The sequence below is a fragment of the Helianthus annuus genome, chromosome 14, assembly GCF_002127325.2.
Source record: "Helianthus annuus cultivar XRQ/B chromosome 14, HanXRQr2.0-SUNRISE, whole genome shotgun sequence".
Lineage (NCBI taxonomy): Eukaryota > Viridiplantae > Streptophyta > Magnoliopsida > Asterales > Asteraceae > Helianthus > Helianthus annuus.
The window spans coordinates 79,986,557-80,038,366 of NC_035446.2; the positions used below are offsets into that span (position 1 = coordinate 79,986,557).

A 51,810-nucleotide genomic window follows, 5' to 3' on the forward strand; every position below is an offset into this window, starting at 1 on the left:
AATGGGTGGTGCCAACACAAACAAAAAGTCAAGTTGGGGGTGCCGGGTGTCAAAGTGTTAGTTGCGGGTGACAACGACTAAAAGCCGATAGTTGGGGGTGATAAAATCCAATAACCCTTTCGTTTTTAGTAGGATTGGTTTTGCAATTCAAAATGGGGTTGCGTCACAAGTTGTTGTCTGTTTACTAGTTATTTGTTTGTAATTTGTTACTATGGCATTTTGATGAAGAAGTGACATATTGATTTTAGATACCAAAAAAAAATTATGGAAATGAATGTAAACTTGACCATAGTCTTCATCATATCAACTCTTGTTAAGTTGGTATATCAATAAAAATAGGGAATATGTTACAGAATAGTAATGATGTTTTAGAAGTGTTTCAATTAGGTCACTAATAAAATTTATTGTTCCAATTAGATCATTCTATTTTATTTTGGTGTTCTAATGCTAGATATTTTACCTGAAATAGCAGGTCATAGTCCTACATGACATTTATTTATGGTTAGTTGTTTATCTTCTTTTATGACTATAATTTAAATGCTTTTGGTGTAGAAGTAATTAGTACTTTCTTTCATTAAAAATTTATTGTCATCTAACTATTTTTCTAACCTATTTGACATTTATGTGCCATGTCAACAATTTTTTTAAATAAAAAACCTAAATAAATGTCATGTAGGATGGATGACCTTCTATTTAGACAAAATATCTAGGATTGAAACATCAAATGAAACTTGAATGACCTAATTGGAACAAAAAAAATTATGAGTGGCCTAATTAGAACACTTTTGAAACTTGGTTACTATTATACAAAGTTAACCCAAAAAAAATAATTAAAAACTATATAGCAAACAACAAAAGTAAGTTTCACGTATATCAATCTAACGACAGGTTTAAATAATCTATCTACTATAATAAAATAAACCAATTTTTGGACACGTGTCATTCATTGAAGGTACCCTCAAAACTATACTATAAATAATAAATTAATTAAATTTTATCATACTTTAATAAAATATTATCCTCAAATCTAAATTGTTAATTTAATATATTTTTAATACAAATGCCTCTCTTTCATACTTATCTTATATTAAATATATAAATAATAAATTAATATTAAATGTTATCCTAGTTTATTAAAAATATAACTTTTTATTATCTGGTATACAAAATTATATTTATTAACTCCTGTAAAACGCGGAGTTTTTAAAAATATATGTTTTTTTTATTATTTACTATAGAAAGTTACATTTATATAACCCGTGTAATACACAAAGTTTTTAATAATATAAATTTTTTTTATCATTTGCTATGTAAAATTAGATTTATTCAACACGTGTAATACACGAAATTTTTAAGGATATAATTTTTTTATTAATTGGTAGATTTTTCAACCCGACTATACACGGGTTTTTAAAAGATACGACGCTTTTATTATTTAATATACAAAATTAAATTTATTTTATCTGTGTAATACACATAGTTTTTAAAGATATAACTCTTTTTTAGATCTATTTAACACGTGTAATATACGAGGTTTTTAAGGATGTAACTTTTTATTATTTGGTAGATTTATTCAACCTGATTATACACGAGTTTTTTAAGGATACGACGTCTTTAGTATTTAGTATACAAAATTACATTTATTTAATCTCTGTAATACACATAGTTTTTAAAGATATAACTTTTTTTTATTTGATATATATAATTATATTTATTCAACCCGTGTAATACACAGGTTCTAATATAGTTTTATTTATAAACCGTATAAAATGTTAACCAAATAGAATTCGTTCTTTCAATTTTTTTTTCTACGCTTTTTACGCACCCCCTTTTGATACGTATAAAATAAAACGTTTTTTTATCCTACAATTTTCATTAACCTTCAAATATCTCAAAAACATTTTATTTATAGACTCATTATGAAAGCTAAAAATTTTAGTGAGTATTTTTAGGTGAGTTTTAGCGATCACACAGGATCCGAGATAGTGTAATTAACTTGCCTCTCTATTCGGATCAATATCCCCATGGTTAGGCTATTAGTCAATAAAATCGACAACGAATCTTGCGATGTAGGGTCGGGTCTAAACTAGGGTTCCCATACTCGAACTATATACTTGCGGGCACTACTCGTTGAGATTGTGTCGGTGTACCCGCTTAACCCACCTACTTACTTGAACTCAGAGGGCTTGCGGGTTATACGTCTCTTCCCCTCAATGGTGATATTCTTAAAAATACTAGAACATTGAATCACTTATAAATCTCTACAAAATAAGCTTGATCAAATGTTTCGAGAATACAACAAATTACATTGCCGAATGCATATCAAACTAAGATTAAAATAAAGTTAATCGGAATACAAAATGTATACAACGCCAAGGTTCAACAAATTTTATGATAAGTCTAATACTAATTTACCAAATTAGTCGAAATTTTCTAATTTATACAAATAATATGAATTGACCTAAAACATAAACAAGTAACCTAACAAGCTGCTGAAATCATAGTTGATAGCGAATAGCGACAAGGCACCTATAGGCTACGTAGCGAATAGCGACGGCTATTTTATAAATAGCGATTACAGTAAAAAAAGAATTTTGAAAATTTTTATATGCATATTACATCAAAATACCCTTCTATATATGTTATTTACATGTATATTTAACAAAAACCTATAAATCCAGCTATTTTATAGCTATATCTAATTGTTATTTACATAAAAAAAACAATCGCTATCATCGCTATGACCCATATAGCGACACTACGTCGCATGGCTACAGTGTCGGCTGAAGGGTAAGTTAAATGAAGCATTAGCTTAGGGCCACCAACTTTTAGGGCTTCTCATCTTGGACCTTTTTTTTTTCATCTATATTTGTTATATTTGGGCTTGTGCTATTTGTTTTGGGTTAACTAAATGAAAGGGGAAGCAAACAAAAGAAGGTGGTAGTTATGTTTGCTTGTAGGCTCAAAAGTCAAAGTTAGGTCATACGTTTGAGTTTCAAGAAAATTAAAAAAGCGACTCTCTTTGAAAAATGAAACGACATCTACAATTTAACGGAGAAGTCATTTGTTTTATTCCCAAATTTGTTAATTACCCTTTTGGTAATTTTGATCATTCATCACTCCTATGCAATAGTTTTGAACTGGTTTTGTAATGACTTTTGTGTAATAGTTTAAAACTCTTCATCAATATTCCGCCAACGTGTGTAATAGCATCGAATCTACAGGCCTGATGCAGAAGGTAATCACTTCAATTATTTTGCTAGGCTACTTAGTTGATTATTTTTGCAGTTATCCTTTTGGTAGAGATAGTTTTTTAGAACTTAGTTATCCTACTATTAGTTGTTTTGCTTTAAGGTAATCGTTGTTAAAACTATTGATTTTGAGTGATAATTTATGCCCCTAATTTGCTAATAGTTTATACTATAATAGTTAAACGCTTGACTCTGTTGATGTTAAACGCTAGTTTATTCCTTAATAGTTAAGTACTTGATACGAAAAAGGGCCTAAAAATTTTATTTCGCTATAGGCCACCAAAAACATTGAGCCGGCCCTGCATGGCTACATAGCACGCCATAGCGGTCGCTATAGCCACTATTAACAACTATGGCTGAAATGTCATAGATACGCTTCGGAATTGGTAACTTATGCTAAAGAAAACAAAAACACACAAGAACCACAACCACATCAAACTCTAATCAGCAGAAAGAACTTCCAACTTGAACCTGCAGTATGATGTGACTGTCACTGGAGAAGCAATAATACATATTTGCTAAGATTCATCAGAGTTGTGAGGTTTACACTTCGTAATACAGTAAAAGCACAGCAGGGTGAGACTAAAAAGCACAGCTTAACCACATAATCACATCGCTAATTGAACCATGCACTAATTTCAAGTCAAACTAAGTTCTAAATCCAACATTAATAAGTTCTTAAAACAAAATCCCAATAAGTTCTAAATCCAACATCAATCACCTATTACACCAGACTCGTGTTGTAGCAAAGATGAATAAAACAAACACAACGTCAGATGGCAAAAATGCAAAGCATAGTCCCACAAGCGTTCATCGAATTGACCCATCGGATGTTGATAAAACTATGCAAACACCTGCAGAAGTTGTGAATGGCAGATCTTTATAGCAGGCTACAAGATTCTTGTCTGAATGTAGTAGATCCACTTGCAGCGTCTTCTTCTTAGGGTTTAGAACATCATCCGGCTCACCGTCAAACCCACAAATTCAACCTGACATCATCACAAATATTGGTTTTGTAGTTTTATACACATGGAACGGAAGATTGTATAATTATGAGTTAGCTGCTTACGTTATCACTAGTGGAAGCACAAAGAACCATAGCTTGTGATTTAATTCCCCTCATGGTTGCTGGCTTTAGGTTGCAGAGAACACAAACCTTGCGGTTCTAATAAAAACAAACAAAGAGAACTGAGAACCGTAAGCCAATTTGTGGTTTAATTCCCCTCATGAATGCTTAAGTGCAAGATATATATTATAAAAAGAACCTGCATCTCTTCAAGAGGAATATATTTGAGAAGACCACTAACGACAGTCCTATAGGTTCTTCACCGACATCATTTTTTTCCAGATACAAAGAATCAGCATCATGATGTTTCTGAACTTCCTTGATAACCCCAACACGGATATCAAGTCTGTCGATTGTTACTTCCTTTTCCACAGCAGCAGCTCCTTTAGTTTTGGTTTCACCTGCAGATTTAGCTGCTCGTTCTTTCTTCCCACTTTTATCTGCAAAGTCAGTCGATACAAATAGAAAACGAAACGTACATAAAGCAAAGAAATAACCATCACCTATAATTTTTGTGTTCTTCAGCTTTTCAGTAAGCTTCTTCCTTCACAGCCCGGTCAGCTTGACTCCCAGCAAACTTATTCCTAGAGAATTCCACTTCTTCCTCCATCTGCACATCACACAAAAATAGAAAACGAAACATACATAAGAGATGTTCAAGTGACTTCCGTCTCTCTGCAAAGTACAAAAAGCAAAGAGAAAAATAAACAAAATGCAACAGGGGAGCAAATTTACCAATTCCAATAACAATGTGGAAGGGATCCCAATTTTCTGACCAGCGGGTAAGATCTCCCTACGAGGAGTTCTAGCCCCCTTTCACCTGCAACATCAAGCTTTAAGAAAGACATACTGAATCTGAATGGGAAAATATAAAAAGCTGAGTTTGACTATTGGATAGTAAGAGAGAATCAGATCAAGTTTCGGCTAGCCATTAAATTAGTAGATTATGTTACATTTCTCAGAAAAGGGCAAGACTGAAAAATGTAGCACAAGTTGACTAGAAACTGAAGGAATAAAAATCACCAGATTTTTGTTCAGCATCTTTCATTGCGCAAACATCTTCTATCAGCTGCACAAAAATTGAAAAAAAAAAACAAACAACATAAATGCAATAGTTCCTTATACAGTTGTACAGATAAAAGAAACACAGCAGGACAACAAGGTTACCAGAGGCATAGTGGTCGTAAGGCAGAAATGGAATCAGCAATTTCAAAACTAATTTGTCTATCAAAACGAACCATTTCAGCTGGGGATTGATCAAGTTCAAACCCAGCTTCCGCCATCTTCTTTAGAATTTTTTCAAGATTATCCACTTGATAATTCTGAACAAGGGAAATGGGAGGATGGGCCGGCGCCGCCACACGACAGCCCGGGGACGCCCCACACCGAGTGGCACCGTAGCATTAAAGGTGATCATCTTCTCTCTTTTCTAAACTTCAAGTTTGATAGCCATATAAATAGAAAGATGATCAAAGATGCTAATGAAAGTTTTTATGAAATGGTTGAAAGCTCCCTTCTGTTCAGTCATATTCAACTTGAGTTCAATTTTGAAAAAGGAGCATAGGATTTTGATTCATGTTTTTAGAAGAATGAATATGATTAATCTTCCCATAGACATATGCACCTTAAACATAGTTACAAAAAGCTTCTCTAAGTTGAGAAAAGTCAATTATGGATTTAGCCTTGCTGGTTTAAGTTTTAAGTTAGGATTTAAGCCCGATGTGGTTACTATTAGGACATTGATGGATGGTCTTATAAAGGAAGACAGGCGGCTGGTACTTTGTTTCAAGATTATCCACTTGGTGATTCTGAACAAGTGCTCGGATTATCAAGTTGAAAGTCGCTCCATTACTTTTACAACCATATAACTCAATACAATTGAACCAGTGTAAAGCTTCAACAAGTAGACCGTGTCTACAAAATCCCTTGAGCTGCTCCTTCGTAAGGTGATTGTAGACATTGAGTTCTACAACATTCTCCTTCGTGGTGCTAGCAAGTTCAAAGGGGTTCATTATTTACTGGCTTTGTAAATATCGGGCCTCAACCCTTTTACCGGTAGCTCCCCATACAAAGGCGAATGTTGTAGCTCCACAAAGGAGAATGTTGTAGAACTCGATGTCTACAATCACCTTACGAAGGAGTAGCTCAAGGGATTTTGTAGACACGGTCTACTTGTTGAAGATTTACACTGGTTCAATTGTATTGAGTTATATGGTTGTAAAAGTAATGGAGCGACTTTCAACTTGATAATCCGAGCACTTGTTCAGAATCACCAAGTGGATAATCTTGAAACAAAGTACCAGCCGCCTGTCTTCCTTTATAAGACCATCCATCAATGTCCTAATAGTAACCACATCGGGCTTAAATCCTAACTTAAAACTTAAACCAGCAAGGCTAAATCCATAATTGACTTTTCTCAACTTAGAGAAGCTTTTTGTAACTATGTTTAAGGTGCATATGTCTATGGGAAGATTAATCATATTCATTCTTCTAAAAACATGAATCAAAATCCTATGCTCCTTTTTCAAAATTGAACTCAAGTTGAATATGACTGAACAGAAGGGAGCTTTCAACCATTTCATAAAAACTTTCATCAGCATCTTTGATCATCTTTCTATTTATATGGCTATCAAACTTGAAGTTTAGAAAAGAGAGAAGATGATCACCTTTAATGCTACGGTGCCACTCGGTGTGGGGCGTCCCCGGGCTGTCGTGTGGCGGCGCCGGCCCATCCTCCCATTTCCCTTGTTCAGAATTACCAAGTGGATAATCTTGAAAAAATTCTAAAGAAGATGGCGGAAGCTGGGTTTGAACTTGATCAATCCCCAGCTGAAATGGTTCGTTTTGATAGACAAATTAGTTTTGAAATTGCTGATTCCATTTCTGCCTTACGACCACTATGCCTCTGGTAACCTTGTTGTCCTGCTGTGTTTCTTTTATCTGTACAACTGTATAAGGAACTATTGCATTTATGTTGTTTGTTTTTTTTTTTTTTCAATTTTTGTGCAGCTGATAGAAGATGTTTGCGCAATGAAAGATGCTGAACAAAAATCTGGTGATTTTTATTCCTTCAGTTTCTAGTCAACTTGTGCTACATTTTTCAGTCTTGCCCTTTTCTGAGAAATGTAACATAATCTACTAATTTAATGGCTAGCCGAAACTTGATCTGATTCTCTCTTACTATCCAATAGTCAAACTCAGCTTTTTATATTTTCCCATTCAGATTCAGTATGTCTTTCTTAAAGCTTGATGTTGCAGGTGAAAGGGGGCTAGAACTCCTCGTAGGGAGATCTTACCCGCTGGTCAGAAAATTGGGATCCCTTCCACATTGTTATTGGAATTGGTAAACTTGCTCCCCTGTTGCATTTTGTTTATTTTTCTCTTTGCTTTTTGTACTTTGCAGAGAGACGGAAGTCACTTAAACATCTCTTATGTATGTTTCGTTTTCTATTTTTGTGTGATGTGCAGATGGAGGAAGAAGTGGAATTCTCTAGGAATAAGTTTGCTGGGAGTCAAGCTGACCGGGCTGTGAAGGAAGAAGCTTACTGAAAAGCTGAAGAACACAAAAATTATAGGTGATGGTTATTTCTTTGCTTTATGTACGTTTCGTTTTCTATTTGTATCGACTGACTTTGTTTAATTAAATCCAGATTGTAAATCGTTTTTGGAATAAAAACTCGAAAAGTATATATATCGTGGGAAAAATACCTTGTAATATAACTTTGTTTTGTTAACCATTGCCCAAGTGATCTAGATAACGCAACGATATATAATGTGTTAAAAGCAATTATATATAGGAAGTACCAGCGGCGTATCCACCATGCTTTTAACACATTACACCTGCCCCGTTACCTAATCACTTCCCTAACCCAACGGTTCAAACAGATTTCAAACGGTTCATGTCAATCAGTGGTTACAAACGGTTCACATAATCAAATGGTTACAACGGTTCAAAATGTAAAACAATGTGTCCATATGCTGGATGAGCATATGCGACAAAATGTAGTACATGGAAATCAATGTGCTAGCATGTTAAGTGAACATACATAGCAAAACATAATGAAATCGTGTACTAATAGTGTACTATTGAACATAGTAAGTATATGATATAAAAACATGAGAAACATGAAAGTATCAAGTAGGCACATGTGTTCCACCCCAAAACAGTTTGAAAACAGTAAAAGAGGGGACTATGTACTCACCTGAGGGTGCTTAGAAGTCTTGAACAACAACCAAGCAAAGCTAGAGTGATCAGGGAATCAAACGGCACCCTATATAGGTAACTATGTAAATAACCGGACCTAAATCGGGAGATAGGATAGAATGAGGTTCTATAAATCAAACGAGTAATTAAACTCGTATGGTATGATTTAATAGACCTTACATTCTGATTGGAAAGTCTACCTAAGTGCTTTTGACCCGTTTCGACACATTATGGTAACATAAGCTACTATAAGGCGTCGTTAGCGTAAAACTATGTTCGGATGGTTAACTATGTGCTATGCCAAGTCTTATATGCCCAATTATCCCTAAACATGTTACTAAATCAGATTATATGTCAAAAATAAGTTCACATGGGCAAAATACGGATCTTAGCTTCAAAAGGGTATTTTGGTCATTTCCTATGGGCATACAAGCTAACTAGCAAATGACTAACCAATCCTATGTGATCATAAGGTATAACCTCAGTGGTTATTCCCTAAGAAACTATGATCACTAACTAAGCTTGGTCGGATTCTAAAGATCGACCAATTGGGTCGGGTTCGAAAGTCTAAGCGGTTGTTTAGACCGCTTACCTTACGATCCTAAACAAGCACTAAAGTAATAGTGTCGAGTTAAACATGTCAAAACATGTTTAACCTATTGATTTGGTATCAAAACGAAGTGTTTTGATACACTAAAGTAGTTCCGTTGCAAAATGCGTGCTAAAACGCATTTTGACCGAAACTTTGACTCGACACTACATCTAGCGAACGTGGTAATCAACGGGTATAATCACTAAGGATTATAACCAACGTGATTACAATCACGTTGCAAAGTTCAACCGAACTTTGCGTTGACCAAAGGCTGGTCAAACTGATAGTTAAACACTTGTTTGACTATTTAGACTAGAAAGCAAATAAAAGAATGAAAGAAGGCTCACCCAAGTCCTTGCTATCTTTTCTACAAAGAAGACAAGTCCCAATTCAGATTGAGAGAGCTCCAAAGCAGAAGTAGAGGAGAAATGAGAGGAATGAGCAAAGAATTGAGGAGGTTGGCTTGCTATTTATAGTTGTGTTGATGCTCTAGGATCATCACAAGTGTTTTGCTTGGCCATTAAGCAATAAATCACAACCATACATGTGTTAAAGCCAGCTAATATTACTTGGGAAGGTGTTAACTTGGCCACCACACAAGGAAATTGCCAAAAACAGCCCCTGAAGTATCAACAGTTTGCTAAAATTGAGTTTCTGGTCGCTGGGCACTTCACGCGGCCCGCGTAAGGATAGGGAGGATCCTTACGCGCCCCGCCTGAGAAAAGTTTGACAGAAATGTCAAAACAGGTCCCTGCACTTCAGAAACATGGATTTCGGCTGATTTTTGACACGTTTAAGCCCCGTTAACCACATTTCAAGGCTCCAAAATGAAGTTAAAGTATTGGGAACTCAAAACATGCTCAAAAATATCTCGGATGTCGGTTCGTTTGGTCGTACGGTTGCGTTGTTCGGTTAATTACGACGGAAGTCGTAACGAACGCAAAAACGATCCAAATTTGAGCGACGAATGGAATTTTATCATGCCAATCATTAAAATATAATATTTTAATGATAACATAAATTTTTGGGTGTCCGGATATATTCAGAACGTAAAATATGCGCGAAAATGCAAACTTATGCACTTTTTGACGCTTTTAGTCCCTGAATGAGCATAAAGTTTATTTTAGCACACCGAACCCCTCAAAGCCTATTTCTAAGCTATGTAAAGGATATTTAAGGTGTGTTTAACTTATGGTCAAGTTCCAGATTGTTCATTACAGTACAAATCGGCATACTTTCGTAGTTTGTCGAATTTAGTCCCTGTATGCGAATAAACTTGATTTCGGCATACCAAACCATCCAAAACTTATTTCTAAGTTACGTAGAGGTTATTTAAGGTATGTTAAGACTATTTCACTATTTCGGAGGGTTTGTTGCATTAAACTGGTTATATTTACGCATCGGACCGCGTATAACCTTCCAGAAAGCGATTTAAAGCCCGAAATCGAACAAGAATTGATATGTGCAAATGATACACATATTTTCACAAATCTCAAGTATGAAACACAAAATTTCATTGGTTTGGAATTTGTTTGACGGTCACAGTGACACAGGTGTCACAGCTTGTTGGCCCCGAAATCATCCAAGAGACGACAGACAAGATTGCGCAGATTCGAAGACGCATCGAGGCAGCTTGCGACAGACAGAAAGGTTATGCAAACCAAAGGAGGAAACCTTTAGAGTTTCAAGTTGGGGATATGTTTTTGTTAAAGGTTTCACCCTGGAAGGGTGTGGCACGCTTTGGAAAGCGTGGGAAGTTGAATCCGCGTTACATTGGTCCTTTCAGAATCCTGCAAAGGATTGGGCTGGTAGCATACAAATTTGACTTACCTGCCGAGCTTAATGGCGTTCACGATACATTCCACGTATCAAACCTGAAAAAGAGTCCAACTCAGGAGACGGTTATCATTCCTGCTGACGAGGTTCATATCGACGACACACTCCACTTTGTTGAGGAACCGGTTGAGGTTACGGATTGGAAGATTAATAAGACACGTCGGAGTAGAGTCAAACTCGTCAAAGTTCGGTGGAATGCACGACACAGCCCAGAGTTCGCGTGGGAACGTGAGGACCGTATGAAGGCCAAGTACCCACATTTATTCCCCAAGAACCCTACAACTAGAAGTAGAACTTAAAATTTCGAGACGAAATTTTCTTAACAGGGGGAGAATGTGACAACCCGCATAATTACAGGTACTGTACAAATTAATTAACCCTAATTATGTGCTTAATGACTGTGCTTGATTACATCTGACACTTTAAACTGCTTACTGATTTATGTTACATACATACATGTGCATCCTTTACATACACTTTAAACTCCATTTATTTTATACAGACTCTTAGTGACAAACCTGATGCACAAAGCATAGTTACCACAGTGAGCGGATAACTCAGACACATGCTGACAATGCCAGCACTTAGACAGATACTATTTTTAGGCCAGTATGGGCCAGGGATAAAACACTACACCAGTATGGAGTGTAGGGAAATGAGGACCATAAGACTATGTCACTAGGTGATAGTTTGAGTGCCGGAAAGTGCCTAAAACGCAATTTAATTACAGAATTCCGCATTTTTAGTAACAATTCAGCTTTTAACACACTCATATTATACAGAGTATTGACTAAATGGTCCTGGACACTTTCCTAAGTGTTGGAATTAATTTCGTTACAAAAAGATGCACAAAAGACGCTATACGGGACAATTAAACGCTTTAACGGAACGATACGAAACCGAACAACCAGACATTACCCGAGACACGAAAATATTGTCAGAAATATTATTTTATCATTTTTAAGTAATTATGGTCACAAAAATCCCCATACACCATGTAAACATGAGATACACCCACTATACTTGAAAATACCCTTAACCTTCTAATTCAATACCTATTAGTTAACAAAAATTTTCACTTTACCCCCCCCCATCGAAAATCTGCCAATGATTACAAAAATATTATGTTTAGATTTTTGATTTTGCCATCTTATTTCCTATTGGACCATAGTTAAGCAATGATGGCTATGGAGTTGTAGGATGCATGTTTCCAAGGTGAAGATCATCATCACCATCAAACTCTTCACTCAACCCCTCCCCCTCCCCTTATTTTCGGCTCTCCCCCCTAACCCATAACCGAATTCACCACCACCATCCTTCACCACCTCCATTTTCTTCACTACAAGCTCTCATTTCAAGTTTGAAGTTCCTCCATAGAAGTGCAAGTTGAAGAGCTTTCAAGGGAGCTTGGTTCAAGCCTTTGTCACTAACATTTCACCATCATCTTTGTCCTAAGATTGTTACCCTAGCCTTGTGCTAGTAGTAAGTCCCTTCACACCCTTGTTCCATCTTGTTCTTGTTATGTTTTGTTTAAATTTCATGGCACACAAAAGCTAAACACTAAAATGTTGAACTTAAAATTCTGCATAAAAACCATAGATAAAAGGGTTGTATGAAGTTGAAATCTGGATGGTTTAGGGTTGGTTAAAGCATGATTGAGGTTTGAACATTTATTCATCAATAAACCATGGTTAGGGTCTTGGTTTATGCGTTTTTAGTCACTTCTACAATGTAAACAGCTTGCTGAGTTGAATTTCCAGCCAACTTCAACAGGCTATAACGGGACCATTTTAAATCGAAAAACTAATTTTTTGAAGCCTAAAATGTGCATTTTGGAATAACTAAACAAATGGCACTGGAATCGTAATTTTTCGAAACCGTTTACTATTTTTAAGGGATTGTTTTTGGACAGCAGCTCAAGCTGCATTTTTACTGCAGAAAAAGTGTGTCATATTTGGAGTCATAACTTGAAACCTGAGTAAAATCGACTCATGGAAATTTTACAGTAGTTGGTCACCGTTGTCAGGATGACCCTCCAACTGGAATTTCGTCAATCGGACTTACGGTTTATTTTTAGTGAATTATTCCGTAAATTGCAATCAGAAAGTAACAAATCTGATTGCAGTCGGGAACATATAGGACCTTCTGTAAAAATTTGAGAATTTTTGGAAAAGGATAACTATTTTAGAATAATCCTCGAAAACAGTCCGGTTTCGAGTAATAAAGCTGAAATAAAGTAAGTAACGTTTTGTATGTCGATATGTCGGTTTGGTTATTGAAAATGAACTACTGGATATATGTAAAAGAAAATGATATGCTAATTAAGCATGGACACCTCTATTTACAAAGGAGACTCTGCCGAAATTTTCCGAGAATCAGAACACTTAGTAAAATATTCGAGAAAAATAGATACGAAATAGTTGTCTAACTATTTTTCTAAGAACGATAGTGAAGTTAAAATAATTATTACTGTTTTAACAAAATAATACCTAAGTAACGCAAATCAAAACACTAAACTCTAAACCAAGGCACGGCCCGTTCGTCTAATAGACATTAGTACATTGTAGGTTGTCGTGTAGCGGAAAGAGTTAAGATTCGAGTCAAGACGCACTACGGTGAGTTCATGACCCCCTATTCCTTTACTGTTTTCGGTTTTATACTTCGGGGGTGGAATACATGTTTACAATTTATTTCAGACATTTTATACATGGTATTGTTAGCTTAAGGAGGGTTTTTATTACGCGATCAAGTGAGTGGTGGGCATGACACTTAAGGCCATTAATCCTCATCTTAGGACCACGGGACATGAGTGATAGATCTATTTGGGTGTAGCGAGCCCACACCCATGAGGCCGGGGGCCCATAGTAGTGACTATGTCTTCATACCGGAGACAAATTTGCTAGGTTTGAGTCTTCCTGCATCATTCACATATACTACTGGATTTGCAACCCAATGGTGATCAGTTTTTCCTTATTGCTACATACCAGGGACTATTTTATTTACAGACATATTAAAACGGTTTATATACACAAGACTTACACATGAACTCGCTCAACTTTTGTTGACTTTTTAAACTACATGTATTTCAGGGAATTAAGTTGGATCTGGCAAGTGTTGCATGATTAGGCAAAGCTGCGTACTTAATAAGGATGTCATCCAAAGTTGTAGGGTTTGGGAAGTGTAACTCCTTCCTGGACGAGTTGCATGTCTCTTATCCTTGTTTTGTCAATTAGCCTTCCGTTGAGTCTTACGAACTCGTTTTTAAACAAGTAATGTTTTGTAACGCATTTTGTGGTTGATGTTTTTAGACACTATGTTATGCATTTTTAATTATTTTAATGGATGAACATCATATATTTTTATCATATAGCATGTTGTGATTGTTGCTATGGTATTAAGAAGTCACACCAAATAAACTCACGCTTCCGCAAAAGCCAGGGTGTGACATGTTGATCCGCCATAGGGGGGTTTGGGTCAAGGCTGTTTTTCGGTTTTTGGCTTGAAGTCTTTTTCTCGAAAAGTGCCCGGGTTCGTCAAGCGGTACTTTTATGTCTTTGTCGGAGGTGAAGGTTATGCACCAAACTGTATCTCCTACGAATTATACAAAATTGTGTGATTTTCTGCGAACAAAAACAAAAAGAATGCTTGGTCAGAAAAATAGCATGGCCCGGTGCTGGTGTTTGCACGGCCCGTGGTGTTCAGAAAAAGTTTCTGTTTTCAAGTTCCCAGATACTGGAAGGTTGACACGGCCCCGTGTCTCTGTTCTTGTAACACTACGCAAGGGATAACAAGAATCTGTGCGTTAATCATAATAAATATGTTTAGAATACTTATGTATTATTGAAAAAGTATTTTTATAAGTTACAGTAACTTTCGGGTCATTAAAATGGCGAGAATCAGCAAGCAGATCAACGCGCAGCGCATGTGTGCGCGACATTTAATACCATATTAGCAAAATACTAATATTTTGAGCATAAAAATATTTTTTTTTAATTTATAAACTAATATATATTGAAATTTACGCGAGAAAACGAGGATTCTGACGCAAAAACAAGCTGAAACGGAGTTATGTGCAGACAATGGTGGGCTGAAGAATAATGGGCTTGGCTGATGGGCTTCAAACCCACTCCACCAAACCCTGGGTATATAAACCCTTATATACCTCTACCTCCTTCATTCTTCACAAACACTTTCTTTCTCTACCTCCCTTCTCTCTAACCTCTCTCTACATAATCCAGCCACCACACGGCGGAGCTGTGGCGGCGGACCATGGCGGCACGTACCGGCGCCGGTTTTCCGGCCAAAGGTACACTTTTTCTACTAATTTCGACGCTCTGAACACTATGGTTAAGTCCATTTTCTCTAATTCGGAGCGATTTGATCCGTAGAGCAACTCTGAAGAGTTCCGGCCAAATTCTTTCAAGTTTGTTTTCAAGTTTTCTCTTCATTCATGTTAGATCTTGCTTTGAAGGATGTTGGTATTGCTTATCCAAACTATGTCAAGATTTTGCTTTTAGGAGCCTCCAACTTATTAATAGTTAACTTCAACATAAGATGTACATCATACCACATTTTATGGTACATCGCATCAACGCGATCCGAAATGAGCCTACCCCCACTCGTACCGAATTTTAGAGACCTGGCGAATTGCGATCCCTTTCACGTTTTCGTACCGGAGCATACCACGAACCATGTGACTATGGCTCACACATGTCTTCATTAAAAACCTTCACAAACAAATTACTAGCCTCAAGAAGACTGTCTTCCTTTATAAGACCATCCATCAATGTCCCAATAGTAACCACATCGGGCTTAAATCCTAACTTAAAGCTTAAACCAACAAGGCTAAATCCATAATTGACTCTTCTCAACTCAGACAAGCTTTTTGTAACCATGTTTTAGGTGTACATGTCTATGGGAAGGTTAATCATGTTCATTCTTCTAAACACATGAATCAAAACCCTATGCTCCTTTTTCAAAATTGAACTCAAAAGCTTGTTGAATGACTGAACAGGAAGGAGAGGATCCCTTTCAACCATTTCATCAAAAAGTTCATCAGCATATTTGATCATCTTTCTATTTATATTGCTATCAAACTTGCTAGTAGTAAAGTTTAGAAAAGAGAGAAGATGATTTTGACCTTTAATGCTATGGTTATAACCTTTCGTCAGCATCTTCATCCTCATTTCCCAATATGATTTCACCATCTTCAAGAATAACATGAAGTTAAGAGCACGATTATCTAAATTTATGATTTTTAATTAACCCTCATTTCCCTGCTCGTTGGTTTTGGCGCTCCTTTGGTGTATTTAAGAGTGTTTCCCCCTTTTTGTGTATTTAAACAATTTGTAAACTAATGCTTTCTTATAGCTTGTCTTTAAACAATCTGTACACCCAAAATACGTTTCTTTTAACTATTTTCTATTTTGTGTATTTTAACAATTTGTATACTAAAATAAGTTTCTTTTAAATACTATAAATGCGTACATTAATAAAGTGAAGATCTATAAAAGAACATTAAAGTCTAATGCAATTATTGAACCGAGTTGGGGTTGGCTCGAAGTTGTTCGGTTGACAAATCGGGTCGGCTTATTTACAATCGAGCTCCTAACTCCATAACAAACATTTATTTCGTTAAGGCGTGTTTGTTTCCAACCCTAGTAAGTTCTATATATATTAGGAAGAGTAGGTCATGAATATATGTAAAATATAAAAGTAATTAAATGATACATATTATATGATTATTTACAAAAATTACAATTATAAATTTAAAGGTAATAACAATTATAACTAATAAATAACTAGTCGAGCTCAAGCTAACCTTGAGCTTTGGAAATGGAAATGAGCCGAGCTTGGGCTTTCTTAAAGTTAACGAGCTGAGCTCAAGCCTACCTAGACAAGCTCGAACTCGACTTAGTTTGTTTACACCCAACATTCTTATTTTTGCTGAACACTTCTGCTTTAAAATTTCATTTTCTTTTTCAAAAACATTGCATTTTTGTATCAGCTCATCTTCTTTTTATTTCAAAACCTTTTCTTTTTCAAGAACTTCTTTGCATTTTCGTATTAGAAACAGTTCCTTTTTCTTAATGAGTTTGATTAAAATACTCTTCAAATTCAACTGCTTCTTTGCATTTTTGTTCAAGAAATACATCTTTTTGAGCAACTTCGAAAAAGAAAAATGGTGAATTCACAAAGATCTTAACAAGAAAACGGTTATATAACTGATTTACCGTTAAAAGTTGTAATACAGAAGCTATGTGGCAAGAGAAATGAAAGTTTACGACGAAATCTTCAACGAATCAGTGAATTCACAAAGATCTGAATGATAAAAACAGTTATATCACCGATTTAACTGTTAAAAGCTGTGATATAAAAGCGGTGTTGCCGGAGAAATGAAAGTTTCCCGACGAGATTCTATAGAATCTGTGAATTAACGAAAACTAAAGAGTAAGAATGGTTATATTACTGGTTGATCATCGGAAGTTCGCCAGATGATTATGAGGAAGTTAGGGTTTGTTTTGGACTTGTCTGGTGTTATAAAGAAGGAGAGGAAGGTTAAAGACACATCACCGCCACGTAATCAGCTCCAACTCAACAAACTTGTGCCAGGTCGGACAAAAAACAAACCCAGTTAGTGGAGATTTAAATGGGTGGTGCCAACACAAACAAAAAGTCAAGTTGGGGGTGCCGGATGTCAAAGTGTTAGTTGCGGGTGACAACGACTAAAAGCCGATAGTTGGGGGTGATAAAATCCAATAACCCTTTCGTTTTTAGTAGGATTGGTTTTGCAATTCAAAATGGGGTTGCGTCACAAGTTGTTGTCTGTTTACTAGTTATTTGTTTGTAATTTGTTACTATGGCATTTTGATGAAGAAGTGACATATTGATTTTAGATACCAAAAAAAAATTATGGAAATGAATGTAAACTTGACCATAGTCTTCATCATATCAACTCTTGTTAAGTTGGTATATCAATAAAAATAGGGAATATGTTACAGAATAGTAATGATGTTTTAGAAGTGTTTCAATTAGGTCACTAATAAAATTTATTGTTCCAATTAGATCATTCTATTTTATTTTGGTGTTCTAAAGCTAGATATTTTACCTGAAATAGCAGGTCATAGTCCTACATGACATTTATTTATGGTTAGTTGTTTATCTTCTTTTATGACTATAATTTAAATGCTTTTGGTGTAGAAGTAATTAGTACTTTCTTTCATTAAAAATTTATTGTCATCTAACTATTTTTCTAACCTATTTGACATTTATGTGCCATGTCAACAATTTTTTTAAATAAAAAACCTAAATAAATGTCATGTAGGATGGATGACCTTCTATTTAGACAAAATATCTAGGATTGAAACATCAAATGAAACTTGAATGACCTAATTGGAACAAAAAAAATTATGAGTGGCCTAATTAGAACACTTTTGAAACTTGGTTACTATTATACAAAGTTAACCCAAAAAAAATAATTAAAAACTATATAGCAAACAACAAAAGTAAGTTTCACGTATATCAATCTAACGACAGGTTTAAATAATCTATCTACTATAATAAAATAAACCAATTTTTGGACACGTGTCATTCATTGAAGGTACCCTCAAAACTCTACTATAAATAATAAATTAATTAAATTTTATCATACTTTAATAAAATATTATCCTCAAATCTAAATTGTTAATTTAATATATTTTTAATACAAATGCCTCTCTTTCATACTTATCTTATATTAAATATATAAATAATAAATTAATATTAAATGTTATCCTAGTTTATTAAAAATATAACTTTTTATTATCTGGTATACAAAATTATATTTATTAACTCCTGTAAAACGCGGAGTTTTTAAAAATATATGTTTTTTTATTATTTACTATAGAAAGTAACATTTATATAACCCGTGTAATACACAAAGTTTTTAATAATATAAATTTTTTTATCATTTGCTATGTAAAATTAGATTTATTCAACACGTGTAATACACGAAATTTTTAAGGATATAATTTTTTTATTAATTGGTAGATTTTTCAACCCGACTATACACGGGTTTTTAAAAGATACGACGCTTTTATTATTTAATATACAAAATTAAATTTATTTTATCTGTGTAATACACATAGTTTTTAAAGATATAACTCTTTTTTAGATCTATTTAACACGTGTAATATACGAGGTTTTTAAGGATGTAACTTTTTATTATTTGGTAGATTTATTCAACCTGATTATACACGAGTTTTTTAAGGATACGACGTCTTTAGTATTTAGTATACAAAATTACATTTATTTAATCTCTGTAATACACATAGTTTTTAAAGATATAACTTTTTTTATTTGATATATATAATTATATTTATTCAACCCGTGTAATACACAGGTTCTAATATAGTTTTATTTATAAACCGTATAAAATGTTAACCAAATAGAATTCGTTCTTTCAATTTTTTTTTCTACGCTTTTTACGCACCCCCTTTTGATACGTATAAAATAAAACGTTTTTTTATCCTACAATTTTCATTAACCTTCAAATATCTCAAAAACATTTTATTTATAGACTCATTATGAAAGCTAAAAATTTTAGTGAGTATTTTTAGGTGAGTTTTAGCGATCAGTGACACAGGATCCGAGATAGTGTAATTAACTTGCCTCTCTATTCGGATCAATATCCCCATGGTTAGGCTATTAGTCAATAAAATCGACAACGAATCTTGCGATGTAGGGTCGGGTCTAAACTAGGGTTCCCATACTCGAACTATATACTTGCGGGCACTACTCGTTGAGATTGTGTCGGTGTACCCACTTAACCCACCTACTTACTTGAACTCAGAGGGCTTGCGGGTTATACGTCTCTTCCCCTCAATGGTGATATTGTCACACCCCCAAAATCCACCCGCGGATGACACCCGCTTTGAGGGCGTGACTGACCAGGATCCAGCCACCAATTATACTGAATAACTAAATTGATAACAAAAGTAATACTTACTAACCATAAGATTAGCAAATATCAAGTTCAGAGTTTAAGGTTTCAAGTTTAAACAGTAACAAGTAGCGGAAGCATAAATAAATTTAAACAATGTTCATAAGGTAAGCATGATAAATGCCCAACACACGGGCAGACGACCACTACACATCCCAAGTAGCTGTTCCAGTCACTGGCCACCTGCAAAGCATGCAGTAAAGGGGTCAACAATAATGCTGAGTGAGTTCACTAGTTGTCCAGTTTTAATTACCAAAAACTCGTTTCACCAGTTAATTTATCCGTTTATACATGCCATGGGGAGCTACCCCAAAAGTTAGCGACTAAACTGTTTTTCCAATACCGAACACTAGGTAACCATTTGCGTTTCCGCATGATGCCCCGATGTCAATGTTCTATCATCATTGACGGATGCCTGAGTACATTAGTTCACGACCGATCCCATACCATGGCACGGTGTGAGGCTGGTAAGACCTAAATAGCGCTATCAACTAATAACCCGTTCGCTGGCCCCGGCGACTAATCGGTATTATGTAGTAGGGACTTGAGTGATAGAGTTGCGTTTAGTGCCGTTGGTTGCATTCCGTATAAACAGTAATTAACTAAAAGGTTTCCCAATGACAAGGGAAGGAAAAATAAGTTTGTTCCCAATAACTAGGGAAGGGAAGTGAATGGTATCCCCTTTACAAGGGGATAGGGTTGTTCTAGTCTCGTGTCCCAAACCACCGGGACGCATGCTTTTAAGTTGTGAACTCACCTTGGATTGCTCGGTAGATATTTTACCCGGTCAAGTATGTTGGTCACCACGTCCTAGCATGGTTACCAAGTATGGGTCAAGTCGGGTACAAGTAAACACATAGCGAACACGTATGGCAGTACATATAGCAAACACGTATATCATGTGAATACACAAACAGTTGGGGTATTGGGCCTAAACAGTAACAGTTACACAAGCAGTCCAGTCAACAGAAAGCCCAACAGTCAAAAGCCCAATAACCCTAAACAGTCCAGTCGAGACAAGAGTGACTCGCAACCAAGGTTGCGACTCGCAACCGAGGTCTCGGTTCGTCACGTTTTGATTACGAGTCGCAACCAGAGATTACGACTCGCAACCAGCAGTTCCGACTCGCAACCGGACTCGATGTGCGTTGATTACGACTCGCAACCGGGAGGTCTCGACAAATCCTGCTGTGGTCTCGAGTCGCAACCAAAGGTTCCGACTCGTAACCGTGATTACGTGCACAGAAATCCTTCTAGAACCTGCAAACAGTACTGGCCAATAGAATTGCAATTTCATGAAATCAGATTGTACTATGCCACTAAAACATGTTTTCTTGTCTAACCTTTGTCTAAAATGGATCAAACACACATATTTTTGAATATGCAAACCATCTTCAAACTGTTCATCATATAATCAAACAATATTCGACCACATTCATCATTTAAGCATGAAACCATAAGGTCAAAGAACACAAATTTAACACAATCCGTTTTAACATTAATGAGCATAATCGGCATTATTATTCTTGGTTCCTAGCCTAGCATGATTCATCATTAATCAAGACTCATGAGATCAAACAAATCATGCATATCATTCGGTTAAAATCATCCTAACAAGCATCTAGCATTAACCGGATATCAAAACCATTTAACACAAAACCGGATTATTTTCATTAAAACACAAAATCATTTCAAGCAATCACTTTTATCATCAAACAAGCCTTTTATAGCAACAACATCAACAATCAAGCACTATCAAGCATTCAAGAGTTATTCAAAATCAACAAAGCCACAAAACTAACCGGTTGATGAAGGGTATGAAGGGTGGTCTTCCTAGTGCGATGTTGAGTTTGATCCGAGGGCTTGATGTCTCCGATTTGGTTCCGAGTAGGAATAGGATGATGGTGAGTGTTGGTGTTTGTAGGGTTTAGTGAGAGAGATGAGAGGAGAGTGTGGGAGTGTAGTGAGATTTGTAAAAATGGTTAAGGGAGGGGAGGGTTGGTTTATATAGGATCTCGAGTGGGCTTAGGGGTGTTCCGGGTTGGGTTCTCGGTCACAAGGCCTTAACCGGCCCAAACCAAACAACCGGCCCCTTTTGTTGTTCACGGTTCACTCGAGACCGGGTGGTCTCGAGTCGGGTTTGCGGGTCTCGGCTCATATATATCTAATACACACTTATGCCTATATATGTATATACATATCATACATACACACAATGCAAGTATCACATAGAACATCAAAACAATACACAACTTTTTCATTTAATATATAAGTCATATATATATATATCTATACAAGTAGGTTGAATCAACAAAAATGGTTGTCCGGGAAAATCCGAAGTGTCACATTATCCCCAAGTTTTAAGAACTTTCGTCCCGAAAGTTAAGGCAGCCACTGTCAAGCTAGCGTAAGTGAAAGCGTTTCAACGGGGTGTCACATCATCCCCCCGTTAGTTTGGAATTTCGTCCCGAAATTCGGCTGTAGCTTCAGTGCTGGGGTTTTCGTTAGGGAACAACTGGGGATACTTGTGCTTCATCTGGTCTTCCCGCTCCCAGGTATACTCTGGGCCACGTCGCGAGTTCCAACGAACTCGTACAAGGGGTATCTGGCTACGTTTGAGGATTTTGATCTCTCGATCAGTGATTTCAATCGGTTCCTCAGTAAAGTGTAGCTGTTCGTCAATAGTTAGTTCCTTAAAAGGAATCACAAGTGTTTCATCCGACAAACACTTCTTCAGGTTGGATATGTGGAAAACGTTGTGCACCGCACTCAGTTCTTCAGGCAGGTTCAATCTATAAGCAACCTTACCGATCTTCTCAGTGATTTCGAATGGTCCGATATATCGCGGATTAAGCTTGCCCCGTTTACCAAAGCGGACTACACCCTTCCAGGGTGAGACTTTAAGTAGAACCCGGTCACCGACCTGGAATTCCAATGGTTTCCTACGCTTATCAGCGTAACTCTTCTGACGGTCACGAGCTGCCGCCATGCGTTGTCTGATCTGGGCAATCTTTTCCGTTGTATCCACCACCATCTCTGGGCCCGTGATTTGACTATCACCGATTTCTGCCCAGCAGAGAGGTGACCGGCATTTACGACCGTACAATGCCTCAAAAGGTGCTGCCTGAATACTAGTGTGGTAACTGTTGTTGTAGGAGAACTCTACTAGCGGTAGATGCTTCTCCCAGTTCTTGCCGAAATCAATCACACACGCTCTAAGCATGTCTTCTAGAGTCTGGATGGTTCGTTCAGACTGTCCATCCGTTTGCGGGTGATAAGCGGTGCTCATGTCCAGACGTGAGCCAAAGGATTTGTGCATAGTTTGCCACAATTCCGAAGTAAAACGAGCGTCTCGATCGGAAATAATTGAGGTTGGCACCCCGTGCCTCGAAACTACTTCCTTTAAGTAAATCTCCGCCAAGGTAGAAAACTTGTCTGTTTCCTTAATTGCCAGAAAGTGCGCGGACTTGGTCAGTCGATCCACTATTACCCAAATAGTATCATTTCCGCGTTGAGACCTAGGTAACCCTGTAACAAAATCCATGGAAATTTGCTCCCATTTCCATTTCGGGATTTCTGGTTGTTGGAGTAGACCTGCTGGCTTCTGGTATTCTGTCTTGACTCTTGCGCAAGTCAAACATTTGCTGACGTATGTTGCTATGTGGGCCTTCATACCAGGCCACCAATATGTAGTCTTCAAGTCGTGGTACATCTTGTCCGAACCCGGATGTACTGAGTAGCGGGACTTGTGGGCTTCGTCCATCACGAGTTCACGCAAATCTCCAAAGAGTGGAACCCAAATGCGCCCTGTTACATAGTAAGCACCATCTTCTTTCTGTTCTAATTGCTGTCTCGACCCTCGCAGAGACTCAGCCCTGATGTTTTCCGGTTTCAATGCTTCAACTTGAGCATTTCGGATCTGGGTAGGGAGGTTAGACTGGATGGTAAGTTGCAATGCTCGCACGCGCTTTGGTATAGTGTCCTTTCGGCTGAGGGCGTCTGCCACGACATTGGCCTTGCCCGGATGGTATTTGATGGCGCATTCGTAGTCATTCAAGAGTTCGACCCATCGACGTTGTCGCATGTTCAATTCCTTTTGCCTAAAGATATGCTCGAGGCTCCTGTGATCGGTGTAGATAGTGCACTTGGTACCGTACAGGTAATGTCTCCATATCTTAAGAGCAAAAACTACTGCTCCCAGTTCCAAGTCGTGCGTCGTGTAGTTCTTTTCGTGCGTCTTGAGTTGTCGAGAGGCGTAGGCAATAACTTTCTCGCGTTGCATTAACACGCAACCGAGCCCATGGATAGACGCATCGCAGTAAACCACAAAGTCGTCAGTGCCCTCAGGCAACGAGAGAATAGGAGCGCTACAAAGGTTATCCTTAAGCCTCTGAAAAGCAGATTCCTGTGCTGCATTCCACTTGTAGGCGACGCCTTTCTGAGTGAGTGTAGCGAGGGGTTGTGCGATCTTCGAGAATCCTTGAATGAATCTGCGGTAGTAACCTGCCAATCCCAAGAATTGGCGAACTTCTGTGGGGGTCTTAGGCGTAGGCCAATTCTTTATTGATTCGATCTTAGCTGGATCAACATGAATTCCGTTCTTGTTAACTACATGGCCGAGGAAATGGACTTCTCGAAGCCAGAAGTCACACTTAGAGAATTTGGCGTACAGCTGCTCGTTGCGAAGGAGTTCCAGAATAAGGCGTAGGTGTTGTTCATGTTCCTCTTGACTTTTCGAATAAATCAGGATGTCGTCGATAAACACAATCACGAATTTGTCGAGGTAAGGCTTACATACGCGGTTCATAAGATCCATGAACACTGCCGGCGCGTTGGTCATTCCAAAAGGCATAACGAGGAACTCATAATGACCATAACGAGTCCTGAATGCAGTCTTAGAGATGTCTTCATCACGAACTCTCAGCTGATGATAGCCTGATCGCAGGTCAATCTTAGAATAGTAGCTCGATCCTTGCAGCTGATCGAATAGGTCGTCGATGCGCGGGAGAGGGTAACGATTCTTGATGGTAACCTTGTTCAACTCACGATAGTCAATGCACATTCGGAATGTGCCATCCTTCTTCTTAACAAAGAGTACTGGTGCTCCCCAGGGTGATGAACTAGGACGGATAAATCCTTTATCCAGTAGTTCTTGTAGTTGCGTGGAGAGTTCCTTCAGTTCTGCAGGGGCTAAACGGTACGGTGCACGAGCTATGGGTGCTGCTCCGGGAGCTAGCTCGATTTGGAACTCGACCTGACGGTGGGGAGGGAGTCCAGGTAGTTCCTCAGGAAATACCTCGGGATAGTCTCGTACTACAGGGAAATCTTCAATTCTCTTTTCCTTTTCGTGGGTGTTGGTGACGAGTGCTAGGATAGCGGTGTGCCCTTTTTGTAAACACTTCTGGGCTTTTAAAAGCGAGATAATGCCGGTGACTTCTCCACCTTTGTTGCCTTTGACGATGAGGGGTTGGTCAGAACGACGAGGTATACGAACTGCTTTCTCTTGACAGAGGATTTCAGCGCGATGTTTGGATAACCAATCCATACCAATGACGACGTCGAAGCTTCCAAGTTTGACAGGGAAAAGATCGATACTAAACGTGTGGCCAGACAATTCTAGTGTGCAGTCGTGGATCACGTGCGTGGCCTCGATGTTCTTACCATTAGCTATCTCGACGATGTGCTTAGAACTTAATAATGCGGGCGAGTGCTTAAGTTTCTTACTAATGCGAAGGGACACATAACTGGCATCGGCACCGGAATCAAATAACACAGAAACATAACGATCATCAAGTAGGAACTTACCCGCCACGACGTTGGGATCGTTCCTTGCTTCTCCAGCTCCAATCACGAAAGCTCTGCCCCTTGCATTCCCAGCATTGTTGTTCTGCTCATTGTTCCCAGCTCCCTGATTGTTGTTGCGATTCTGATTCAGTTCAGGGCAATCCTTTCGCATGTGCCCTGTTGCCCCACATTTAAAACATGCCCGGTTGTTTCCCTGCTGCTGTTGCTGTTGGGGTTGTTGCTGATTCTGCCTTGCTGGGAACTGACTCCTACAATCCTTGGCTTCGTGCCCCATCTTGTGGCATCGCTGACACTGTCCCTTGTTGCATGCCCCATTGTGGTGCCTGTTACACTTGTTGCACTTAGGGTAGTTTCCCTGGTAGCCACCCTGTTGCTGAGTGCCTTTGTTGTTGTCAGTTTTCCTTTGCTGAGCTGGGGCTTGGGTAGGGTTAGCATCCTTGCCCTGATTTCCATCCCACTTTCGTTTACCATCACTAGAAGTTCCTTCCGCAGCACTGATCCTTTTGGGCAACCTGCCCTCCTCCACAGCCTGGTTGGTGAGTTTGTGGGCAAGACGAACCACGGGCTGTATAGTAGGGAGGTTAGCCGAGGTTACATGGCTCCTGATCTCTGGGACTAAGCCCTTGATGTACAATTCGATCCTTCGGTACATGGGTCGGGACAAGTTTGGACAAAGAGCAGCGTAGTCGTTGGACAGTTTGGTGTAGGTCTCAATCTCTGACCCAACCATCTTGAGTTCATAGTACTCGTCCTCGAGTTTGTGGATGTCATCCCTGTGACAGTACTCTTCCTTGATCATGTCCTTGAAATCTTCCCATGCAGTAGCATTAGCAGTCTCCAAACCAAGCATTTGAATTTGCGCCTTCCACCATGAGAGTGCGCTCCCCTCAAGAGTACCAGTAGCAAACTTCACCCAATTAGCAGTGGGACACTCGCAGACAGCGAAGACAGCTTCGACCTTCTCGATCCAGTGCAGGAGACCTATGGCACCCTCAGTGCCACTGAACGGAAGAGGCTTGCAATCCATGAAGGTCTTGAAGGTACAAACACGTGGTTGCACAGGCGCAGGCTGACCTGTTGTGAGGAGTGAAGCGAAATAGGTTTAGAGGCGAAAAGACGATGTGGCGGTAGGATCTAAACATCCTAAGACAACGAGCTTACCTATAGGGTGAGCTGCGAAAGCTGCAGCCACAGTGTTGAGCAGGTTAGTGAACTGAGCCTGAGTCATGTTGACGTTTCCTCGTCCGCGTCCACTCATTGTCTTCATAACCAGAAAACATAGTATGAGTGTGATGTCGCAACATAGCGAGAATGAGATAGAAGAGAGAAGGTGTATCTATCTAATCAGGCAAACTAGTACGTATAGTAAAGCAGAAAGCATAAGACAAACAAGCAAATATGGGTCCGAGCTATGAGGACAGACAAGTCGGGCCTTGCACTTGGAGTGTAGTGTCGTCACGAGTCACGGGTTATAGTCTGGTTTTCTCAAAAAAGATTTTTCCCCATTTTTTTTTAAAACCAAGTTCACTATAACCAATGGCTCTGATACCAATCTGTCATACCCCCAAAATCCACCCGCGGATGACACCCGCTTTGAGGGCGTGACTGACCAGGATCCAGCCACCAATTATACTGAATAACTAAATTGATAACAAAAGTAATACTTACTAACCATAAGATTAGCAAATATCAAGTTCAGAGTTTAAGGTTTCAAGTTTAAACAGTAACAAGTAGCGGAAGCATAAATAAATTTAAACAATGTTCATAAGGTAAGCATGATAAATGCCCAACACACGGGCAGACGACCACTACACATCCCAAGTAGCTGTTCCAGTCACTGGCCACCTGCAAAGCATGCAGTAAAGGGGTCAACAATAATGCTGAGTGAGTTCACTAGTTGTCCAGTTTTAATTACCAAAAACTCGTTTCACCAGTTAATTTATCCGTTTATACATGCCATGGGGAGCTACCCCAAAAGTTAGCGACTAAACTGTTTTTCCAATACCGAACACTAGGTAACCGTTTGCGTTTCCGCAGGATGCCCCGATGTCAATGTTCTATCATCATTGACGGATGCCTGAGTACATTAGTTCACGACCGATCCCATACCATGGCACGGTGTGAGGCTGGTAAGACCTAAATAGCGCTATCAACTAATAACCCGTTCGCCTGGCCCCGGCGACTAATCGGTATTATGTAGTAGGGACTTGAGTGATAGAGTTGCGTTTAGTGCCGTTGGTTGCATTCCGTATAAACAGTAATTAACTAAAAGGTTTCCCAATGACAAGGGAAGGAAAAATAAGTTTGTTCCCAATAACTAGGGAAGGGAAGTGAATGGTATCCCCTTTACAAGGGGATAGGGTTGTTCTAGTCTCGTGTCCCAAACCACCGGGACGCATGCTTTTAAGTTGTGAACTCACCTTGGATTGCTCGGTAGATATTTTACCCGGTCAAGTATGTTGGTCACCACGTCCTAGCATGGTTACCAAGTATGGGTCAAGTCGGGTACAAGTAAACACATAGCGAACACGTATGGCAGTACATATAGCAAACACGTATATCATGCGAATACACAAACAGTTGGGGTATTGGGCCTAAACAGTAACAGTTACACAAGCAGTCCAGTCAACAGAAAGCCCAACAGTCAAAAGCCCAATAACCCTAAACAGTCCAGTCGAGACAAGAGTGACTCGCAACCAAGGTTGCGACTCGCAACCGAGGTCTCGGTTCGTCACGTTTTGATTACGAGTCGCAACCAGAGATTACGACTCGCAACCAGCAGTTCCGACTCGCAACCGGACTCGATGTGCGTTGATTACGACTCGCAACCGGGAGGTCTCGACAAATCCTGCTGTGGTCTCGAGTCGCAACCAAAGGTTCCGACTCGTAACCGTGATTACGTGCACAAAAATCCTTCTAGAACCTGCAAACAGTACTGGCCAATAGAATTGCAATTTCATGAAATCAGATTGTACTATGCCACTAAAACATGTTTTCTTGTCTAACCTTTGTCTAAAATGGATCAAACACACATATTTTTGAATATGCAAACCATCTTCAAACTGTTCATCATATAATCAAACAATATTCGACCACATTCATCATTTAAGCATGAAACCATAAGGTCAAAGAACACAAATTTAACACAATCCGTTTTAACATTAATGAGCATAATCGGCATTATTATTCTTGGTTCCTAGCCTAGCATGATTCATCATTAATCAAGACTCATGAGATCAAACAAATCATGCATATCATTCGGTTAAAATCATCCTAACAAGCATCTAGCATTAACCGGATATCAAAACCATTTAACACAAAACCGGATTATTTTCATTAAAACACAAAATCATTTCAAGCAATCACTTTTATCATCAAACAAGCCTTTTATAGCAACAACATCAACAATCAAGCACTATCAAGCATTCAAGAGTTATTCAAAATCAACAAAGCCACAAAACTAACCGGTTGATGAAGGGTATGAAGGGTGGTCTTCCTAGTGCGATGTTGAGTTTGATCCGAGGGCTTGATGTCTCCGATTTGGTTCCGAGTAGGAATAGGATGATGGTGAGTGTTGGTGTTTGTAGGGTTTAGTGAGAGAGATGAGAGGAGAGTGTGGGAGTATAGTGAGATTTGTAAAAATGGTTAAGGGAGGGGAGGGTTGGTTTATATAGGATCTCGAGTGGGCTTAGGGGTGTTCCGGGTTGGGTTCTCGGTCACAAGGCCTTAACCGGCCCAAACCAAACAACCGGCCCCTTTTGTTGTTCACGGTTCACTCGAGACCGGGTGGTCTCGAGTCGGGTTTGCGGGTCTCGGCTCATATATATCTAATACACACTTATGCCTATATATGTATATACATATCATACATACACACAATGCAAGTATCACATAGAACATCAAAACAATACACAACTTTTTCATTTAATATATAAGTCATATATATATATATCTATACAAGTAGGTTGAATCAACAAAAATGGTTGTCCGGGAAAATCCGAAGTGTCACATTATCCCCAAGTTTTAAGAACTTTCGTCCCGAAAGTTAAGGCAGCCACTGTCAAGCTAGCGTAAGTGAAAGCGTTTCAACGGGGTGTCACAGATATTCTTAAAAATACTAGAACATTGAATCACTTATAAATCTCTACAAAATAAGCTTGATCAAATGTTTCGAGAATACAACAAATTACATTGCCGAATGCATATCAAACTAAGATTAAAATAAAGTTAATCGGAATACAAAATGTATACAACGCCAAGGTTCAACAAATTTTATGATAAGTCTAATACTAATTTACCAAATTAGTCGAAATTTTCTAATTTATACAAATAATATGAATTGACCTAAAACATAAACAAGTAACCTAACAAGCTGCTGAAATCATAGTTGATAGCGAATAGCGACAAGGCACCTATAGGCTACGTAGCGAATAGCGACGGCTATTTTATAAATAGCGATTACAGTAAAAAAAGAATTTTGAAAATTTTTATATGCATATTACATCAAAATACCCTTCTATATATGTTATTTACATGTATATTTAACAAAAACCTATAAATCCAGCTATTTTATAGCTATATCTAATTGTTATTTACATAAAAAAAACAATCGCTATCATCGCTATGACCCATATAGCGACACTACGTCGCATGGCTACAGTGTCGGCTGAAGGGTAAGTTAAATGAAGCATTAGCTTAGGGCCACCAACTTTTAGGGCTTCTCATCTTGGACCTTTTTTTTTCATCTATATTTGTTATATTTGGGCTTGTGCTATTTGTTTTGGGTTAACTAAATGAAAGGGGAAGCAAACAAAAGAAGGTGGTAGTTATGTTTGCTTGTAGGCCCAAAAGTCAAAGTTAGGTCATACGTTTGAGTTTCAAGAAAATTAAAAAAGCGACTCTCTTTGAAAAATGAAACGACATCTACAATTTAACGGAGAAGTCATTTGTTTTATTCCCAAATTTGTTAATTACCCTTTTGGTAATTTTGATCATTCATCACTCCTATGCAATAGTTTTGAACTGGTTTTGTAATGACTTTTGTGTAATAGTTTAAAACTCTTCATCAATATTCCGCCAACGTGTGTAATAGCATCGAATCTACAGGCCTGATGCAGAAGGTAATCACTTCAATTATTTTGCTAGGCTACTTAGTTGATTATTTTTGCAGTTATCCTTTTGGTAGAGATAGTTTTTTAGAACTTAGTTATCCTACTATTAGTTGTTTTGCTTTAAGGTAATCGTTGTTAAAACTATTGATTTTGAGTGATAATTTATGCCCCTAATTTGCTAATAGTTTATACTATAATAGTTAAACGCTTGACTCTGTTGATGTTAAACGCTAGTTTATTCCTTAATAGTTAAGTACTTGATACGAAAAAGGGCCTAAAAATTTTATTTCGCTATAGGCCACCAAAAACATTGAGCCGGCCCTGCATGGCTACATAGCACGCCATAGCGGTCGCTATAGCCACTATTAACAACTATGGCTGAAATGTCATAGATACGCTTCGGAATTGGTAACTTATGCTAAAGAAAACAAAAACACACAAGAACCACAACCACATCAAACTCTAATCAGCAGAAAGAACTTCCAACTTGAACCTGCAGTATGATGTGACTGTCACTGGAGAAGCAATAATACATATTTGCTAAGATTCATCAGAGTTGTGAGGTTTACACTTCGTAATACAGTAAAAGCACAGCAGGGTGAGACTAAAAAGCACAGCTTAACCACATAATCACATCGCTAATTGAACCATGCACTAATTTCAAGTCAAACTAAGTTCTAAATCCAACATTAATAAGTTCTTAAAACAAAATCCCAATAAGTTCTAAATCCAACATCAATCACCTATTACACCAGACTCGTGTTGTAGCAAAGATGAATAAAACAAACACAACGTCAGATGGCAAAAATGCAAAGCATAGTCCCACAAGCGTTCATCGAATTCACCCATCGGATGTTGATAAAACTTTGCAAACACCTGCAGAAGTTGTGAATGGCAGATCTTTATAGCAGGCTACAAGATTCTTGTCTGAATGTAGTAGATCCACTTGCAGCGTCTTCTTCTTAGGGTTTAGAACATCATCCGGCTCACCGTCAAACCCACAAATTCAACCTGACATCATCACAAATATTGGTTTTGTAGTTTTATACACATGGAACGGAAGATTGTATAATTATGAGTTAGCTGCTTACGTTATCACTAGTGGAAGCACAAAGAACCATAGCTTGTGATTTAATTCCCCTCATGGTTGCTGGCTTTAGGTTGCAGAGAACACAAACCTTGCGGTTCTAATAAAAACAAACAAAGAGAACTGAGAACCGTAAGCCAATTTGTGGTTTAATTCCCCTCATGAATGCTTAAGTGCAAGATATATATTATAAAAAGAACCTGCATCTCTTCAAGAGGAATATATTTGAGAAGACCACTAACGACAGTCCTATAGGTTCTTCACCGACATCATTTTTTTCCAGATACAAAGAATCAGCATCATGATGTTTCTGAACTTCCTTGATAACCCCAACACGGATATCAAGTCTGTCGATTGTTACTTCCTTTTCCACAGCAGCAGCTCCTTTAGTTTTGGTTTCACCTGCAGATTTAGCTGCTCGTTCTTTCTTCCCACTTTTATCTGCAAAGTCAGTCGATACAAATAGAAAACGAAACGTACATAAAGCAAAGAAATAACCATCACCTATAATTTTTGTGTTCTTCAGCTTTTCAGTAAGCTTCTTCCTTCACAGCCCGGTCAGCTTGACTCCCAGCAAACTTATTCCTAGAGAATTCCACTTCTTCCTCCATCTGCACATCACACAAAAATAGAAAACGAAACATACATAAGAGATGTTCAAGTGACTTCCGTCTCTCTGCAAAGTACAAAAAGCAAAGAGAAAAATAAACAAAATGCAACAGGGGAGCAAATTTACCAATTCCAATAACAATGTGGAAGGGATCCCAATTTTCTGACCAGCGGGTAAGATCTCCCTACGAGGAGTTCTAGCCCCCTTTCACCTGCAACATCAAGCTTTAAGAAAGACATACTGAATCTGAATGGGAAAATATAAAAAGCTGAGTTTGACTATTGGATAGTAAGAGAGAATCAGATCAAGTTTCGGCTAGCCATTAAATTAGTAGATTATGTTACATTTCTCAGAAAAGGGCAAGACTGAAAAATGTAGCACAAGTTGACTAGAAACTGAAGGAATAAAAATCACCAGATTTTTGTTCAGCATCTTTCATTGCGCAAACATCTTCTATCAGCTGCACAAAAATTGAAAAAAAAAAAAACAAACAACATAAATGCAATAGTTCCTTATACAGTTGTACGTACAGATAAAAGAAACACAGCAGGACAACAAGGTTACCAGAGGCATAGTGGTCGTAAGGCAGAAATGGAATCAGCAATTTCAAAACTAATTTGTCTATCAAAACGAACCATTTCAGCTGGGGATTGATCAAGTTCAAACCCAGCTTCCGCCATCTTCTTTAGAATTTTTTCAAGATTATCCACTTGATAATTCTGAACAAGGGAAATGGGAGGATGGGCCGGCGCCGCCACACGACAGCCCGGGGACGCCCCACACCGAGTGGCACCGTAGCATTAAAGGTGATCATCTTCTCTCTTTTCTAAACTTCAAGTTTGATAGCCATATAAATAGAAAGATGATCAAAGATGCTAATGAAAGTTTTTATGAAATGGTTGAAAGCTCCCTTCTGTTCAGTCATATTCAACTTGAGTTCAATTTTGAAAAAGGAGCATAGGATTTTGATTCATGTTTTTAGAAGAATGAATATGATTAATCTTCCCATAGACATATGCACCTTAAACATAGTTACAAAAAGCTTCTCTAAGTTGAGAAAAGTCAATTATGGATTTAGCCTTGTTGGTTTAAGTTTTAAGTTAGGATTTAAGCCCGATGTGGTTACTATTAGGACATTGATGGATGGTCTTATAAAGGAAGACAGGCGGCTGGTACTTTGTTTCAAGATTATCCACTTGGTGATTCTGAACAAGTGCTCGGATTATCAAGTTGAAAGTCGCTCCATTACTTTTACAACCATATAACTCAATACAATTGAACCAGTGTAAATCTTCAACAAGTAGACCGTGTCTACAAAATCCCTTGAGCTACTCCTTCGTAAGGTGATTGTAGACATCGAGTTCTACAACATTCTCCTTCGTGGAGCTACAACATTCGCCTTTGTATGGGGAGCTACCGGTAAAAGGGTTGAGGCCCGATATTTACAAAGCCAGTAAATAATGAACCCCTTTGAACTTGCTAGCACCACGAAGGAGAATGTTGTAGAACTCAATGTCTACAATCACCTTACGAAGGAGCAGCTCAAGGGATTTTGTAGACACGGTCTACTTGTTGAAGCTTTACACTGGTTCAATTGTATTGAGTTATATGGTTGTAAAAGTAATGGAGCGACTTTCAACTTGATAATCCGAGCACTTGTTCAGAATCACCAAGTGGATAATCTTGAAACAAAGTACCAGCCGCCTGTCTTCCTTTATAAGACCATCCATCAATGTCCTAATAGTAACCACATCGGGCTTAAATCCTAACTTAAAACTTAAACCAACAAGGCTAAATCCATAATTGACTTTTCTCAACTTAGAGAAGCTTTTTGTAACTATGTTTAAGGTGCATATGTCTATGGGAAGATTAATCATATTCATTCTTCTAAAAACATGAATCAAAATCCTATGCTCCTTTTTCAAAATTGAACTCAAGTTGAATATGACTGAACAGAAGGGAGCTTTCAACCATTTCATAAAAACTTTCATCAGCATCTTTGATCATCTTTCTATTTATATGGCTATCAAACTTGAAGTTTAGAAAAGAGAGAAGATGATCACCTTTAATGCTAAGGTGCCACTCGGTGTGGGGCGTCCCCGGGCTGTCGTGTGGCGGCGCCGGCCCATCCTCCCATTTCCCTTGTTCAGAATTACCAAGTGGATAATCTTGAAAAAATTCTAAAGAAGATGGCGGAAGCTGGGTTTGAACTTGATCAATCCCCAGCTGAAATGGTTCGTTTTGATAGACAAATTAGTTTTGAAATTGCTGATTCCATTTCTGCCTTACGACCACTATGCCTCTGGTAACCTTGTTGTCCTGCTGTGTTTCTTTTATCTGTACAACTGTATAAGGAACTATTGCATTTATGTTGTTTGTTTTTTTTTTCAATTTTTGTGCAGCTGATAGAAGATGTTTGCGCAATGAAAGATGCTGAACAAAAATCTGGTGATTTTTATTCCTTCAGTTTCTAGTCAACTTGTGCTACATTTTTCAGTCTTGCCCTTTTCTGAGAAATGTAACATAATCTACTAATTTAATGGCTAGCCGAAACTTGATCTGATTCTCTCTTACTATCCAATAGTCAAACTCAGCTTTTTATATTTTCCCATTCAGATTCAGTATGTCTTTCTTAAAGCTTGATGTTGCAGGTGAAAGGGGGCTAGAACTCCTCGTAGGGAGATCTTACCCGCTGGTCAGAAAATTGGGATCCCTTCCACATTGTTATTGGAATTGGTAAATTTGCTCCCCTGTTGCATTTTGTTTATTTTTCTCTTTGCTTTTTGTACTTTGCAGAGAGACGGAAGTCACTTGAACATCTCTTATGTATGTTTCGTTTTCTATTTTTGTGTGATGTGCAGATGGAGGAAGAAGTGGAATTCTCCAGGAATAAGTTTGCTGGGAGTCAAGCTGACCGGGCTGTGAAGGAAGAAGCTTACTGAAAAGCTGAAGAACACAAAAATTATAGGTGATGGTTATTTCTTTGCTTTATGTACGTTTCGTTTTCTATTTGTATCGACTGACTTTGCAGATAAAAGTGGGAAGAAAGAACGAGCAGCTAAATCTGCAGGTGAAACCAAAACTAAAGGAGCTGCTGCTGTGGAAAAGGAAGTAACAATCGACAGACTTGATATCCGTGTTGGGGTTATCAAGGAAGTTCAGAAACATCATGATGCTGATTCTTTGTATCTGGAAAAAAATGATGTCGGTGAAGAACCTATAGGACTGTCGTTAGTGGTCTTCTCAAATATATTCCTCTTGAAGAGATGCAGGTTCTTTTTATAATATATATCTTGCACTTAAGCATTCATGAGGGGAATTAAACCACAAATTGGCTTACGGTTCTCAGTTCTCTTTGTTTGTTTTTATTAGAACCGCAAGGTTTGTGTTCTCTGCAACCTAAAGCCAGCAACCAAGAGGGGAATTAAATCACAAGCTATGGTTCTTTGTGCTTCCACTAGTTATAACGTAAGCAGCTAACTCATAATTATACAATCTTCCGTTCCATGTGTATAAAACTACAAAACCAATATTTGTGATGATGTCAGGTTGAATTTGTGGAGCCACCTGAGGGTGCTGCTGTCGGGGAGAGGGTTACCTTTCCTGGGTTTGACGGTGAGCCGGATGATGTTCTAAACCCTAAGAAGAAGACGCTGCAAGTGGATCTACTACATTCAGACAAGAATCTTGTAGCCTGCTATAATGATCTGCCATTCACAACTTCTGCAGGTGTTTGCAAAGTTTTATCAACATCCGATGGGTCAATTCGATGAACGCTTGTGGGACTATGCTTTGCATTTTTGCCATCTGACGTTGTGTTTGTTTTATTCATCTTTGCTACAACACGAGTCTGGTGTAATAGGTGATTGATGTTGGATTTAGAACTTATTGGGATTTTGTTTTAAGAACTTATTAATGTTGGATTTAGAACTTAGTTTGACTTGAAATTAGTGCATGGTTCAATTAGCGATGTGATTATGTGGTTAAGCTGTGCTTTTTAGTCTCACCCTGCTGTGCTTTTACTGTATTACGAAGTGTAAACCTCACAACTCTGATGAATCTTAGCAAATATGTATTATTACTTAAAACAAACAAACGGCACTGAGACAAATCAAAGTAAATAGGTCAATATAATGTATCACTGAAGACATGCTCGCCTATAAGTGAACACTCACCCCAAGAGTTCCCAGGTAAGAGTGACTGGTCCGATACTACGGATTTGTACGAACACTCTAGCCTTAGACAGAAAACTCAGGGTACAGGCATTCACTCTTCCAGTTCGCACGTGTTCACATTATTTAGACCCAAACTTTGACGAGATTTTGAAAACTCAAAAGGCACAAAGCCAAGGATGAATCAAACCGGAAAGGTTTAAAACCATATAACAGAGGGTTCAAAACCTTATAACAGAAGGTTCAAAACCTAGTAATCAATCATCCAAGAACAGATGATTAATTTTCGAAGCGGATTCGTTATTGTGTTCTCGTTGTGGTTATCACCTAAGGATAGGTGACGGTATTGTTTTATGACTAAACGCAAGTAAACTCGCGTTAGGGTCCTAGGAAGCTTATAGTCTAGGTCAAAGCATTACTAATAACCTAATTCCCTATAACCATTGGCTCTGATACCAACTTTTCTGTCACACCCCGACCACGTAAAACAACAAAACGTGGCGGAAATGTCGGGGAATGTTGTAACAGAATCATTGTTTCACAACCATGGATTAAACAGTTTTGTTTTATTGCATTATTGAACTAAATGTTTTGATACAAATTAGATAAATACAACTATTATCTTTCAAGTTTTAAAGTCGCTAAGGCCTTGTCCATTCCTATGTGAGAGTACACCAATATCATCATCAAGCATCGTCAACTATTGTACCTGAAACACATGTGAAAATAGGTACGTCAGCATAAAAATGCCGGCGAGTACATAGGTTTTGTATGAGTTTCAGATTCATGGCTCGTTTTACATATTGCAATACTTATTTAAAAACCTTGTTTTGAAAAGTATAGTATTGCGACATAAATAACCAACTCAAATCAAATTGGTTACAGTTTATAAAATCTCGTAGCCATGATTCTTAACTTCAAAACATTTGTTTAATTAAATCCAGATTGTAAATCGTTTTTGGAATAAAAACTCGAAAAGTATATATATCGTGGGAAAAAATACCTTGTAATATAACTTTGTTTTGTTAACCATTGCCCAAGTGATCTAGATTACGCAACGATATATAATGTGTTAAAAGCACTTATATATAGGAAGTACCAGCGGCGTATCCACCATGCTTTTAACACATTACACCTGCCCCGTTACCTAATCACTTCCCTAACCCAACGGTTCAAACAGATTTCAAACGGTTCATGTCAATCAGTGGTTACAAACGGTTCACATAATCAAATGGTTACAACGGTTCAAAATGTAAAACAATGTGTCCATATGCTGGATGAGCATATGCGACAAAATGTAGTACATGGAAATCAATGTGCTAGCATGTTAAGTGAACATACATAGCAAAACATAATGAAATCGTGTACTAATAGTGTACTATTGAACATAGTAAGTATATGATATAAAAACATGAGAAACATGAAAGTATCAAGTAGGCACATGTGTTCCACCCCAAAACAGTTTGAAAACAGTAAAAGAGGGGACTATGTACTCACCTGAGGGTGCTTAGAAGTCTTGAACAACAACCAAGCAAAGCTAGAGTGATCAGGGAATCAAACGGCACCCTATATAGGTAACTATGTAAATAACCGGACCTAAATCGGGAGATAGGATAGAATGAGGTTCTATAAATCAAACGAGTAATTAAACTCGTATGGTATGATTTAATAGACCTTACATTCTGATTGGAAAGTCTACCTAAGTGCTTTTGACCCGTTTCGACACATTATGGTAACATAAGCTACTATAAGGCGTCGTTAGCGTAAAACTATGTTCGGATGGTTAACTATGTGCTATGCCAAGTCTTATATGCCCAATTATCCCTAAACATGTTACTAAATCAGATTATATGTCAAAAATAAGTTCACATGGGCAAAATACGGATCTTAGCTTCAAAAGGGTATTTTGGTCATTTCCTATGGGCATACAAGCTAACTAGCAAATGACTAACCAATCCTATGTGATCATAAGGTATAACCTCAGTGGTTATTCCCTAAGAAACTATGATCACTAACTAAGCTTGGTCGGATTCTAAAGATCGACCAATTGGGTCGGGTTCGAAAGTCTAAGCAGTTGTTTAGACCGCTTACCTTACGATCCTAAACAAGCACTAAAGTAATAGTGTCGAGTTAAACATGTCAAAACATGTTTAACCTATTGATTTGGTATCAAAACGAAGTGTTTTGATACACTAAAGTAGTTCCGTTGCAAAATGCGTGCTAAAACGCATTTTGACCGAAACTTTGACTCAACACTACATCTAGCGAACGTGGTAATCAACGGGTATAATCACTAAGGATTATAACCAACGTGATTACAATCACGTTGCAAAGTTCAACCGAACTTTGCGTTGACCAAAGGCTGGTCAAACTGATAGTCAAACACTTGTTTGACTATTTAGACTAGAAAGCAAATAAAAGAATGAAAGAAGGCTCACCCAAGTCCTTGCTATCTTTTCTACAAAGAAGACAAGTCCCAATTCAGATTGAGAGAGCTCCAAAGCAGAAGTAGAGGAGAAATGAGAGGAATGAGCAAAGAATTGAGGAGGTTGGCTTGCTATTTATAGTTGTGTTGATGCTCTAGGATCATCACAAGTGTTTTGCTTGGCCATTAAGCAATAAATCACAACCATACATGTGTTAAAGCCAGCTAATATTACTTGGGAAGGTGTTAACTTGGCCACCACACAAGGAAATTGCCAAAAACAGCCCCTGAAGTATCAACAGTTTGCTAAAATTGAGTTTCTGGTCGCTGGGCACTTCACGCGGCCCGCGTAAGGATAGGGAGGATCCTTACGCGCCCCGCCTGAGGAAAGTTTGACAGAAATGTCAAAACAGGTCCCTGCACTTCAGAAACATGGATTTCGGCTGATTTTTGACACGTTTAAGCCCCGTTAACCTCATTTCAAGGCTCCAAAATGAAGTTAAAGTATTGGGAACTCAAAACATGCTCAAAAATATCTCGGATGTCGGTTCGTTTGGTCGTACGGTTGCGTTGTTCGGTTAATTACGACGGAAGTCGTAACGAACGCAAAAACGATCCAAATTTGAGCGACGAATGGAATTTTATCATGCCAATCATTAAAATATAATATTTTAATGATAACATAAATTTTTGGGTGTCCGGATATATTCAGAACGTAAAATATGCGCGAAAATGCAAACTTGTGCACCTTTTGACGCTTTTAGTCCCTGAATGAGCATAAAGTTTATTTTAGCACACCGAACCCCTCAAAGCCTATTTCTAAGCTATGTAAAGGATATTTAAGGTGTGTTTAACTTATGGTCAAGTTCCAGATTGTTCATTACAGTACAAATCGGCATACTTTCGTAGTTTGTCGAATTTAGTCCCTGTATGCGAATAAACTTGATTTCGGCATACCAAACCATCCAAAACTTATTTCTAAGTTATGTAGAGGTTATTTAAGGTATGTTAAGACTATTTCACTATTTCGGAGGGTTTGTTGCATTAAACTGGTTATATTTACGCATCGGACCGCGTATAACCTTCCAGAAAGCGATTTAAAGCCCGAAATCGAACAAGAATTGATATGTGCAAATGATACACATATTTTCACAAATCTCAAGTATGAAACACAAAATTTCATTGGTTTGGCATTTGTTTGACGGTCACAGTGACACAGGTGTCACAGCTTGTTGGCCCCGAAATCGTCCAAGAGACGACAGACAAGATTGCGCAGATTCGAAGACGCATCGAGGCAGCTTGCGACAGACAGAAAGGTTATGCAAACCAAAGGAGGAAACCTTTAGAGTTTCAAGTTGGGGATATGTTTTTGTTAAAGGTTTCACCCTGGAAGGGTGTGGCACGCTTTGGAAAGCGTGGGAAGTTGAATCCGCGTTACATTGGTCCTTTCAGAATCCTGCAAAGGATTGGGCTGGTAGCATACAAATTGGACTTACCTGCCGAGCTTAATGGCGTTCACGATACATTCCACGTATCAAACCTGAAAAAGAGTCCAACTCAGGAGACGGTTATCATTCCTGCTGACGAGGTTCATATCGACGACACACTCCACTTTGTTGAGGAACCGGTTGAGGTTACGGATTGGAAGATTAATAAGACACGTCGGAGTAGTGTCAAACTCTTCAAAGTTCGGTGGAATGCACGACACAGCCCAGAGTTCGCGTGGGAACGTGAGGACCGTATGAAGGCCAAGTACCCACATTTATTCCCCAAGAACCCTACAACTAGAAGTAGAACTTAAAATTTCGAGACGAAATTTTCTTAACAGGGGGAGAATGTGACAACCCGCATAATTACAGGTACTGTACAAATTAATTAACCCTAATTATGTGCTTAATGACTGTGCTTGATTACATCTGACACTTTAAACTGCTTACTGATTTATGTTACATACATACATGTGCATCCTTTACATACACTTTAAACTCCATTTATTTTATACAGACTCTTAGTGACAAACCTGATGCACAAAGCATAGTTAGCACAGTGAGCGGATAACTCAGACACATGCTGACAATGCCAGCACTTAGACAGATACTATTTTTAGGCCAGTATGGGCCAGGGATAAAACACTACACCAGTATGGAGTGTAGGGAAATGAGGACCATAAGACTATGTCACTAGGTGATAGTTTGAGTGCCGGAAAGTGCCTAAAACGCAATTTAATTACAGAATTCCGCATTTTTAGTAACAATTCAGCTTTTAACACACTCATATTATACAGAGTATTGACTAAATGGTCCTGGACACTTTCCTAAGTGTTGGAATTAATTTCGTTACAAAAAGATGCACAAAAGACGCTATACGGGACAATTAAACGCTTTAACGGAACGATACGAAACCGAACAACCAGACATTACCCGAGACACGAAAATATTGTCAGAAATATTATTTTATCATTTTTAAGTAATTATGGTCACAAAAATCCCCATACACCATGTAAACATGAGATACACCCACTATACTTGAAAATACCCTTAACCTTCTAATTTAATACCTATTAGTTAACAAAAATTTTCACTTTACCCCCCCCCCATCGAAAATCTGCCAATGATTACAAAAATATTATGTTTAGATTTTTGATTTTGCCATCTTATTTCCTATTGGACCATAGTTAAGCAATGATGGCTATGGAGTTGTAGGATGCATGTTTCCAAGGTGAAGATCATCATCACCATCAAACTCTTCACTCAACCCCTCCCCCTCCCCTTATTTTCGGCTCTCCCCCCTAACCCATAACCGAATTCACCACCACCATCCTTCACCACCTCCATTTTCTTCACTACAAGCTCTCATTTCAAGTTTGAAGTTCCTCCATAGAAGTGCAAGTTGAAGAGCTTTCAAGGGAGCTTGGTTCAAGCCTTTGTCACTAACATTTCACCATCATCTTTGTCCTAAGATTGTTACCCTAGCCTTGTGCTAGTAGTAAGTCCCTTCACACCCTTGTTCCATCTTGTTCTTGTTATGTTTTGTTTAAATTTCATGGCACACAAAAGCTAAACACTAAAATGTTGAACTTAAAATTCTGCATAAAAACCATAGATAAAAGGGTTGTATGAAGTTGAAATCTGGATGGTTTAGGGTTGGTTAAAGCATGATTGAGGTTTGAACATTTATTCATCAATAAACCATGGTTAGGGTCTTGGTTTATGCGTTTTTAGTCACTTCTACAATGTAAACAGCTTGCTGAGTTGAATTTCCAGCCAACTTCAACAGGCTATAACGGGACCATTTTAAATCGAAAAACTAATTTTTTGAAGCCTAAAATGTGCATTTTGGAATAACTAAACAAATGGCACTGGAATCGTAATTTTTCGAAACCGTTTACTATTTTTAAGGGATTGTTTTTGGACAGCAGCTCAAGCTGCATTTTTACTGCAGAAAAAGTGTGTCATATTTGGAGTCATAACTTGAAACCTGAGTAAAATCGACTCATGGAAATTTTACAGTAGTTGGTCACCGTTGTCAGGATGACCCTCCAACTGGAATTTCGTCAATCGGACTTACGGTTTATTTTTAGTGAATTATTCCGTAAACTGCAATCAGAAAGTAACAAATCTGATTGCAGTCGGGAACATATAGGACCTTCTGTAAAAATTTGAGAATTTTTGGAAAAGGATAACTATTTTAGAATAATCCTCGAAAACAGTCCGGTTTCGAGTAATAAAGCTGAAATAAAGTAAGTAACGTTTTGTATGTCGATATGTCGGTTTGGTTATTGAAAATGAACTACTGGATATATGTAAAAGAAAATGATATGCTAATTAAGCATGGACACCTCTATTTACAAAGGAGACTCTGCCGAAATTTTCCGAGAATCAGAACACTTAGTAAAATATTCGAGAAAAATAGATACGAAATAGTTGTCTAACTATTTTTCTAAGAACGATAGTGAAGTTAAAATAATTATTACTGTTTTAACAAAATAATACCTAAGTAACGCAAATCAAAACACTAAACTCTAAGCCAAGGCACGGCCCGTTCGTCTAATAGACATTAGTACATTGTAGGTTGTCGTGTAGCGGAAAGAGTTAAGATTCGAGTCAAGACGCACTACGGTGAGTTCATGACCCCCTATTCCTTTACTGTTTTCGGTTTTATACTTCGGGGGTGGAATACATGTTTACAATTTATTTCAGACATTTTATACATGGTATTGTTAGCTTAAGGAGGGTTTTTATTACGCGATCAAGTGAGTGGTGGGCATGACACTTAAGGCCATTAATCCTCATCGTAGGACCACGGGACATGAGTGATAGATCTATTTGGGTGTAGCGAGCCCACACCCATGAGGCCGGGGGCCCATAGTAGTGACTATGTCTTCATACCGGAGACAAATTTGCTAGGTTTGAGTCTTCCTGCATCATTCACATATACTACTGGATTTGCAACCCAATGGTGATCAGTTTTTCCTTATTGCTACATACCAGGGACTATTTTATTTACAGACATATTAAAACGGTTTATATACACAAGACTTACACATGAACTCGCTCAACTTTTGTTGACTTTTTAAACTACATGTATTTCAGGGAATTAAGTTGGATCTGGCAAGTGTTGCATGATTAGGCAAAGCTGCGTACTTAATAAGGATGTCATCCAAAGTTGTAGGGTTTGGGAAGTGTAACTCCTTCCTGGACGAGTTGCATGTCTCTTATCCTTGTTTTGTCAATTAGTCTTCCGTTGAGTCTTACGAACTCGTTTTTAAACAAGTAATGTTTTGTAACGCATTTTGTGGTTGATGTTTTTAGACACTATGTTATGCATTTTTAATTATTTTAATGGATGAACATCATATATTTTTATCATATAGCATGTTGTGATTGTTGCTATGGTATTAAGAAGTCACACCAAATAAACTCACGCTTCCGCAAAAGCCAGGGTGTGACATGTTGATCCGCCATAGGGGGGTTTGGGTCAAGGCTGTTTTTCGGTTTTTGGCTTGAAGTCTTTTTCTCGAAAAGTGCCCGGGTTCGTCAAGCGGTACTTTTATGTCTTTGTCGGAGGTGAAGGTTATGCACCAAACTGTATCTCCTACGAATTATACAAAATTGTGTGATTTTCTGCGAACAAAAACAAAAAGAATGCTTGGTCAGAAAAATAGCATGGCCCGGTGCTGGTGTTTGCACGGCCCGTGGTGTTCAGAAAAAGTTTCTGTTTTCAAGTTCCCAGATACTGGAAGGTTGACACGGCCCCGTGTCTCTGTTCTTGTAACACTACGCAAGGGATAACAAGAATCTGTGCGTTAATCATAATAAATATGTTTAGAATACTTATGTATTATTGAAAAAGTATTTTTATAAGTTACAGTAACTTTCGGGTCATTAAAATGGCGAGAATCAGCAAGCAGATCAACGCGCAGCGCATGTGTGCGCGACATTTAATACCATATTAGCAAAATACTAATATTTTGAGCATAAAAATATTTTTTTTTAATTTATAAACTAATATATATTGAAATTTACGCGAGAAAACGAGGATTCTGACGCAAAAACAAGCTGAAACGGAGTTATGTGCAGACAATGGTGGGCTGAAGAATAATGGGCTTGGCTGATGGGCTTCAAACCCACTCCACCAAACCCTGGGTATATAAACCCTTATATACCTCTACCTCCTTCATTCTTCACAAACACTTTCTTTCTCTACCTCCCTTCTCTCTAACCTCTCTCTACATAATCCAGCCACCACACGGCGGAGCTGTGGCGGCGGACCATGGCGGCACGTACCGGCGCCGGTTTTCCGGCCAAAGGTACACTTTTTCTACTAATTTCGACGTTCTGAACACTATGGTTAAGTCCATTTTCTCTAATTCGGAGCGATTTGATCCGTAGAGCAACTCTGAAGAGTTCCGGCCAAATTCTTTCAAGTTTGTTTTCAAGTTTTCTCTTCATTCATGTTAGATCTTGCTTTGAAGGATGTTGGTATTGCTTATCCAAACTATGTCAAGATTTTGCTTTTAGGAGCCTCCAACTTATTAATAGTTAACTTCAACATAAGATGTACATCATACCACATTTTATGGTACATCGCATCAACGCGATCCGAAATGAGCCTACCCCCACTCGTACCGAATTTTAGAGACCTGGCGAATTGCGATCCCTTTCACGTTTTCGTACCGGAGCATACCACGAACCATGTGACTATGGCTCACACATGTCTTCATTAAAAACCTTCACAAACAAATTACTAGCCTCAAGAAGACTGTCTTCCTTTATAAGACCATCCATCAATGTCCCAATAGTAACCACATCGGGCTTAAATCCTAACTTAAAGCTTAAACCAACAAGGCTAAATCCATAATTGACTCTTCTCAACTCAGACAAGCTTTTTGTAACCATGTTTTAGGTGTACATGTCTATGGGAAGGTTAATCATGTTCATTCTTCTAAACACATGAATCAAAACCCTATGCTCCTTTTTCAAAATTGAACTCAAAAGCTTGTTGAATGACTGAACAGGAAGGAGAGGATCCCTTTCAACCATTTCATCAAAAAGTTCATCAGCATATTTGATCATCTTTCTATTTATATTGCTATCAAACTTGCTAGTAGTAAAGTTTAGAAAAGAGAGAAGATGATTTTGACCTTTAATGCTATGGTTATAACCTTTCGTCAGCATCTTCATCCTCATTTCCCAATATGATTTCACCATCTTCAAGAATAACATGAAGTTAAGAGCACGATTATCTAAATTTATGATTTTTAATTAACCCTCATTTCCCTGCTCGTTGGTTTTGGCGCTCCTTTGGTGTATTTAAGAGTGTTTCCCCCTTTTTGTGTATTTAAACAATTTGTAAACTAATGCTTTCTTATAGCTTGTCTTTAAACAATCTGTACACCCAAAATACGTTTCTTTTAACTATTTTCTATTTTGTGTATTTTAACAATTTGTATACTAAAATAAGTTTCTTTTAAATACTATAAATGCGTACATTAATAAAGTGAAGATCTATAAAAGAACATTAAAGTCTAATGCAATTATTGAACCGAGTTGGGGTTGGCTCGAAGTTGTTCGGTTGACAAATCGGGTCGGCTTATTTACAATCGAGCTCCTAACTCCATAACAAACATTTATTTCGTTAAGGCGTGTTTGTTTCCAACCCTAGTAAGTTCTATATATATTAGGAAGAGTAGGTCATGAATATATGTAAAATATAAAAGTAATTAAATGATACATATTATATGATTATTTACAAAAATTACAATTATAAATTTAAAGGTAATAACAATTATAACTAATAAATAACTAGTCGAGCTCAAGCTAACCTTGAGCTTTGGAAATGGAAATGAGCCGAGCTTGGGCTTTCTTAAAGTTAACGAGCTGAGCTCAAGCCTACCTAGACAAGCTCGAACTCGACTTAGTTTGTTTACACCCAACATTCTTATTTTTGCTGAACACTTCTGCTTTAAAATTTCATTTTCTTTTTCAAAAACATTGCATTTTTGTATCAGCTCATCTTCTTTTTATTTCAAAACCTTTTCTTTTTCAAGAACTTCTTTGCATTTTCGTATTAGAAACAGTTCCTTTTTCTTAATGAGTTTGATTAAAATACTCTTCAAATTCAACTGCTTCTTTGCATTTTTGTTCAAGAAATACATCTTTTTGAGCAACTTCGAAAAAGAAAAATGGTGAATTCACAAAGATCTTAACAAGAAAACGGTTATATAACTGATTTACCGTTAAAAGTTGTAATACAGAAGCTATGTGGCAAGAGAAATGAAAGTTTACGACGAAATCTTCAACGAATCAGTGAATTCACAAAGATCTGAATGATAAAAACAGTTATATCACCGATTAACTGTTAAAAGCTGTGATATAAAAGCGGTGTTGCCGGAGAAATGAAAGTTTCCCGACGAGATTCTATAGAATCTGTGAATTAACGAAAACTAAAGAGTAAGAATGGTTATATTACTGGTTGATCATCGGAAGTTCGCCAGATGATTATGAGGAAGTTAGGGTTTGTTTTGGACTTGTCTGGTGTTATAAAGAAGGAGAGGAAGGTTAAAGACACATCACCGCCACGTAATCAGCTCCAACTCAACAAACTTGTGCCAGGTCGGACAAAAAACAAACCCAGTTAGTGGAGATTTAAATGGGTGGTGCCAACACAAACAAAAAGTCAAGTTGGGGGTGCCGGGTGTCAAAGTGTTAGTTGCGGGTGACAACGACTAAAAGCCGATAGTTGGGGGTGATAAAATCCAATAACCCTTTCGTTTTTAGTAGGATTGGTTTTGCAATTCAAAATGGGGTTGCGTCACAAGTTGTTGTCTGTTTACTAGTTATTTGTTTGTAATTTGTTACTATGGCATTTTGATGAAGAAGTGACATATTGATTTTAGATACCAAAAAAAAATTATGGAAATGAATGTAAACTTGACCATAGTCTTCATCATATCAACTCTTGTTAAGTTGGTATATCAATAAAAATAGGGAATATGTTACAGAATAGTAATGATGTTTTAGAAGTGTTTCAATTAGGTCACTAATAAAATTTATTGTTCCAATTAGATCATTCTATTTTATTTTGGTGTTCTAATGCTAGATATTTTACCTGAAATAGCAGGTCATAGTCCTACATGACATTTATTTATGGTTAGTTGTTTATCTTCTTTTATGACTATAATTTAAATGCTTTTGGTGTAGAAGTAATTAGTACTTTCTTTCATTAAAAATTTATTGTCATCTAACTATTTTTCTAACCTATTTGACATTTATGTGCCATGTCAACAATTTTTTTAAATAAAAAACCTAAATAAATGTCATGTAGGATGGATGACCTTCTATTTAGACAAAATATCTAGGATTGAAACATCAAATGAAACTTGAATGACCTAATTGGAACAAAAAAAATTATGAGTGGCCTAATTAGAACACTTTTGAAACTTGGTTACTATTATACAAAGTTAACCCAAAAAAAATAATTAAAAACTATATAGCAAACAACAAAAGTAAGTTTCACGTATATCAATCTAACGACAGGTTTAAATAATCTATCTACTATAATAAAATAAACCAATTTTTGGACACGTGTCATTCATTGAAGGTACCCTCAAAACTATACTATAAATAATAAATTAATTAAATTTTATCATACTTTAATAAAATATTATCCTCAAATCTAAATTGTTAATTTAATATATTTTTAATACAAATGCCTCTCTTTCATACTTATCTTATATTAAATATATAAATAATAAATTAATATTAAATGTTATCCTAGTTTATTAAAAATATAACTTTTTATTATCTGGTATACAAAATTATATTTATTAACTCCTGTAAAACGCGGAGTTTTTAAAAATATATGTTTTTTTATTATTTACTATAGAAAGTAACATTTATATAACCCGTGTAATACACAAAGTTTTTAATAATATAAATTTTTTTATCATTTGCTATGTAAAATTAGATTTATTCAACACGTGTAATACACGAAATTTTTAAGGATATAATTTTTTTATTAATTGGTAGATTTTTCAACCCGACTATACACGGGTTTTTAAAAGATACGACGCTTTTATTATTTAATATACAAAATTAAATTTATTTTATCTGTGTAATACACATAGTTTTTAAAGATATAACTCTTTTTTAGATCTATTTAACACGTGTAATATACGAGGTTTTTAAGGATGTAACTTTTTATTATTTGGTAGATTTATTCAACCTGATTATACACGAGTTTTTTAAGGATACGACGTCTTTAGTATTTAGTATACAAAATTACATTTATTTAATCTCTGTAATACACATAGTTTTTAAAGATATAACTTTTTTTTATTTGATATATATAATTATATTTATTCAACCCGTGTAATACACAGGTTCTAATATAGTTTTATTTATAAACCGTATAAAATGTTAACCAAATAGAATTCGTTCTTTCAATTTTTTTTTCTACGCTTTTTACGCACCCCCTTTTGATACGTATAAAATAAAACGTTTTTTTATCCTACAATTTTCATTAACCTTCAAATATCTCAAAAACATTTTATTTATAGACTCATTATGAAAGCTAAAAATTTTAGTGAGTATTTTTAGGTGAGTTTTAGCGATCAGTGACACAGGATCCGAGATAGTGTAATTAACTTGCCTCTCTATTCGGATCAATATCCCCATGGTTAGGCTATTAGTCAATAAAATCGACAACGAATCTTGCGATGTAGGGTCGGGTCTAAACTAGGGTTCCCATACTCGAACTATATACTTGCGGGCACTACTCGTTGAGATTGTGTCGGTGTACCCGCTTAACCCACCTACTTACTTGAACTCAGAGGGCTTGCGGGTTATACGTCTCTTCCCCTCAATGGTGATATTCTTAAAAATACTAGAACATTGAATCACTTATAAATCTCTACAAAATAAGCTTGATCAAATGTTTCGAGAATACAACAAATTACATTGCCGAATGCATATCAAACTAAGATTAAAATAAAGTTAATCGGAATACAAAATGTATACAACGCCAAGGTTCAACAAATTTTATGATAAGTCTAATACTAATTTACCAAATTAGTCGAAATTTTCTAATTTATACAAATAATATGAATTGACCTAAAACATAAACAAGTAACCTAACAAGCTGCTGAAATCATAGTTGATAGCGAATAGCGACAAGGCACCTATAGGCTACGTAGCGAATAGCGACGGCTATTTTATAAATAGCGATTACAGTAAAAAAAGAATTTTGAAAATTTTTATATGCATATTACATCAAAATACCCTTCTATATATGCTATTTACATGTATATTTAACAAAAACCTATAAATCCAGCTATTTTATAGCTATATCTAATTGTTATTTACATAAAAAAAACAATCGCTATCATCGCTATGACCCATATAGCGACACTACGTCGCATGGCTACAGTGTCGGCTGAAGGGTAAGTTAAATGAAGCATTAGCTTAGGGCCACCAACTTTTAGGGCTTCTCATCTTGGACCTTTTTTTTTTCATCTATATTTGTTATATTTGGGCTTGTGCTATTTGTTTTGGGTTAACTAAATGAAAGGGGAAGCAAACAAAAGAAGGTGGTAGTTATGTTTGCTTGTAGGCCCAAAAGTCAAAGTTAGGTCATACGTTTGAGTTTCAAGAAAATTAAAAAAGCGACTCTCTTTGAAAAATGAAACGACATCTACAATTTAACGGAGAAGTCATTTGTTTTATTCCCAAATTTGTTAATTACCCTTTTGGTAATTTTGATCATTCATCACTCCTATGCAATAGTTTTGAACTGGTTTTGTAATGACTTTTGTGTAATAGTTTAAAACTCTTCATCAATATTCCGCCAACGTGTGTAATAGCATCGAATCTACAGGCCTGATGCAGAAGGTAATCACTTCAATTATTTTGCTAGGCTACTTAGTTGATTATTTTTGCAGTTATCCTTTTGGTAGAGATAGTTTTTTAGAACTTAGTTATCCTACTATTAGTTGTTTTGCTTTAAGGTAATCGTTGTTAAAACTATTGATTTTGAGTGATAATTTATGCCCCTAATTTGCTAATAGTTTATACTATAATAGTTAAACGCTTGACTCTGTTGATGTTAAACGCTAGTTTATTCCTTAATAGTTAAGTACTTGATACGAAAAAGGGCCTAAAAGTTTTATTTCGCTATAGGCCACCAAAAACATTGAGCCGGCCCTGCATGGCTACATAGCACGCCATAGCGGTCGCTATAGCCACTATTAACAACTATGGCTGAAATGTCATAGATACGCTTCGGAATTGGTAACTTATGCTAAAGAAAACAAAAACACACAAGAACCACAACCACATCAAACTCTAATCAGCAGAAAGAACTTCCAACTTGAACCTGCAGTATTGCAGTATGATGTGACTGTCACTGGAGAAGCAATAATACATATTTGCTAAGATTCATCAGAGTTGTGAGGTTTACACTTCGTAATACAGTAAAAGCACAGCAGGGTGAGACTAAAAAGCACAGCTTAACCACATAATCACATCGCTAATTGAACCATGCACTAATTTCAAGTCAAACTAAGTTCTAAATCCAACATTAATAAGTTCTTAAAACAAAATCCCAATAAGTTCTAAATCCAACATCAATCACCTATTACACCAGACTCGTGTTGTAGCAAAGATGAATAAAACAAACACAACGTCAGATGGCAAAAATGCAAAGCATAGTCCCACAAGCGTTCATCGAATTGACCCATCGGATGTTGATAAAACTTTGCAAACACCTGCAGAAGTTGTGAATGGCAGATCTTTATAGCAGGCTACAAGATTCTTGTCTGAATGTAGTAGATCCACTTGCAGCGTCTTCTTCTTAGGGTTTAGAACATCATCCGGCTCACCGTCAAACCCACAAATTCAACCTGACATCATCACAAATATTGGTTTTGTAGTTTTATACACATGGAACGGAAGATTGTATAATTATGAGTTAGCTGCTTACGTTATCACTAGTGGAAGCACAAAGAACCATAGCTTGTGATTTAATTCCCCTCATGGTTGCTGGCTTTAGGTTGCAGAGAACACAAACCTTGCGGTTCTAATAAAAACAAACAAAGAGAACTGAGAACCGTAAGCCAATTTGTGGTTTAATTCCCCTCATGAATGCTTAAGTGCAAGATATATATTATAAAA

At 37.3% G+C, this 51,810-nt stretch overlaps 1 protein-coding gene and 5 long non-coding RNA genes across 6 annotated transcripts in view; 3 read left to right on the forward strand and 3 right to left on the reverse strand.

Annotated features, from left to right (window-relative positions):
• Positions 1–4,108: 4,108 nt before the first annotated feature.
• LOC110910218 lies at positions 4,109–5,622 on the reverse strand. Its single transcript, XR_002575943.2, has 6 exons — positions 5,485–5,622; positions 5,341–5,386; positions 5,053–5,137; positions 4,517–4,927; positions 4,321–4,416; positions 4,109–4,240 (listed from the first exon to the last, which is right to left on the reverse strand). It is a non-coding gene; the product is annotated as an uncharacterized LOC110910218 (long non-coding RNA).
• Positions 5,623–7,084: 1,462 nt separating this feature from the next.
• On the forward strand, positions 7,085–7,945 carry LOC110891668. The gene is made up of 4 exons (XR_002565468.2): positions 7,085–7,225; positions 7,327–7,372; positions 7,576–7,660; positions 7,786–7,945. It is a non-coding gene; the product is annotated as an uncharacterized LOC110891668 (long non-coding RNA).
• A 23,542-nt stretch (positions 7,946–31,487) lies between these two features.
• Positions 31,488–33,244, reverse strand: LOC110910216. Its single transcript, XR_002575941.2, has 6 exons — positions 33,107–33,244; positions 32,957–33,002; positions 32,669–32,753; positions 32,133–32,543; positions 31,937–32,032; positions 31,488–31,856 (listed from the first exon to the last, which is right to left on the reverse strand). It is a non-coding gene; the product is annotated as an uncharacterized LOC110910216 (long non-coding RNA).
• Positions 33,245–34,706: 1,462 nt separating this feature from the next.
• LOC110910215 lies at positions 34,707–35,279 on the forward strand. The gene is made up of 3 exons (XR_002575940.2): positions 34,707–34,847; positions 34,945–34,990; positions 35,194–35,279. It is a non-coding gene; the product is annotated as an uncharacterized LOC110910215 (long non-coding RNA).
• Positions 35,280–35,436: 157 nt separating this feature from the next.
• Positions 35,437–36,315, forward strand: LOC110891673 (methionine--tRNA ligase, cytoplasmic-like). Its single transcript, XM_022139311.2, has 3 exons — positions 35,437–35,814; positions 35,915–36,010; positions 36,091–36,315. Exons 1-3 carry the CDS (start codon positions 35,809–35,811, stop codon positions 36,313–36,315), a joined length of 327 nt encoding a protein of 108 aa, XP_021995003.2. The 5' UTR covers positions 35,437–35,808.
• Positions 36,316–51,170: 14,855 nt separating this feature from the next.
• The window catches only part of LOC110910214, a 1,752-nt gene continuing 1,112 nt past the window's right edge, over positions 51,171–51,810 (reverse strand). The window contains exons 5-6 of the long non-coding RNA XR_002575939.2: positions 51,620–51,715; positions 51,171–51,539 (exon numbers count right to left, since the gene is read on the reverse strand). This is a non-coding gene — a long non-coding RNA (uncharacterized LOC110910214). The remainder of the gene's footprint in view (positions 51,540–51,619; positions 51,716–51,810) is intronic.

Coding starts and splice junctions, on each gene's coding strand:
- LOC110891673 (XM_022139311.2), top strand. Junction 36,011..36,090: donor GTGCTTCCACTAGTTATAAC/GTAAGCAGCTAA, acceptor TGATGATGTCAG/GTTGAATTTGTGGAGCCACC.